Here is a 72,089-nt window from a genome sequence, read left to right as displayed (position 1 = left end):
GGTGTCTTTCCTCAATTCTGGTTTCTTTTATATTCTGTATTCCAACAAAGCATGATTGGACTGGAATATTGTATAACGTGTATTGTCCTCACGATTCACAGAAATGAACTGAAAGAGAGAATTGATCTCCGGCTTATTTCCAAAATTCCTACTTATATTCTTCACTATTATCGGTCAACTGAGCAAAATAAGTTGATATTCATTTGTACAAACATAATGTGTTATTTGCAGTGAACAATGTGACATTTCCTTAAAAACTACGTGCTTTTTAAAATTATGTTATCCATGTCCTGTATCTCATCTAAGGTGTACGTCCTTGGAAGGCAGAGTCTTGACTTATTGAATTCGGCGGCACCAATCTTAATGACCTAAAGCTAGTAGTGGTTCAGTGAGAAGTGCTGATGTAGCTGATGACAGTTATGTTAATAAGGACCCTTTCAGGTGCAGATGACAGTAACCTTTCTCAGGTAGCCCAGGCAGCAAAGGAAATGGTTGGCTTACATAACTGGCAAGTTCAAAGAGGCAGAGTTGACTTCAGGAATGGCTAGATCTAGGTTTGAGAGGGCATGATGATCATACTGTCTCTATTCCCCCACATTCCCTCCCATCTCTCTCCTTCCCCCATATCTCTTGCTTGCTTGAAGCAAGCAAACACAGATTTTTCCATGTGGGTATAAATAGAGTCACCAGCACCCAGGCATCCCAAGGAACAGAGAATTACCCTCTCTCTTTCCAACATCCATGTCAATTCCCCAGATTTACTCTTACTGCTCCTCTTTTTTTTTTTTTTTTTTTTGCGGTACGCGGGCCTCTCACTGTTGTGGCCTCACCCGTTGCAGAGCACAGGCTCCAGACGCGCAGGCTCAGCGGCCATGGCTCACGGGCCCAGCCGCTCCGCGGCATGTGGGATCTTCCCGGACCGGGACACGAACCCGCGTCCCCTGCATCGGCAGGCAGACTCTCGACCACTGCGCCACCAGGGAAGCCCAATACGTTACTTTTTCTAACTGTGTGTTAAAGAGATAATATAATGGAAAGTGATTTATGCGTATTTCCCCCCTTGCTCCAGGTTGCTGTTGCTTATTCCAGTGAGGCTTACATGGCTGGAATTGCCGTCAAGTTGCTTATGTTTGAAGCCTGGGTTAGGAAAATGCCCAGGTGGATAAAATGCAAATGAATAAGATCAATGTCTCACGTAGTGTGATGATAAAGCTATGTTGGATGAGTATCGTATATGCAGCTACTATTTTTCCCCTACTTTTCAAAGAAAGAGAAGGAAGGAAGATCTTGTTTGATGACAACATCATGCGGAAGTATATGTGGTCTGTATTTAGAAAGGTGGAAGTTGTGGAGAAAAAGCACAATGTTCAGTGCATGTCACCAGCTAATCGTGCTACCTACCTTGAACAGATCGATCTCTGCCTGCCCTGTGCTGTTCACCTTTGTTTAATTTATCTATTTTTATCGAAATAAAGTTGACAACTCCTCAGCTTTAAAATAAGGGGATGAACTGATGTGCTGGACTCTCCCAGGTTCGCCTATAATATAGGTCCTATTATCCAGTAATAGGAGGAGTGCTACTTTGAAAGGATGCAATGCAAAGAACAAATCAGATGAAGGCAGAAATGGTCCTGACTCCATCTTTTCTCTTTTCTCCCCAGACTATGTCAGAGAGTCACCATGACCTTGCACAATAACAATACAACCTCACCTTTGTTTCCGAACATCAGCTCTTCCTGGATTCACGGCCCTTCCGAGGCAGGGCTGCCCCCAGGAACGGTTACTCATTTTGGCAGCTACAACATTTCTCGGGCAGCTGGGAATTCCTCCTCTCCAAATGGCACCACCAGTGACCCTCTGGGAGGTCATACCATCTGGCAGGTGGTCTTCATTGCATTCTTAACGGGCGTCCTGGCCTTGGTGACCATCATCGGCAACATCCTGGTGATAGTGGCATTCAAGGTCAACAAGCAACTGAAGACCGTCAACAACTACTTCCTCTTAAGTCTGGCCTGTGCCGACCTGATTATTGGGGTCATTTCAATGAATCTGTTTACTACCTACATCATCATGAACCGATGGGCTTTAGGGAACTTGGCCTGTGACCTCTGGCTTTCCATTGACTACGTGGCTAGCAATGCCTCCGTCATGAATCTTCTGGTCATTAGCTTTGACAGGTACTTTTCCATCACGAGGCCGCTCACGTACCGAGCCAAACGAACAACAAAGCGAGCTGGTGTGATGATAGGTCTGGCTTGGGTCATCTCCTTCATCCTTTGGGCTCCTGCCATCTTGTTCTGGCAATACTTTGTTGGGAAGAGAACTGTGCCTCCAGGGGAGTGTTTCATCCAGTTCCTCAGTGAGCCCACCATCACCTTCGGCACGGCCATCGCTGCCTTTTATATGCCTGTCACCATCATGACTATTTTATACTGGAGGATCTATAAGGAAACTGAAAAACGTACCAAAGAGCTTGCTGGGCTGCAGGCCTCTGGAACAGAGGCAGAGGCAGAGAACTTTGTCCATCCCACAGGTAGTTCTCGAAGCTGCAGCAGCTATGAGCTTCAACAGCAAAGCATGAAACGCTCAGCCAGGAGGAAGTACGGACGCTGCCACTTCTGGTTCACAACGAAGAGCTGGAAGCCCAGTGCCGAGCAGATTGACCAAGACCACAGCAGCAGCGACAGCTGGAATAACAACGACGCTGCTGCCTCCCTGGAAAATTCCGCTTCCTCCGACGAGGAGGACATGGGCTCGGAGACAAGAGCCATCTACTCCATCGTGCTCAAGCTTCCGGGTCACAGCACCATCCTCAGCTCCACCAAGTTACCCTCGTCAGACAACCTGCAGGTGCCGGAGGGGGAGCTGGGGGCAGTGGACTTAGAGACGAAAGCCAGCAAACTCCAGGCCCAAAAGAGCATGGACGACGGAGGCAGTTTTCAGAAAAGCTTCTCCAAGCTTCCCATCCAGTTGGAGTCAGCCGTGGACACGGCCAAGGCCTCTGATGTCAACTCCTCAGTGGGCAAGACCGCGGCCACTCTGCCTCTGTCCTTTAAGGAAGCTACTCTGGCCAAGAGGTTTGCTCTGAAGACCAGAAGCCAGATCACCAAGCGGAAACGGATGTCCCTCATCAAGGAGAAGAAGGCGGCCCAGACCCTCAGCGCCATCTTGCTTGCCTTCATTATCACCTGGACCCCCTACAACATTATGGTTCTGGTGAACACCTTTTGTGACAGCTGCATCCCCAAAACCTATTGGAATCTGGGCTATTGGCTGTGCTACATCAACAGCACCGTGAACCCCGTGTGCTATGCCCTGTGCAACAAAACATTCAGAACCACTTTCAAGATGCTGCTGTTGTGCCAGTGTGACAAAAGGAAGAGGCGCAAGCAGCAGTACCAGCAAAGACAGTCAGTCATTTTCCACAAACGGGCGCCCGAGCAGGCCTTGTAGGATGAGGTGTGTTGTCAGTAGCAGTCACCAAACGCACACGTCAACCCACAGACCTTAGGAGGGAGTGAGGCGAGGGTGGGGGTGATTTCTGGCGCTGATAAAAGATGTCTTTATCACCCAGATGTGAAAGAAGCTGCCTGTTTACCGATCCATTAAATAAATCCATTTTCATATCAAAAGTCAAATACCAATTCAGCCAAAAATAAATAAATAAGCCTATTACTGGATATGAAGAAATTTATTCTGAAATAGACTTTGTTTTTTCTTAAAGAGAAAGAAATAATTGTTTCATAGCAATTATATACCCAAATTGGTCTGCCTGGGCCTTTTCATTCCCATTAGCTCTGGAATCTCGGTGAGGATAACTAGCGGGCCCAGTTGCCCTGTTCTCCCCAAGGGTCCCCAAAGTGTCCATCCACATCCCACGTCAGGCTCGTGAATCCGTGGTTCTGAAATTCTTTCGTACGTTGCAAAGCCTCACCTTCTCGTCCCTGTAGAGCTCCCCGTCTTCTCATTGGTGTGTCGTTGAACTCTATTTGTGGACTTGATTCTTGATTCTTGCAGAGTACTGTTTTGTGCAGTTCAAGTTTCGTACAAATAAAAGATGCATAAGTGTATATGTATATATGTGTGTGTGTGTGTGTGTGTATGTGTGTGAATTCCACGCACACACACACAGTGTATATAATATAAGGGGAATCACTGAACCGGCAAATTATTCCGGCAATATATTCTTTCAGTACTTTGGTGACTGACGTTTCTCTAGGATCCTAACACAACGTAAAAGTGAACTTAAACCCCGTGTAGTGTTTTGGAGACCAGGGCTGTTTTCCCGGAGACTATGCAGCAGAGAACAGCCAGGCCCTCTGGGCAGGTCTGTGTGGAGCGGTCAGCCTGGTGAGTCAGATGAGCACCAAGGTTCGACCAGACTCTTGAGTAAGCTGTTACCTCTGTGGACACCCTCAACAGAGCTAAATCGAATGGGGGCCCCTCTGAGCTCTAAGAATGAACCACATCCACATGTCTGAATTTAATGGTCCAAATCTGAATGTTTCCAAACAAAACCTTTGCTATCTTACCTGCTTGAAACTCAGTAATAGTGACACGTTTGAATGGCATACACAGCATTACATGGAGCAAAGCAGAAGAGACCTTCTGAGGGGCAAAGAAGAACACGAGATTCGATTTCTTGCTACTTGACATATTTAAATGAAAAAGGGCTTACACCTTTTGTCACTTAGCTGGGGCCAGTACTTTCTGCCGTTCATTGCGCAGCCTTTACCCAGGAATGGGTGGGGTTCGTGAAGTCATAAGTCCTCTAAAGAAAGTATTACACTTTGAAAAGTATTGCTTCAAATTGATTTCCTTAGTACATTTCTAAAAAGTGATTTTGTATTCTCTTCTGAATTGGCCCAAACGCTAACTGTTCTATTGGGGGGAGGGGAGGGCTGCTGCTGTAGCCGTCGTCTGTGTTGCTGCTGTAGGTGTCAGGGTTCTTTTTTTTTTCCTTTTGTGGGCTGTGTGGGGAGTGGGAGGGGTGGGAGGTGGGGGGCTGAGGAGAAATCTTCCCTCTGTACAGGGTCTCCGTGGTGTGAACCCGGAGCCAGGGTAGAAGCTGCTTTTGTGTTCAGTGTGAGCTGGTGTTTACAGCAGATGTTGACAACAGTGGAAGTGTACTCAGTGGTGTCTGTGTTTCTGAACTATTTAATTTTGTGTTATGTTTATATGAAGATGTATTTATGCATATTTCACCGAGTTCTATTTAATGTTGATAAATACTACTCTTTAGTCTTCAGCAGGTGGTGTCCCTTGAAAGTGATTCTTTAAGGTCCACTTGAGCAATGGGTAGGGTATATCGAGCTTTCTTGTGGCTAAGAAGAGGAAAAAGTCATCCTGTTGGTGCCAGGAGGTACCTAACTCTTTCTAGGTAATTAAAAGTCAACGTTAACTTCAACATAATGGTTTAATACTGTTCTAGTTAAACCTGATGGGAACCGGTCAAAGCAACCCTCCACCAGTGTATTTGAAATCACATGACAAGGGCAAAAAAAGGCAAATCGGCATAATTGAAAGAATTATTTTTTTGGCCCACATTCGACCAAAGAATAAGAAAAAACAGAGACTATTTTCTAACATGTATAGCAAACTACAGAATGTTATGTTATTAACCTGTGAAATGTCTAGTGAGCAAGTGCATCTATATTTTATTACTCACGTTGGCCTGGCACTAATGAATTTGTGAATGCTGATTCAAGTCTCCCTGTACGTCAGTAATTCCCATTCTCTTTGGATCTCCTATCTCGCCTCCCTCTCAAAAGACTGTTTCCTGTATTTAAAAAGAAATAGAATTAAATTTAAGAAATGAAGAAACGTAAGCTTTAGCAGAACTGTGAAGGTTAATAACAACTCTACTTAAACATGATTATCTCCTCATCCTTGTCCTTTTATGATGCTGAGAATGGAAGAAAAGAAAGACGTCCAAGACGTCAGCTCTTCTGTTACTGGTTTAATTATCGAATTATTTTTAAATCTCTTGTGAATGAAAACTGCTTTTAAATACTGTCTACTGACTCTGTTTATAGAAATGTATGTCCAACTCTTAGGTCATTTTCAGAAAAAGAAAATAAGAAAAACAGATTCTTTTGAGTTTGGAAAATTTAGGAGTGTAATCAAAGATGTAGTGAGGTGTTTAAAACCAGACGTAGCTACACATGCATTTCTCAAAGGACTTGTCACTAGAAGAGGTATTCAGCATTTACATGAGATCATCCCCCCAGATGGGAATCAAGTTGTTTTCAATCCATATGAATGAGGTTTGCAGAGCTTTCATGATTATCCGCTTTAATTGAGAATAAAATAATCAAACCTAAATAAACTACACGTGAAGAAAGCAACCCCAACACACACACACACACACACACACGCACACATGCACACACGTGTGCGCGCGCGCACCCCTGACCCTGTTCTCCCACTCTCTATTCTCCAGGGTCTACCAGGTGGATAAGAGAAGTGAGCTTTCTGGTCCCGTATTCCCCTTGGCTCTGCTCTCTTTTATCCATCACCTACCTGTAGTCTTTCTGCTGGTTCACCATATTACCCTGAATCATCCTTGACTTCAAATCGAGCCTTGAGTCTCCAGATAAGTTCCATTTCTACTTACTCTTTCACATATAATAGTTGTAGACTCTCAGAGAAAAAAAAAAGAAAGAAAGAAAGCATAAGAAACTGCAGGGGCTAAAGATCTAGAAGGCATTGCAGCTTTCTCTGTCCACCCGCCTGTGTGCAGATGGGCAAGTTCATTGCTCTGGAGAAGGATTAGAGCCCTTTGTGCATCACTTGTGACAAGGGGGAGGGCACAGCTCTGATGCAGAGTTAGCTGCCTCAGGTCAATCTCGGGAAGGAAAAGGGTGCCAAGGCTCAGGCACAGTGGAGAAGCCTGATGGAGACAACACGAGACGGAGGCAGAGCCTCCGGATCATTCTGGGTGCCCCATACTTATCCGAGTAGAGACGATTCCCAGATGGGGACGTATGGCTGAGAAACTGGACAGTACATCCCAGGAGCTTCAGAGGACAAGTGAATGTATCACAAAGAAGCTCTAACTTAGCATGAGGAGCCCTGAGCTTTTGGCCCAGTTCTGTCACCAGGGAATTACATGGCCTCTGCCACACGTGTCACTTACCCTTAAACTCAATGGGTTGTCCCCATACGCTCTTACTCATTAACAACATGAAAGCATCTCAATTTGCCTTCTAATAGCAAACAGGTGAAATAGAGTCAGGGCGTTAGGTAAATAACTACCACGATGAATGTAAATGCTCTAACTGAAGAACACTTGAAAAATTCTGATTTTATGTATCCCTCAGAGTTATTTACTTATATTTCAGTGCAGTGATCTCTAAGGAACTCTCACAGTTTGTTGGTAAACCTGGAATTTTATTTCAAATGCCACTTTATTCCAGGAGGATCACCTAAGGCCTGACAACCTTACAAGTAGAGCTGCCGGGTAGCGGGTATTTGGTTTCTCAGTGGTATTTCTCGAAATGGACTGAAACTGTATAGCATACAGCACCCAAAATGCTGGTCCTTTCTTCAACCTGACAGCCCTACTTGTACCACTTCCTCTAAAACCATATTTTTTTCTCATATGTCACGCGTGACAAACTTGGCACAGCAGTGCAAACGCCACCCCATAGTAGGATGCAGGTCAATTTTACTACTTGCCTTTATGGACCTAGGTTATGCTGTCTCTCCTGGTGTTTTCATGCCTCCGTTTTGTAGGAATTCCGCCTCTACTGGGACTCATGCTGTGAGAATAAATATTCCAGCCCTAAGAGGTTGGCTCCAGGGACAGAAGCCCAGGGCTCTTGAGAACTAGGAATATTCCATTTTCTTTTTCTGGCTTTAGCGTCACTGCCTGAGAAAGGAGGCTCGTGTTGAGATAATAAAGATGAAAAAAGAAAAACAAGTGCCCAAAGTGACTGTGTTCAACATAAGTTTGGAACTGCATAATATTTTGTCACCAGGCTCCAAGATGGACAAGGGTTAGACTTGTTGTTAACTGGACACACATTACATTCACAGCTTCACACACAGAGATAGTGCACTCGGACATGTGGAAGCGGACACCCAAGCACTTTAGCGCAATGTTAGGACTGTGGTCACTCTGGTAGAACCAGGAAGACTCAGCACAGAGTTCAGACCCTACAGTTCTTGGCCTGGGCCGGGAACTCCCCAAATAATCTCCCAGATCCAGGGCGGCTCTCATCTGAGTTACACAAGACGTTCTATACGAACGGGAAATGGAAAAGGAGGCTATACTCTCAGTTGCAAAGAAGTATTAATAACACTTCCCTCACCCAAATAACCTTATCTTAAGCTTAAAAGATTATCCTCAGAATATAAAGCTTTATTTTTGTTCTTTCTTGAAGTCCAAAATACTTATTCATTCTGCAATTTACATACCAAACCCCGAACTATTTTTATCCTAGATTCTGTGATTTCCTTAATGATAGAAATCAGGTCTTCCTCATCCTGTGGCTGGCACATTATCTGTCAAGCAGTAGACATTCAATAAATGCTGTTGAATGTTTAATAAACTCCTTATACTTAATATAGCAAATATTTATCAGAATTATGTGTACATCAATGCCCCACACTTCGACTGTAGCCGGAGGGCATTGAGCTGGGAAAGTAAATTAAGGGAAAAATGGTTCATTGATATGATGGTTTCCTAATAAAGTATTACTAAGCAACAAGGAGAAATATTTTAATAGATTTGAAGGAGTAAATATAATTAAGAGGACAGGAAGGAAAGAAAATCAACTCTATCCCTGGAATTTGGAAACGTTTTACCAGGTTGGTCAACTCTACTTGATCCTAGTAAGGGAAATACTGAGAGAGCCTGGAGAGTCTATACATATAAGTCTTCTGTTTGTACAGGTGAAGTTCTGTAATTTGGCTTAAAACATCCTTGCATGTAGTTTTGCTTGGCATGAAGGTTAGGAGAGAATCCATACTGTTCTGCAAGCATTAAACAAAGCCCTCTCTTCATATCCTCTGTTCATTCCTCATGTAACACGTGGATATTTTCAGCCTCCTACGTACAACACTCCAGAGAAATTTCTTTGGGGCTTGTGCTTAGAGCTATGGCAAGGCAACGTTTTCAGGAATGCCCCCCCCCCCACTTTTTCAATCACATGGAAACTGTCTCTAAGTTTGGTGCAGGTTCGAGGAATAATAATTAAAATAGGCTTCAAGTTGGTGAATCAGCACATTGATTTTTCTTGGCAGAAAGCTTTCTGGGAAATGTCTGTGAAATGTTCAGTGATACTCACATCCTTCTAATTTATGAGGGTGTAGAAATCACTGTCCAAAGAGATGGCTATATATTTGCTTTGTAAGCAAAAGGCATGTATCATAGTTGCATCTAAAATAGTGTCCCCATCTTTATCAAAGGCACTGAATTTTAACTGTTTTTATTTCCTAGTGTCCAGCACTTCCTCAGTAGTCATTTTAGGTATGTCATATGCCATTTTTATTCCTTCTTCTAAAAATAATTCTATTGTCTGTACTATAAAATGATGCCTGCAACTTTGTGGTGATATTATCCCCTAAGTTTAATAGTGAAATAAGGAAATAAAACTATAAATAAACAAAGAATGTGGTTGACTTTCTTTTTAATCCGAGGTCTATAATACAGCAACAGTTTTTTTATTGTATAAAAGGGTGGAGTACATTGAAGGGATAATTCTGAAACAGACCTTTATTTGCATTGACTTCTCTGTTTTTTACATGCACTAGAACTTTCTTCAACAATGAACATTGCTGCTGCCATAACTCAAAATAATACTCTGTGTTTTGGACTACGAGTTAAGCATGTATTAACTATATCTGCAGACATAATCCTAATTTTAAGACTGCAAGTAAAGAAAAATATTTCTCTCTAGATATATACTATGGACCTAACACAAATAGATTACTAGTTACTTCTCCAGCAAAGACGGGTTTATTTGGGGTCTGCATCCTGGCAAGCCTCATGCAAGTCCCCAGACAGCAAGGGAAGAACACTTTTACAGCGGGCTGCGGGGATGGGGGAGTGGGATTTGGGAGGGCTCTAGTAAACAGAGTCCATGGCTTGTTATGGGCTGAGTCCTTGCCAGGAGAAGAGTTTTCCTTCTTCCTGTTGGGCTCTGCTGTCCTCACAGGACTTGAGAGCTCCCCCTTCTGGTTTTCCAACTCCCTTTGAGGTTTCTGTTTATGAATTTTTTATAATACTTTGAAGTGGGTTTTATTTTCCTCTTTTTAAAAGAAATGCTTATTATCGTCCTTTCGCCCTTTGCTGTTTCCTTTGCTGTGCAGAAGCTTTTTAGGTTGATGTGATCCCACTTGTTAATGTTTGCTTTCATTTCTTTTTTTAAATTTTTGAAAATTTTATTTATTTATTTTTAAAATATTCATTTATTTGGTTGCGGCAGGTGGGCTCCTTAGTTAGTTGCGGCATGTGAACTCTCAGTTGCGGCATGCATGCGGGATCTAGTTCCCTAACCAGGGGTCGAACCCGGACCCCCTGCACTGGGAATGCAGAGTCTTATCCACTGTGCCACCAGGGAAGTCCCTGCTTTCATTTCTTTTGCTTTTGGTGTTAGATCCAAAAAATCATTGCCAAGACTGATGTTAAGGAGCTTACTACCAATTTTTTTTCTAGGAGTTTTATGATTTCAGGTCTTCTATTCAAGACTCTAATCCATTTTGAATTCATTTTTGTGTACGATGTAAGATAGTGGTCCAGTTTGATTCTTTTGCATGCAGCTGTCCACTTTTCCCAGCAGCATTGATTGCAGAGACTATCCTTTCCCCTGTTGTATATTCTTGGCTTGTTTGTTGTAAATTACTTGACCATAAATGTGTGGGTTTATTTCCGGGCCCTCTATTCTGTTGCATTGATCTGTGTGTCTGTTTTTATGCCAATACCGTACTGCTTTGATTACTACAGCTTTGTAATAGAATTTGAAAGTAAGGAGTGTGATGCCTACAGCTTTGTTCTTCTTTCTCAAGATTGTTTAGGCTATTCAGGGTCTTTTTTATTTCTATACAAATTTGAGGATTGTTTTTCCCTTTTTCTATGAAAAATGCATTAGAATTTTGATAGGAATTGTACTGACTCCTGTAGATTCCTTTGGGTAGTATGGAGATATTAACAATATTAATTCTTCCAATCCATGAGGATGAACTATCTTTCCATTTATTTGTATCTTCTCCAATTTCCATCGCCTATGTGGTATTATGGATATTGTTATTCTGAATCAGCATACATAAGTTGAGATAAAACAAGTGACTAATTAGATATTCGAATTCAATTAGAGAACCAGAATTGCCAGTGTGGAGGAAAGGAGATACAGATGTAACAGAAGAACTTGAGTAAAAACTATACAGTTCTCTGTATGAGTTGGATGTATCAATATAAACTCCCAGAGTGTTCTACCATATATGTAATTTCTAGCTCTTCCCACAGAAAAGAACTAGAGACAGTGATCAACTCAGTAGCAGGGAGGATTCCTAACATCCCAACGGTAGTCTTTAATAAAGGAAACCAAGCCTTCCTGAAGAAATAGCTGATTCTAGTCTTGGGCAGGCAATGTACAAGATGGGCTTGAAACATCTTGCCAAAGTAGATATCAAGGAAGCATTCAGACTACTAGAAAAGATATTTACATAAACAAACAGTTGATATCTAGCAGAAGTGGCACAGCAGGGCAGTGGGAAAATGACGTTCTTCTTAATAAGTGGTGCTTAAATATCTACATGGGAAAAAGACTTATACTTCACTACATACTAAAGTAAATTACGGGTGGATTAAAGACCCAAATTAAGAAGTCAAAGTTAGAAAGCTTTTAGAAGATAAAAGTTGGAAAGTTTTTAAGAGAATATTTTCATGACCCTGAAGGAGAGAAAAACTTCTTAAACAAGATTCAAAAAGCATTAGCCACAAAGGAGGACAAGACATAAAGAAAGCGAAAAGAAAGCCATGATGGAAGAGATCAATCCAAAACATATAACAACAATGAGCAAATACAGAATATATGAAGAATTTCTGTAAATCAGTAAGAAAAAACTATGCAACTGCAGGAGATAAAAATTCCTTACTATTCCTCACATTGAAAGGTGGCATCTAATTTCCCTTCCCTTGAATCAGGCTGGACTTAGTGACTTGCTTGATTAATAGAACACACCTGGGACGTGCAAGACTAGATCAGAAGAAGCCTCGCACCTCCCACCCGGATGTCTTGCAGTGCTTGCACTGGGGGAAACCAGCTGCTATGTAAGAAGTCTAACAACACTGAGACCACCATGCTGTGAGGAAGCCCTTCTCCAGGAAGTCCAAACCCCAGCCTTAAGTCATCCCAGCTGAGGCCAAGCGCTGCTCATATTGAAGATTCATGAGCAAAGTACATTATTGTTGATATTAAGCCACTAAGTTTTAGGGTGTTTTTTATGCAGCAATAAAGAACTGAAATAGCAACCCAATTAAAAAAAAAAAAAAAGAAGAAAGACGAAAGATTTGAACAGTGGTTTCCAGAGGCTTGGGTAGTAGAAATAGGGAGAAGTTGGTAAAAGGGTACAAACATTCAGTTATAAGATAAATAAGGCCTCAGGATCTAATGTATAACATGGTGACTATAGGTGATAGCACTGCATTATATAATTAAAGTTTGCTAAGAAGGTAGAACTTATATGTTCTTACCCAAAGAAAAAAAAAGTAAATATGTGAGGTAATGGATATATTAATTAAAATGAGAATTATTTCACTATGTATACTCACATCAAATATCACAGTGTACACTTTTTTTAAATTTTATTTATTTATTTTTGGCTGCATTGGGTCTTCGTTGCTGCGCGCGGGCTTTCTCTAGTTGCGGCGAGCGGGGGCTACTCTTCATTGCGGTGCGCGGGCTTCTCATCGCGGTGGCTTCTCTTGTTGCGGAGCACGGGCTCTAGGTGGGCGGGCTTCAGTAGTTGTGGCACACGGGTTCAGTAGTTGTGGCTCACAGGCTTAGTTGCTCCGCGGCATGTGGGATCTTCCAAGACCAGGGCTCGAACCCGTGTCCCCTGCATTGGCAGGCAGATTCTTAATCACTGCATCACTAGTGAAGTCCCCACACTGTACACTTTAAATATCTTACATTTTATTCATCCATCATACCTCAAGAAAGCTGGCAAAAATAAAAATTAACTTTAAAAAAAAACAAATTAAGTCAAATAACAGCCAAGATGGTTCAAGAGTACATTTAGATGGCACAATTATTTTAAAAATAGCATCAGTGGGGCTTCCCTGGTGGCGCAGTGGTTGAGAGTCCGCCTGCCGATGCAGGGGACGCGGGTTCGTGCCCCGGTCCGGGAAGATCCCACATGCCGCGGAGCGGCTAGGCCCGTGAGCCATGGCCGCTCAGCCTGCGCGTCCAGAGCCTGTGCTCCGCAACGGGAGAGGCCACAGCAGTGAGAGGCCTGCGTACCGCAAAAAAAAAAAAAAAAAAAAAAAAAAATAGCATCAGCGAAGGCCGAATGGTGGATACATCTAGGGCAGAAGGAAAAGATTCCCATTGGACAGGAGCCCTGGGAAGATTTTTTTAAGGTGTTAATAATGTCTTTTTTTTTTCCCCCAGCTGATGGTTACACAGGTATACCATAGTATATATGTGTTTTCTGTGCTTTTCGGTAAATATATTTCACAAGTTAAAAAAGAGAGAGAGGACTTTGACAAGCAACCCTCCCTCCAGCTGCATCTGTGCACACAGTCTGTTCTCTTGTTGCTGTGCATGAGGTGCTCTGGCTGTTGCAAAGTCAAGCTCTGCTCCCTAGGACATCGCTCCAGCCGCTCTCCCCTGTCCTGGATCAGTATGTTCACCTCTCTGTTAGGCCTGGTCACCTCCCTCCTCCCTCCAGCTGCTGCCCCATCTCTCCTTCCCTTTAAAACACTGTCAGAGGCTCGTCTAAACTCCCCTGCACTGCTCCTCCAGTTCTATCTAGAACCCACTCCAATCAGCCTTCACCCCCACCATTCACCCAGCTGCTCGGTCAAGGTCACTCGTGGCCTCCATGGTGTTGAATCCAGGGACACCCCCCCCCCCCAAGTCCTCATCTCCTCCCATCAGCATTTGGTACAGCCGATCATCCCCTTCTCCATGAAACACTCCCTTCCCTTGGCTTTACCGCCCTCCCACTTCCAGGTTTTCCTCTTACCTCCTAGCTTCTCTGGCTTGGGCTACTCCCTACCTCAATCCCAACACACCCACATGTTTTGCTGTTTTCACCTTCACTCTCTGGATGGTCTCATCTAGTTCCAAGGCTTTAAATGCCGTCTCTCCATGACTCCCCACCCTTGATTTCCAGCCTAGACCTCCTGTGAATTCTTGTCTCTTTTATCCTCAGCATCTAACCAGCAACACCACTAGAGATCATCTATTCAGCTCTAACTGGACATGTCCCAAGGTGAGCTCTTCATCTCCCCCTCCCCGAACGTGCTTCTCCAACAGCCTTCCCCAACCTGACAACTCCAACCTTTCTGATGGTCAGAAACTTGTGAGTTTCCCTCGAACCCCACATCCAATCAAACAGTAAGTCCTATCCACTCTAGCTTCAACTTAGAACCAGAATCCAGCCTCTTCTCACCGCGAGCGCCCTGGTCTCCTGATATCACAATAGCCCCTACCTGGTCCCACGACTCCTCTCTTGTCCCCTGCTGTCTTTTCTCAGCTGCAGCACCCAAAAAGATTCAGTTATTGGGTGTCCGTCCTGCCACTCCCAGGCCAGGAGCCCTCCTGCCTTCCCCTCCCTTGGAGGAAAAGCACATGTCCCACTACGGGTTCCTCCCAGGACTCATCGCACTCTGCCCTCCCCACCCATCCCACCGCCCTGGCCTATTTGAATCCCTTGAACACACCTGTGCGCTTGTTGTTTGCTCCACCCAGAATGCTCTTCTCCCAGACAGATATTTCCATCAGAGCAGTGGGAGTGGAGTCTAGACAAGCATCTGACAGTGCTTGCTTTAAGGAGAAGAGGAGATGGGGTGGTAGCTGGAGAGAGATGGGAGGGTCCGGATCCAAGTGATGTAAACATGTTGACGATCGGTCTCCCCACAATAGACTGTAAACTCCAAGCCGGCAGGCTTTTTGTAGGTTTTCTTCCTACAAAGTATTCCCGGGCCTAGAATAGTCCCTAGCACGTTTAATAAAAGAAAAAAGGTGACTTGTACCAGCACATAGTGGAACAGCAGAAGTGAGGATTTGCACCCGGGTGTCCCTGACCACTGATCTTTAGACACCAACCTAGGAAACTGAAAGGGGCGGGGCCTGTGAGGGGCGGGTCAGGATCTGGAAGCCCCGCCCCCAGCTCTGGCTTGCTTTCTTCTTCTCTAAATTTCACCTGGGAAACCAAGCAGGTGGCAAGGCTCAGAGAGCACTGCGAGACCTTTCCTCCCCGGGTCGCCAGGTGACGACAGAGCCCGCTGGGCTCACCTGCCCACCAGTGGCTGAAGCAGTCCCAGGGCTGACCACCTGAGGTTGCCTAGGGTCCCAGTCTCCTGCCATTTCCTCTGGCAAGTACTGGGGCCCTGCAGGCCATAATGACAACTCCCAGGACCATGGAAAGAGCCCTGAGGGAGGAACGGAGGGCCCCGGGCAGAGCAACCTACAGCAAAACCTGAAGGAGGAGGCATCCACGTGAATAGCTCAGTGGTATCCAAGCCTGGGGCTTTGGAAGGCTGGGGAGGGGGCACCCTTGGAGGAACAGACAGAGGCCAGTGTGGCTGGACTGAGGGGAGCAGGCCAGGTGGGCTGCTGGCAGGACGAGGGGCTTGAGGTCTGGCTAAGGACTGGGGCTTTTCCACAACGTGCTGCTGAGTTCCTGTCCGTTAGCAGAGCGACAGGAGAAGATTTGTCTTTTAAACATCCCTCCCTTGGATCAGAGGGAGTGAGAAACAGAAGCAAAGAGCACGAATCAGGGACAGTGTCCGTGGTGGCCTGAACTAAGAGGGGAGGGAGATGCAGAGAGGTGAGGGATGCATTTTGAAGTTGGGATCCAGGGAAGGGGACGAGTTGATTGCATGTGGGGGTGAGGAGGAAAGAGGGAGCAGACAGCGGCCCAAGGTTCTGGTTTGAGCAGGTGGGGAAATGGAGCTACATGGATGTTGGGGGAGGGATGGGAAGAGAGGTCCAGAAGGCAGACACTTCTGGGGCTTCCCTGGTGGCGCAGTGGTTGAGAGTCCGCCTGCCGATGCAGGGGACGCGGGTTCGTGCCCCGGTCTGGGAAGATCCCACGTGCCGCGGAGCGGCTGGGCCCGTGAGCCATGGCCGCTGAGCCTGCGCGTCCGGAGCCTGTGCTCCGCAACGGGAGAGGCCACAACAGTGAGGGGCCCGTGTATGGCAAAAAAAAAAAAAAAAAAAAGGTTAGACACTTCTGAGGTTAGATCAACTCTGATCTACTTTCCAATGAAGTCACTGCTTACCAGGAGGTTTCAAGTGAGGATGAGGATACTCTTACCCCAGCTGATTAAACGTCATCTTGTTCCTGGTAAAGTTGACTCTGTTTATACTGGGGTTGGGCCTGTATAACATGTTCCAGCCAGCCTCAGTACTGAGGAGAGGCATTTAAGGACAGGAACATGAAGGCAGAAGCAAATGAGACTGTCATGTCTGTGTGCTGATGGCAGCCCGTCATCTGCCAGTCTGTCCCTGGGCCACTGTGAGTCCAGCCAGAGAAGCCGAGCTTGTCAGGCTGTGAGCCCTGTGAAGGCAGGGGTCTCACTGCGGCCAGCACAGTGGTTGTGAGTGTGGACAGTGGAGCCAGACTATGTGAGTCTATCATCCCAGCTCCTGCTACCTGTCTAGCTTCTGTCACTGTGTCCTAACGTCCTGGGTCAAGGCTGGAACACTTCTCATCAGATTTGCTTTGGAAATTAGAAGCCCTAAGATCTTAGGAAGCTCTTGCCCATCCCTCCCTATGGGGGCAGTTTTCTTCTGGGCTCCCAGAGTGAGCACTGGCGTCATACACACACACAAACACTCACAAACACATACATGTGCACAGTGACATTAAATAAGGACTACAGAACGGGATCAGAAGACGAACAGACATGGGGGAGGTAATGCGAGAAAGGAAAGAAAGGTTGGATGCAGGACCTACATGTGACACGACTCCCACACTTTTTAGATCTTATCCCAACTATGCCTGAGGACATCCCTCAAAATACATGCTAGAATAATTCCTACTGTGCAGGTGGGGAGACAGGCCTTGAGAGACACAGTGACTTATCCAAGATGGAGAACAGGTAAAATGGGGAATTGAGTCTGGAACCCAGGTCTGCCTCCTCAGAGCTGCGCACAGACCCTCCCCGGGAGCGGTGGAGAGGGCTGTGAGGTGTGACTGTGTGGGATATGGGGTTGCGTGGAGAAGGGGTGAGCCGTCGGCAGCCCAGAGGGCTGTGTGTAGTGGTGTTGTCTGAGGAGGGGATTCAAGTAAGGGGCCCCCAGGAAGTGAAGTCACCTCCTTGGCAACAGACCCCAACAGAACTCTGAGCCCCGGGAGCCAGGCACACACGTTCTAGCGACAGCCCCGCAGCCGGCTCACTTGGCTGGAGACGCTTCACAGAGACGGATGTTCTCCTGCTGTGTCCTGACTTCCCAGGGCTTCTGCTTCAGGAAACCCCTGAGTGGGAGGTTTCTCAGGTGCGTTAGACGGTTCAATGCTTAACCTGGACGACTCTGGTCCTTTACCACGAGGTCCCTGAGGGAACACGAGGTGGCCGAGAGCAGGCCAGTCCAGGCCCGGCCGCGTCTGGGAGCCCTCCCCGGGCAGCCTCGCGTCCCCGCATCTCCATGTGGGGGAAGGGGGACTTGAGGGGAGGTTTCCCCTCTGGGCAGGAACGGGTGGATGGGAACTTGGTCAGCTGGTGGTCCCGTCATGATCGCACGCAAGCACAAGGGTGAGAGAGGATTCCTGGGGTGCCTCTCGTCTGTGCCAGCGTGGATCCAAGGCCCTCAGCTTGTTATCACTTTCCCTCCTTGGAGGAGGTCTGTGCAGAGAGTGGTTGCGTGTGTCTGCAGTGGACATGGCTGGTGGGTCTGAGGGGCAGCGCAGGCGGCAGGCAGGGTCTGAGGCTTCACAGGGCTCCATACAGGAGATCGCGCAGGAGCCGGTCCCTGGCGCCCCCTGCTCCATCTCCCTGCAGGAGGGGCAGGAGCCCCACACCAGCAACAGAGCCCAGGGCAGGCTCAGGCTGAGTGCCAGCGAGGAGGAGACTGCACACCCAGGGAGCCCCAGAGCCGCCCTGCCCCTCCCCTGGGTCCCTCCTGGCGTCCTGCTCCCAAAGGAATCTGGGCCCCCATCTCCTCTCCCGCCCGCCCTCACGGCCCAGGCCCTGCCCGGTCCAGATGCAAAGTCACTATCCACATATACGTGGGAATCTCAGAAAGAGACTTTCATAGGATTCCACTTCATTTTTTTTTTTTTTGGCTGCAGTGGGTCTTCGTTGCTGCGCGCGGGCTTTCTCTAGTTGCAGAGAGCAGGGGCTACTCTTCGTTGCAGTGCTCGCGGGCTCTAGAGCACAGGCTCAGTAGTTGTGGCGCACGGGCTTAGTTGCTCAGCGGCATGTGGGATCTTCCCGGACCAGGACTCGAACCCGTGTCCCCTGCATTGGCAGGCGGATTTTTAACCACTGCGCCACCAGGGAAGCCCCCACTTAATGTTAAGTCAACTTTGTTTCTGCATTTTTCTACAGATTTCCCTCTTTTAACTCCATCCTCAGGTATCCATGTTGGACTGACTAACCTGATCCCTCCCGCCCCAGGGAGACTCTGTGTTCTCATCCCCAGAATGGGATGTTTTGATAACAATCACAGGGATGATGCAGTTAATACAGGGGAAGCTGTCAGTACTGTGCTACAAACTGCCCTGAGATAGTAACACATGTAACCATCGCCCACCGCCAATTCACTTGTGAAGCCAGAACCTTTGTTCTGCTGAGGGCACTCCTGTCCCACCTCTTGCCACAAGTCCCTGAGGCTTGGGGATTCAGTCTCAGCTCCAGCCCCAGCCCTCCTGGTGTCCTTGACGCTGCCTCTGACTCATGTCCCTGCTCTGTTCCACCCCAGGGGGAAAACCTGTCCACAGGGGACAGGAATGAGACCTGCATGGTGTGGGGCATCCAGGCAGGCAGGCTGGAGAAGCTGGTGGGAAACCTGGTGCCTGCCTTCCTGGGCGGCGTCCCCTCCGACCTCCCCACATTCCTGGGCACCTACAGGGCTTTCCCTACCACCCAGCAGATGCTGGAGCTTCTTTTCACAAGGTGAGAACTCTGCTCCTTATGGGACATTGGTGACTCGGCCACCTTCTAGCTGTGACATGTGGGAATGTCACTCCACCTCTCTGAGCCTCAGCTGGCCTCTCTGCACACTAGCGTAAAGAGAGGACCAGCCCCCTACGGTGACTGTAGAGACCAGCGGGTCCTTCACGGAAAGTGCTTTCTGGGGACCTGGCCTGTGGAAAGGTCTGCTGGAGGGGCCGTGGTTGTGCTAATTCATCATGTCCCTCCTCCCCACGAGGAAGCCTCTGCCTCAGTTGTCACTGTGCCTCTCACCTTGGGATGAACTCTTTTCCCAGTTGAATGGTGATGGGTGATTCCATTAGGGGTGCCCTGTCCTGGGTGGGTGAGAGCAAGGGTTCCTAGGAGTGGGCAGCGGGGCCCCAGGCCACTCAGATGTGTGCGATGGGGCTGGTGGGGCTCAGTCATTCTTCACATATAGAGGAAGGCCCACTAGGTGCAGGCGCTTTTCTAGGAACACCCATCATTTAACGCATCGAGCAGACAGCAGTCCTGCCCTCCAGGGCTTCCGTTCTACCGGGGGTCACACCGTCACACTAGGCATCACATCCAGGTGTGTCCTCAGGACAGTCCACGTGACGCCTTCCTGGCCTCCTCTAGTTATGGATGCATCCTCCCTTACTCTGATGAGGACGGTGGACCCCTGCACCAGCTGAAAATGTGAGTGGGCTTTGATTCAAGAGGGAGGGACTCCCTTCTCCAAAGAAGATGCATGGAGATGTGGGGTCTGTAGATGGGCAGGGCTGGCAGAACCCTGGATCCCACTCATCTGATGGTTCGTGCTGAGGGCGGAGGTCTGAGGGCTTCTCCTGGAAAAGAGGAAAGGAGTCCAAGAGAGCTGCGGACGGGGCTGGGGTGCCGCGAGGAGCATCCGGGAACTCAGAGGTCAGAGTCAGCCCCTAAGAGAGTCCACACCCGTCCCCTCTCCATCCCAGCCCTGCCTCCACTCCTCATTCTGGGACCCAGAACACAAGGTGTGGAGAGCATCCTGGTCACTGTCTGGTGGATCCTCACCAGTGGGTGCTCAGCTGGTGCTCGGGGACCCAGTGACACGCCGGGGGCAGCTGACCCCACCCTGTGGGAGATGAGTGTCAGTAGCAGGAGAAGAGCCAGGCAGGGCTCCGAGAGGATGAGGCAGCATGTGGGTGCAGGAGGTAAATCTGAGGTGCTAGGAGGCCCGCAGGAAGCCTGGACCGGAAGATAGAGCCTGTGTGTTCCCTCCTGGGTCAGATATTCATGCAGCACCTACTGTGTTCCCGAGAGGGCAGGACCAGAGCAGACGCCCTGCCTGTCCTCACAGAGGTGACATCCAGTGGGGAGGGGCCGGGAGAGGGACAGAGCAGTGTGTTAGGCTTCCCTGAAGAAGTGGACAGGTGGACACACCGTGGATCAAGGGCTGTCACTTCAGCAGGCTCGTTGCCAGCCCCTCCTCTGTGTCCAGGTCCCCTCTGCCAAGTCTGCCAGGTTAGATGGTACGTGGAGTAGAACTGGCCTCTGGATGGGCAGAAGCAGAAGGCGCAGAGGCTCGGGTCCCCGCAGGGCTCTCCTGGGGGCGCAGTGGGGAAGGAAGGCCAGGCCTCTGACTCTGCTGCCCACCTGACTCCCCCCAGGGCCGTGTCCTCCATGCTGGGCACCTGGCTGCACCATTACCCTGAGCATTTCCACCAGCCCCCAGAATTTCCCCGCCTGAAGATGCTTCTGGCTTACACAGAGCTCAGCATGCCTGGCTCAGACCTGGAGCAGCAAGCCCGCCTTCTCCTGGCACAGCTGGAGCACCTGGAGCCCCCTGAGGCAGAGGGTGATGGTGAGGGGGACTCAGGGTGGGTGAAGGGGGGCAAGTGGGGAGGGGAAGGGGCGGAGCCACACGGAACAGAGCTTCCCGAGGCTGGAACTGGGCCAGGAGCAATGAGGAGACTCAGATCACTGTTCCCCTGGACTGCAGTCTGGGAAGCCTTCCTGGGGGTGGCATCTTGGACTGAGACTTCATTGATTGGCAGTGAGAAGTTTCCTGTCTTTGGGAGGCACATGGAAAAGCAGTCCTATTGATGATATTTTCTAGTCTTGGGTCTATAGCACCAGCTCCAGAAGAAGCTCTGGAAACTTCTGCAGAACTAGAGCCAGCTACACCTCTACTGCCTGCTACAGCTCCAGAGCCAGAGCAAGTCCATTTTTAATATGATTTTTTATGATATTTACTAAATTGTTTAATCTAGATATAAAGTTCACTCAAAATAAAATGTAATAGTTTGATTTTTTTAACTTGCACATGTAAATGGCAGTAAGTACATTCACAATGTTACATAACCCCCCTCTAACATCTCTTCCAGAATATTTGCATCCTTTTTGTCCCTGAATAATATTCCATTCTGGGAACACACCGCATTGGGTTGTCCTTTCATCTGTTGGTGGACATTATGAATGTTTTCACCTTTAGGCTCTTGTGAATAGTGGTGCTCTGAATACTTGGGTACCAGCATTTGAATGTCTGTATTCACTTCTTTGGGGTATTGATGTAAGAGTGGAATTTTGGGGTTGACTGAAAACTGTATGCTTGTCCTTTGAAGACCTGCTGAAGTGTTACATACGGTGATTGTACCATTTGACAATCCCCCAGAATTATTTAGGTGTACAATTTCCATGCTTCATTTATGTTGCAATTTCCTCTCTCTCTCTCTCTCTCTCTCTCTCTCTCTCTCTCTCTCTCTCTCTCTCTATCTTTCTCTCTCTCCCAGGTCCCTCACTCTGGGGAAGAAGCCTGTACATTATGAGTTGCTAACTGAAGAGGTCCCCATGGCCTGGCACCGAGGGAGACCAGCAGACAGAGGAGCACCTGGGTCCTGACTCGAGTCCACAGCCCCAAACCCCTGGGAGACACTGGCAGAGGCCTCCAGCTGAGTCCTGTTCAATTCCTGGCCTACAGATAGCGTGAGATAATGTTTGTTGCTTAAGCCACTAAGAGTGGCTAATGCTGTCGCACACAGTGGATCACCCACACGGCCATCAAGCACCAGGCCCTGGCCCTGCCCTCCCTACTGTCCCCTACTGTCCTCCCAAGCTCCCACCAGCCACACTGGCCCCCTTCTGACTTCCTCTCTGGCCAAACACATTCAGCTTCTATGTTTCGTGCCTTCTTCTAGGCTAATTCTCCCCAGATGTGTGCAGGGCTGGCTCCTTCTCGTCTCACTGCTGGGAACAGACATGTCACCTCAATGCAGCCTTTCCAGATCCCCTCACCTAGTGGACCCCAGGACCCCGTTGTGGCACCCTGCTGTTTTTCGATATAGAACTTGCTGTTTTCTTCCTTTTGTTTCTGTATTCTTGGTTTTGTCTATTTTCCCTTCCAGACTGTGAGCTGCTAGAGGGCAGGGACCCTGGTGGTTCTTTTCATCATGGCCCCCATTTGAGGGCTCAGGGTACAGCTGGTGAATGTGTAGATAAGAGGCTCCATCCTGCCACTGACAAGCTCAGATGTTAGAGATGGATGCTAATAAGAGGAGGTACAGGCCAGGTCAGGGGCAGGGGAATGTTCAGGAGTCCAGGGGACACTCTCCTGGCCCCAGTTGCTCCAGTAGAGCACACTGGACACATCATTCCCCCTGATGGGAACCACTCATACTACATACCAAGCAGGGAAGCCACAGCACAAAACATACCTTTGTTTCAGAGAATTCAGGACATCAGCATTCCTTGGGCCCCAGGGGGGCAACGTGACAGGATCCGTAGGAACCAGGGGCTTTGAGAGTGACCTTGGAAGCTTCCCTCAACCTTCTCTTGTCCACATTGGCCCTGGGGTGTCCAGTGCCCTTACAAGGACTCCTCAGCACAGCCAGTGCAATGGATCTGGCCCCAATTCCAAATGAGGCCCCTGATGGTCCAACACGGTGGTCTTTGCTTCAGTCCAAGGAAGAATGATCCAGGTTTCTGTCATTGTCTTTCTTCCTTACATTTGTCACCGCCTCAGTGTCCCCCTTTCCCCTGACCCCATGTCCTATTGTCCCTTTCTCTGATGTTAGTGTGAGTGTCAGTGTACACTTGTGTGGACTTCCACAGAAATCTACTCCACATGCGTGGGGGCGTACTGGGGTCCTAGGAGCTCTAATTCCAAAGCAAGCCCCGTGGGAGGGGGCAGCCCTAGCCTAGGAGGTCCAAACTCTCCCTTATTCTCAGGACTCTGCCCCTGCCCAGTGCCCTGGATTTTCCCTGCCCATCTCTGGACCTCAGTTTTCCAATTGTACAATGATGGCTTAAACAAGGAGCTTCCAAACCCTGCACACAGTCTACCCAGCCTTCCACATCCCTGGATGTGGTATGTCTGGGAGACATGAGCACCCTCAGGCCTCCCTCACAGGTTTTAGGCACCCCAGTGGCTCTGTGGGCCCCTCTGCCCTGCAGCTAGGAAGGGGTTTCAGCCTCCACTAAGCTTGTGCACTGAGGGACAACGGACAGTTCCCCAAGAACTGATGAGGCCTTTTAAGTAATAGAAGATGACATGGATGTGGTTACCAGGCCAAAGAATGGGATCTTCAGAATATACGGGCCATCTTCACCCCTGCATCTTCCATGGTACATACGAGGAGGTTTCTCTGAGATGGGGACTGTGGTGTCAAAGTTCACACAGTGTTTCAGTGTAAAACCAATAGTTCTCTTGATATTAGATTTCCATAATATAACAGAAAACCCGAACAATACAGGTTCAGACAAGAGGGACACTTTTTCCTCTCTCATGTAAAAAGATTTATGAACTTGGACAGTCCTTCCTGACCCTCAACTGCACAGCACTGTAGTCAGCCATCATTTGTCTTTCTGTCCCATCATCTTTTAGCTAGTGTCAATCCTGAAGGCTGTCTCCTGGCCCAAAATGGCTGCTGGAGCACCAGCCTAGGCCAGACATCATATCTTCATTTTTGAGGCAGGAGGGAGCAAAGATGAAGGACCAAAGGGTCCACACAGCTATCTCTGCCTATCTAAGCAATCCCATAAGTTCCACATAATCGTTCTGTTCACGTGTGATTTGCTTAAAGTTTGCCTGGCCACTCTGTGCTGCAAGAGAGGTTAGGAATTAGAGCATTAAAATTGGTGAACTACTGGGGCTTCCCTGGCGGTCCAGTGGTTAAGACTTTGCCTTCCAATGCAGAGGGTGCGAGTTCGATCCCTGGTTGGGGAGCCAAGATCCCATAATGGCTTGCAGCCAAAAAACCAAAACATAAAACAGGAGCAATATTGTAACGAATTCAATGAAGACTTTTTAAAAATGGTCCACATCAAAAATATCTTTTAAAAAAATTGGTGAACTACTGTCCTCAATAAAACTGCGTTTGTCTTCCTAAGGAAAAAAAAGAACGAAAACTGCATGGTGATGACCCGTGCTCTTTTCCTACACTAATCACCAGGATGAAGAGTTCAAGATGGAATGTTTGTCAAATGAATTGTTCGTTAATTTCCCCGGCACAGTCTCTCCTTGGCGTTTTTTCATTCCTAGAGGAATTGGAGATGTGGTTTATAACTAGGATATTCAAGTGGGAAATGTTCTTTCAATTCCTAGGCAAGCAACTGGGAACAGTTTGTTATCTTTCATCTGCCTGTACCTTGGAATCCGCTGAGAGAAAATCCTTTTCTATTCTCTAATGAAGAGGACAGACGAGGAGGGTGGGGTCTTTGGGGGAAGCAGCATGTTCAAAAAGCTGGATGAAAATTGAGTATCTGTCTTCAAAAAAAAAGAAAAAGAATCTCTGTGATCAAGGTAGTAGACCTAATGGACCCTTACATTTTCACCCTAGGGACCATGGGCCTCATGGTGATTATTAGTAAACGTGATGCACGCTAAATAAAACTCCACGTGGCACAATGTATTATTGACTGAAAACTGATGGAAGGAAAGTAGAATTTTGAAAACATTTGATTCCTGTTAACTTGACTCAGGTCGGTTGACAGCGGATAAATTATGATCACTGAAGAAATCTTACAAAGGCAGCATCTATAGTCAGCAAATTATGATTTGGACAAGAAAACGTGTCATTTATTTTTTAAAAATTGATTTCAAGTAAAACACTTTCAGGAAATTAAAAATAGACACGGATATGCAGACCGGGTGTGCTGAGGCCTGGAGGCGCCCCGCCCCGCCCCGCCCCGCCCCGCCCCGCCCCGCCCCGCCCCGCCCCGCCCCGCCCCGCCCCGCCCCGCCCCGCCCCCTCCCCTCCCTCCCCGCCCCACCCCCTCCCTCCCGAGGAGAGTGCGCAGGCGTGAGCGGAGGCAGGTGAGAGGGCTGTGTCGCTGCGAAGGTGGGGCTCCTGAAGACCCGCGTCCTGAGGAAAGGGAAGTTGGAGACCGAGTCGGTCCCCGCACTGTGACTCTCCTGGCGGCGGAGCCGCGCAGAGACGAGTAAGTGCCGCTCCACCCGCAGCCCCTCACCGCGCGCCCCCCGGCCGCCGCCCCCCGCCTGCCCAACAGCCAGGGGCCCGACCCCTCCAGCCCCGAGGGGCGCGAGCCTCCCTCGCTCCTCGGCTCCGGGACCGCCGCCACCGGCCGCAGGGTGAGGACGCCGGGCCGGGGCCACGAAGGCGGCCGTTGAGCGGTGGGCGCCTCGGGCGCTCGCAGTCCTCCCTCCTCGGCGCCCCTCGGGCCTCCTCGCGGCGGGGCTGTCTCCACGCACCCGGCGGGGGGCTGGCCTCTGGGTCTGCGGACGCCGGACTCGGCCCCGTCGCCGCGGGCTCGCGGGGCCTGGACGGGGAGGCGGCGCAGAGGAGCCCGAAGACGGGGCCGCGGGGCGGGCGTCTCGGGCACGGTGGGTCCGGAGGGGTGCAGGGGCCTCTGCTCTCGGGATGCGCGCGGGTGATGGGCGCGCGCACAGCTCGGGGATCCTGGACCCCCGGCCGCCAGGAGCGGTGTTCAGACGGGGGCCTCTGTGCCCTTTCCTGAAGCCCTCAGGAGGGTCAGCTCCAAAGGCTGAAGGTTCGCTTTCAGCGTTTTCACCCTTGATTAACTGAAATGAGTCGTAACTGACTCGCAGAGCGCTCTCTGGAGGGTGTGTGAAATAGTAACATCTAACCAAAGTTTGAAATAAGGAAATTCTGTGCTTTTTATATTTTTGCGTATGGAGGGCTTTTTGAACGGTTTATGTTTTTCTTGTTTGTGTTACTCTTTTCCAGCAACAGGTTGTTGCGAAGCAGCGTTACTCTTAAGTTAAATGAGCGTTTAAAATTTCATGTTTGAGTAGTTATCATAGGCGCTCAAATATTTGAAAATTCTAGCTACTATCGGGCTTGGTTGGGGTTTTTTTTTTTTGTTTTTCTGGGGGTTTTTTGGTAAATTTTGCATGAAGAAAGGAAGACTTCCGAATCAGGGAGAATGTTTATTTCGTGACATTCTGCTGTGCACTATTGCAATTTTGAATGTCTAATCACAGGTAAATCTCAGATTGTCTCCAGCAAGTGTGTATTTTGTTTGAGAATAGTTTGTTGTTTTGTTCTGTGGGTTTTTGTGTGCTATTCTCTTGGTACAAATATGCCTAGTTAGCAGGCCTCAAATCATCACAGAACGTGCTTAAAACTAGTGATTGGTGCAAGAGTATTCCTAGGATAAAGTATAACTTTATATATATAACTCTTATGACATCCCCGCAGTGTAAACATAGGCCACGTCACCTGTGACTACAGCCTTGGCTCAATTAGTAGAAATTAAAACTTTAAGAGAGAGAAAAAAAAAAAAAAAGAAAGGAATGAGGCTTTTTTAAACTCAAGCAGGCACACTGTGAGATCTCCGTGTCTATCTGGATGTATGTATGACTGTGTGTCCAAGATATGAAATTTTTTCCCTATTTTTTTTTTAATGTTTGTTTATTTGACTGCAACGGGTCTTCGTTACGGCTTGCGGGATCTTTTAGTTGAGGCATGTGGGATCTAGTTCCTTGACCAGGGATCGAACCCAGGCCCCCTGCATTGGGAGCACAAGGTCTTAACCACTGGACCACCAGGGAAGTCCCTATTTGTGAGTTAACTTTTATAGATGGTGTTGGTAGAGTCCAGCCTCGTTCTTCTGCACGTTCATATCACATTCTCCCAGCACCTTTTGTGGAAAAGACTGTCTTTTCCCCTGAATAATCTTGCTGTTCTTGTCAAAAATCATTTGACCATATATGTGAGGGTTTCTTTCTGGGCTCTGAATTCTATTCCATTGAGGTATAATTCTGTTTTTATGCCAGTACCAAACTGTTTTGATTCTTGTAGCTTTGCAGTAAGTTTTGAAATCAGGGAGTGTGCATCCTCCCACATTGTTTTTCTTGCTCAGAAGTGTTTGGCTCTTTGGGGGTCTGTTCAGTGTAAAGTGAAGTTTAGGATGGGGCTTTCCATTTAGAATGGAGTTTTGATAGAGATTGTATTGGAATTGTAAATTACAATGGGTACTGTTGAGATGTTAGCAGTCATAAGTCTTCCAGTCCGTGAAAATGGGATTTGTGTCATTTAGTCTCTTTCACAAAGTTTGGCAATTTTCCTTGTGTAAGTCTTCACCTCCTTGGTTACATTAATTACTAAGTCATTTACTCTTTCTGATGCAATTGTAAATAAAATTGTTTTCTTAGTTTCCTTTTCAGATTGATCATGTTAGTGTATAGAAATAAATGATTTTTAATGTTGACTTTGTATCCTGATACTGTGCTGAATTTATTTATTAGTTTGGACATTAGTTTTGTGACGTCGTTAGGATTTGTATGCATGAGATCATGTCATGTGAGAACAGAGATAATTCTGCTTCCTCCTTTCAAATCACTGGATGTCAGTGATTTATTCATTAACTTATTTATTGATGTATCTTTCCTAACTGCTATGGCTAAAACTACCAGTACTATGTTGCATAGAAGTGGTAAAACCCAGCATTCTTACATGCTTCCTGATCTCAGAGGGAAAGTTTTCAGTGTTTCACCATTGAGTGTGATGTTGGCTGTGGTTTTACATACATGGCTTGAATTCTGTCGTGATAATTTTCTTCAAACCTAGTTTGTTGAGTAGTTTTCATCATGCAGAGGTGTTTAATTTTTTTCAATTGCTTTTTCTACCTTGAGATGGTCATATTTTTTCCCCTTCATTCCATTACACCAATGCATTTTCCTAGGTTGAAACATTCTTGCATTTCAGGAATAAATCCCACTTGTTCACGGTATAGAATTCTTACTATGTAGATAGATATAAATAATTATTATATAAATAGATATATATGCGTTCCCAACCTCAGCTCAGGCTTCCTGAACCCTGGTAGGGTGGCAGGTGATGGCCAGGACACAACACTGAACCATAGAAGTTTATGCCTCCAGTTAGTCGTGATTATTGCTATTATTAATCCATGACTGTTGTTTCACACAGTCGATGACTGTCTGACTGAGACCTGCTTTCCCCCATCTCCTGCTTCCATGTCTCTCACACTCTGCTCCTTCCTTCTGGGATTCACTCACTTCTTCCTTAAATACATCCTTCCTCACTTTCAGTGAGAGCCTGAGAGAGGCAAACTCTCTTAGTCCTTTTTATCTGAAAATGTTCATATTTTGCTTTTATTCTTGAGTGATAGTTTAGGGAGAAAAATATACAGATGTTTCTGTGATGCTTCCCTTGACATGAAGATGTCTTTGCTTTGTGTTCCTCCCTGAATTGTGACTGCTGACTGGGCTGCTGTTTGGTCTCACTGTGGTCTGCCTTCCCTGCTCTGTGATAAAGTCTTCAATTATCTTTAATATTCTACAATCCATTACTGTAGGGTGAGGTTCAAGTTTGTTTTTATTTTTCCTGCTCAGGACTGGAATCTGAAAATCCATGTTTTACAGTAATTTTAAAAGTCTTCAAATCCTGTGTCTTTAACACTCCTCCCATTTCTCATTGTAAAATCCCAGGGAATATTAAACTCTTTCTTTCTACACTTCATCTGTCTCATTGTCTTTGCCCTGTTTTTATTTTCCATTAGTTTATCTCTCTGCAACATTCGGGTTCACTAATTCTCTCTTCAACCCCGGTTAACTTGCTGTCTAATCCACCCAGTAGTGTTCTTATTTCCATGGCAGTGTTTTTTTACTTTTAGAATTTTTTTTTTATCTTGTTCTGTTTTTCTAATTTTCCTGGTATTTTTTTTCATGGTGTGTTATTCACTTATGATTCCAATGCAATCTTCTGGGTCTTCAACCAATTTACAGTAATTTCTTTTATAGTTTTATCAAATTACCTATTTCATGAAGGTGTTGGGGTTCTAATCCTCCCAGTCTCTGCTTACTGTTGTTCATGGTGAGATCAGGGCATGTTTTGGTGATAGCGATTCTTTCTGGCTTTGGGGTTTTGACGTATACATGTTTCTTTTTCATGTTAAGGACATTTCTAACTATTGCCATTTTTGTTGTGTTATTTTGGTTTTTAATTAGAAAAGGATATTGAATTTTCTTAAGTGCATTTTCAGGCCCTATGGAGGTGAACATATAGAATTCTTCTTAAATATCAATTCTTTCATGTTCCCCCTGACACAAAGACTTCACTTACCACCCTAGTTAAAACAAAACGTCCCCAACTCCCCACCTCCAGCCTCTTCCTCTGTTTACTTATGTCCATAGCATTTACAATCAGACACTGGCTGCTTGAATCACAGGCTGTCTTATTCCGTTTGGGATGCTGTAACAAATACCACAGACTGGGTGGCATATAAGCAACAGAAATTTATTTCTCAGAGTTTTAGATGCTGAGAAATCCAAGATCAAGGCACCTACAGATTCTGTGTCTCCTGAGGGCCCACTCTCTGGTTCATAGGTGGTCCTTTTTTTGCTGGGTCCTCACATATCAGAAGTGGAAAGGGGACTCTTTCTGGCCTCTTTTACGAGGGCACTCATCCCATTCATGTGGGCGCTGCCTTCTGACGTCATCACTTCCCACAGGCCCCGCCTCCTAACATCATCACCTTTGAGGCTAAGGTTCCAACATATGAATGTGGAGGACATAAATATCCAGTCCACAGCACAGGCCTACAGTTTCCCCCCGTTAGGGTAGTGTCTTTCTGGCTCACCCAGAGCCCAGACAGTAAAGCTTCCTCAGTGAGTAGAATGTTTCTAGTCACCCTTCTGTTAGGGGCACAGTCCACCAGCAGACCTGGCTTTCTGTGTGTGTCCATCTCTGATCCCTGCCTCCTCTCCCACCAAAAGGGAGTGAAACTCAGCCCCTCACCTGGCTCCATGGACCAGTAGCAGGAACTTCACCCTGACAGCTGAAACATTGGGTCACAAACTTTTACCTGGTTTTCCCTTCTCTCTTCACTCCCAGGGCCTTTCCCTTTCTCTCTTATGAGCTGGGCCAGGTCATGCCATGTGTTTGCTCTACATCTTGCCTGGACCAGGAGCTGCCACATCCCTATCAGTTGCAATCTACCTTGTTGACAGTGGGAACATGTCTAGGCCTTGAGCAGAAAATAGCCTTTTGTGGGTTTCTTTTGTAATGTAGTTTTTAAAAATGTAATTTGGTTTTTTTCTGTATGTAAAAAATTAATTCCGTTCTCCATTGTTTTCTTTTGAAGTACCGTTTTAAAAATAAAATATATTTAGGAATTCTGGGAAGTTGGTGTGATCATGGAAGCATAGTTTTTATGTTCCAGAATCTTCATATAAACACAGAGCATAAGACATTAAAACCGAAACCCATGGGCAATATTTACAAGGAGACTAGATGACAAGGTTTCCCCCTGTTACTGCAAAATACAACTGGGTGGACAACAGCCGTTATACCTGCTCAACATCACCCTAAGTGTGGGGAAAGCAGAAGGAAGCAACCGTGTAACTGGACACATGTGGGCCCTGCGCATGCTCAGTACAGAGGCAGAGCAAGCCTGCGCGCGCCCCTTCCCAGGAGAGCCCCATGCATGCGCGGTGCAGGGACCAAAGGAGGAACCACAGCAGAGCTTTGAGCTTGTGCTACGCAAGAGCCTGGCCAGGAGCTGCAGCTGAGACTGGGAGAAACTTGGTTTACTCCACCAGTTAGTGAGGCAGAGGTCTAAGGTAAGGCATGAGTGTCTTTGAATTCTCACACTGAGCCGCCAGGGCTCCTTTGGGACTGGATTATGCATGCACAGCAACTGTTGGGAGCGCTATCAAAGTAAGTAGGATGGGAACAGTAAAGACAAAGGACAGAGACGCTCCAACTCCACGCTTGGACTAGGGTGAGGTGAGAAAGGCACTGGCCTCGGGCACAAAATTTCAGGGGCACCAACAACTCAGTAATCAAGATAAATGAGGCTTTAATGCAATAATTATTCAAAAACTAAATTCAGTGTCAGAAAGTCCTTGATGAACAAAATATCAAACTTCGAAATAAAGAATCATTAAAAGTCCCATATTGAATCATATTGGAGCTGGAGGCAAAAAGAAAAGTGAGTAATACTGACCCTCTCTTCATTACAGTGTTTCAGGAGAGTGTTCCAGGAGCCCTCCTTGAGGAATCTACTGAAGAACCAGCTTCAGAAACCACAATAACTAAAGGGACATTGCAATAAGGATTAGTGTGAGCAGTAAATACATAGTTACCTCTAGAATTAAGATTAAATGCGGGTTAAAAAGAAGTTATACTATGTAATTGATACAGATTTGGGCCCTTGGATGCTTCACTCACAGAAATTGATGAGGCTGGAGGAGGAATTCAGGCAAGCCTTTATTGGGACTAGTTGCTGCAGCACAAGGGAGCGAAAACAAGTAACAGGTGCCCTTGTTCACTCTTCTAGAGGGGCAGGCTACTTCCTTAAATGGAGTGAGGGTGGGGGCAGGACTGGTGGGTCGGACTGAGGTGTGGCTTAGGTGGCCTGCCCACCCCCTTGGTGGTGCTGTGTGCAGGGATCATGTGCAGTACCCTGCTTTTGCTCCTGGCACCTCAGAAGCAGCAGTTGGTTTGTGGCCCTTAGTATCTTACTGTTCCTAATTGCCCCCAACTGGCATGCATGCAGCTATTTTTAGTCCCTTATAGTTATATACTATTCAGTTGCTGGAGGAGACGTTTGCCCAGGTACAAGTACACACGTACAGGTAGAGGATCCCAGGTCCCAGACTATCTCAATGGCTTTATGTTCTGAGAATGTAGATATGGTACAAACAAAAAATGGGGAAGGGAAGGAGAGAATTTCATGCAAAAAAAGTTTTAACTGTTTTCAGAAGTCACAACTAGTTCTGATATTGTATTGTTCCTAGGATATCATAGTTTTTTTTTTTTTTTTGAGGTATAGTTGACATATAACATTATGTTAGTTTCAGCTGTACAACATAAGGATTCATTATTTGTATATATTGTGAAATAATCACCATGGTAGGGTCTAGTTGAGATCTGTCAAGATACATAGGTACAAAAACTTTTTTCTTTTATGAGAATTTTTAAGGTTTGCTTTCTTAGCAGTTTTCACATATGCAATATAATATTATTAACTATGGTCACCATGCTGTTTCTTACATCTCCGTGACTTATTTATGTTATATTATAGCTGGAAGTTAGTACCTTTTCACCTTCACCCATTTCACCCCACCCACCTCTTGTCTCTGCAACACCAATCTGTTCTCTGTTCCTAAGATTTTTGTTTTAAAAGATTCCACATTTAAATGAGATCACGCAGTATTTCTTTTTGTCTGTGTTATTTCACTTAGGATAGTGCCCTCAAGATTCTTCCATGTTGTCACATGGCAAGATTTCATTCTTTTATTTGGCTGAATAATATTCCATTGTATATCTGTACAACAATTTCTTTATCCATTCATCCATCATGGGACACGTGTTGTTTCATATCTTCCCTATTGTAAATAATGCTGCAGTGAGCATGGGGATGCATATATCTTTTCAAATTACTGTTTTCCTTGTATCAGAAGAGGGATTGCTGGGGTCGAATGGTAGTTCCACTTTTAGTTTTTTGAGGAAACTCCATACTTTTTTCCACAGTGACTGCACCACTTTACATTCCCAACAACAGTGCAGAAGGGTTGCCTTGTCTCAAAATCCTTTCCAGCACCTGTAATTTCTTGTCTTTTTTGATAATAGTCATTCTAATAGGTGTAAGGTGACATTTCATTGTGGTTTTGATTAGCATTTCCCTGATAATTAGTGATGCTCAGCATTTTTCATACCTATTGGCCACCTATATTATCTTTTTTGGAAAAATGTTTATTCAATTCTTCAGACCATTTTTTAAATCAGAGTGCTTGTTTGTTTGCTGTTGAGTGGTATGAGTTCTTTATATATTTTGGATATTAACCACTTATCAGATTCATGAATTGCATATATTTTCTCCCAGTTGGGATAGGCCTTTTCATTTTGTTGATGGTTTTCTTTGTCATGCAGAAGCTTTTTAGTTTGATGTAGTCCTCCTTGTTTATTTTTGCTTTTGTTTCCTTTGCTTTTGGAGCCAGATCCAAAAAAATCATCACCAAGACTGAGTTCAAGGAGCTTACTGCCTATTTTTTTCTGGGAGCTTTGTGGTTTCAGATCTTACATTAAAGGCTTTCATTCATTCTGAGTTAATTTTTGTGTATGTGTCAAGATAGTGGTCCAGTTTCATTCCATTATATGTAGCTATCCAGTTTTCCCATCACCATTTACTGAAGAGGTGGTCCTTTCCCCATTGTATATTTTTAGTCATTTGTCATAAACTAGCTTAACATATATGCATGGGTTGATTTCTGTGTTCTCTATTTTGTTCCACTCATCTGTGTGTGTGTGTGTGTGTGTGTGTGTGTGTTTATGCCAATACCATACAGTTTTGATAACTATAGCTTTGTAATATAGTTTGAAATTAGGGAGTGTGATGCCCCCAACTTTGTTTTTCTTTCTCAAGATTTCTTTGGCTATTGGGTGAGTTTTATGGTTCCATATAAATTTTAGGATTTTTTTGTTCTATTTCTGTGAAAAATGCCATTGGAATTTTGATAAGGATTGCATTAAATCTGTAGATTGCTTTGAGTAGCATGGACATTTAACAATATTGATTCTCCAATCCATGATGATGGAATATCTTGCCGTTTAGTTCTGCCTTTTTCAAATTCTTTCATTAATGTCTTATATGGTATTATGGATATTGTTAATCTGAACTTGTGTGTGCATCATTTGAGGTGAAACAAATGACTAATTGGATATTCTAATTCAATTATTTCCCATATCCTTGAGAACGAGATTTTCCAGTGTGGAAGAAAGGAGATACAGATGTCACAGAAGAGGTTAAGTAAAACCTTACAGTTCTCAGTTTGAATTGGCTGTATCTGCATAAACTACGAGAATATTTTTTCATATATGTAATTACGTGTCTAGGGCTTTATCCATTTCTTCTAGGTTATCCAACACATTGGCATATAATTGTTCATAGTAGTCTCTTACAATTCTCTGTATTTCTGTAATGTCAGTTATTTCATTTTTGATTTCATTTATGAGTCCTCTCTTAGTGAGTCTAGCTAAAGGTTTGTCAATTTTGTTTATGTTTTCAAAAAAACTTAGATTTTTGAAATCTAAGATTTGTTTTCTGCTATTGTTTTTTGTGGTCTCTCATTTGTTTCAGCTCTGACTTTTGTTATTTCTTTCCTTCTCCTAACTTTGGGCTTAGTTTCTTCCTCTTTTTCTAGCTCCTTGAGATGTAAAGTTAGGTGGTTTGCTTGAACTCTTTCTATATTCTTAATATATGCATTTATTGCTGTAAAATTCCCTCTCAGAACTGGTTTTGAAGCATCCCAGAGGTTTTGGTTTGTTGTGTTTCCATTTCATTTGTTTCAATATATTTTTTGATTTCCCTTTGCTTTTTTTAATCCATTGGTTGCTCAGAGTGTGCTGTTTATTTCAATTTATTTTTAGATTATGCAGCTTTCTTCTTGTTGTTGATTCCTAGCTTCATACCATTGTGGTAAAAAAAATACTTGATACAATTTCAATATTCTTAAATGTGTTAAGACTTATGTGGCCTTTCATATGATCTCTTCTGGAGAAAATCTGTGTGCACTTGAGAAGAATATGTATTCTGCTGCTGTTGAATGGAATGTTCTATAAATATCTGTTAAGTCCATTTGGTCTAATGTATGGTTCAAGTCCAACTTTTCTTTATTTGTCTAGATGATCTAGCCTTGTTGAAAACAGGGTATTTAAGTCCCCTACTATTATTGCATTGTTATGTATTTCTTTCTTCAGATCTGTTAGTATTTGCTTAATATATTTAGATGTTCTGATGTTGGGTGCATATATATTTGCAATTTTATCTTCTTGGTGAATTGACCCCTTTATCATTATGTAATTACCTTCTTTGTCTTGTTACCATTTTTGGCTTGTATAGCTATCCCTGCTTTCTTTTGGTGTCACCCTGCACAGAATTTATCTTTCCATTCCTTCACTTTGAGACCATATGTCCTTAAAGCTGATGTGAGTCTTTTGTAGGCTGCATATAATTAGGTCTTGTTTTTCTTATCAGTCCAGCTACTCTGCCTTTTGATTGGTGAAATCAATTCATCTACATTTAGAGCTATTATTGGTATGTAAGGAATTACTGAAATCATCTTATTAATTGCTTTCTGCTTGTTTTGTATTTCCACATATTCTTTTCCCCTCTTCTTGCCTACCTTTGTAAATTTGTGATTTTCTGTGGTGGAATCCTCTGTTTCCCATTTCTTCTTTTCTTTTGCGAATTTATTCTAGGTTTTTACATTATGGTTAACATGAGGCTCACATGAAATATCTCATAGATAATAAAGTCCATTTATAGCTGATAGTAACTTAACTTTGCCTACAAAAGCTTCACACTTTTACTCCCCCTTTTATATTTTTGATATCACTTTTTACCTCTTCATATTATATATATTCATTAGCACATAATAGCTATAATTATTTTTAATACTTCTTTCTTTTAAGCTTTATACTTCAGGTAAGTGGTTAACACACCATTCTTTTATAGAATTAGAGTTTTCTAAGTCTAATTGTATATTTATTTTCACCAATGTGTGTATACTTTACATTTTCATGTTTCTGGTTAGTGTCTTTTCATTTCACCTTGAAGAACTTCTTTCAGCAATTCTTCTAGGCATGTCTAGTGGTGATGAAACCCCTCAGCTTTTGTTTGTCTGGGAAAGTATTTCTCCTTCATATGTGAAGGATAACTTTGCTGGTTAGAAATCTTGGCTGGAGTATTTTTTCTTTCAATCCTGTGAATACAACTTTCCATTCTCTCCTGGTCTATAGAATTTCTACTGAGAAATTTGCTGGTAGCCTAATAGGGGTTCCTGGATAGGTTTGAATCTTTTTTTTCCCTCTGGCTGCTATTTGCATTCTCTCTTTATCTTTGAATTTGACAGTTTCATTATAATGTGTCTTGGAGAAGGTCTTTCTGAATTGAGAGAATAGTGTGAACTATTAGCTCATGATCTTGTATGTCCATATCTCTCCCCAGGTTTGGGAAGTTCTCAGCTATTATTTCTTTAAACTTTCGTTCCCCTTTTCCCTCTCTTTTCCTTCTGGAACCCAAGTTATTCCAATACTTGTACATTTGTAGAGTACCATCAATAATGTAGGCTTACTTCATTTTTTTTTCTTTTTTCTCTCCTGATTGGGTTATTTCAAAGTTCGTATTCTGAAGCTCACTTAGACTATCTTACATTTGGTCTGCTCTAATGTAGATACTCTCTACTGCATTTTCATTTTATTCATTAACTTCTTCAGCTCCAGAATTTCTGTTTTGTTTTCTTAAAGATTTCTATCTCTGTGGTAAATATTTCATTTGGTTATGTTTTTTTTTTCTGATACCATTGGATTGGCTTTCTGAGTTTTCTTGTAGCTTTTTGAGTTTACTCAAAACAGCTCTTTTGAGTTCTTTGTCAGCTCAATCACAGAATTCTTTGCTTTTGAGCCTGGTGTTTGGAGAATTATTGCTATCTTTGGGTGATGACATGTTTCCTTGATTTTTCATGTTCCTTGTAGTTTTGCATTGCTGCTTTCACATTTGACGTAGCAGACACCTTCTAAATTCTTTACTGTTTGCCTTCAGGTGAATTATACTGTACATCTGTGCTCAGTTTTTTTTAATATATCAGGGATTTTTTTCCTCTGCCTTCGTATGGTTACATCTTGTCCACTCTTCTTACCCTCTTGTGGAAGGATTCTTAAGTTTTTATGTCTCTTCTGAATTTTACCAGTCACCAAGCTGGCTACCACAAACCTCTTTTTTCTAGAAGATGGCACTATACGTCAAGTTTGTGGTTTTTTCCTTGCTCAAAGATCCTGGTCTTGGGACTTCCCTGGTGGCGCAGTGGTTAAGAATCCGCTTGCCAGTGCAGGGGACATGCGTTCGATCTGGGAAGATCCCACATGCCACAGAGCAGCTAAGCCTGTGTGCCACAACTGCTGAGCCTGCACTCTAGAGCCTGTGAGCCACAACTACTGAGCCCGCATGCTGCAATTACTGAAGCCCATGTGCCTAGAGCCCGTGCTTCACAACAAGAGAAGCCACCGCAATGAGAAGCCCACGCACCACAACAAAGAGTAGCCCCTGCTCTCCACAACTAGAGAAAGCCCACGCAGAGCAATGAAGACCCAACTCAGCCAAAAAATTAAAAAAAAAAAAAAAAAAAAAGATCCTGGTCTGTTTTCCTGATAGCACTCTGTTTACTGGACTTACTTTTGCCATTATTCTTGGGAGCACGCACAAGGAGCTGGCTGCAGAGTGGTGGGAAGTGTGTTTTAGCACTTGGGGCATTGGTGGTGCCTGTGGACCCAGTGGGGAGATCCTCACTGAGGTACACCCACAAGCTCATGGGTGAACTTCCTGCTGAAATCTTTTTTTTTTTTTTTTGCGGTACGTGGGCCTCTCACTGTTGTGGCCTCTCCCGTTGCGGAGCACAGGCTCCAGACGCGCAGGCTCAGCTGCCATGGCTCACGGGCCCAGCCACTCTGAGACATGTGGGATCTTCCCGGACCGGGGCACAAGCCCGTGTCCCCTGCATTGGCAGTGGACTCTGAACCGCTGCGCCACCAGGGAAGCCCCTGCTGAAATCTTGAGCACAGTCACAGGAACCACATCCATTAATGCCCTTTGATATTCTTATTTGGCTCTTTCCTGATATAATCCCTTCCCCCAGTCATGGAGTTCCTATTAGGATTTTATTTGAGATTGCTATGAATTTGTACATCAGCATGGAGAGAACTGATATTTTTATAACATTGAAACTTCCTATCTAGGAATTTGTTATATCCCTCATTATATTTTATAGTTTTTGTAAAGATTTTCATATTTTTCATGCTATTATTAGGTATACCTTTAAAATAATTTAATTTTCTGAAATGTTTTATATTGAACTTGTATCGAATTTCTAAAACTCTTTTTTTGGATACTTTTCTTTGAATTTTCTGTGTATATGATTGTTTTACTATATTACTCTAAGAACTTTAGAAAAATGCTGAATAAGGTTGGAGATAGCAGGCATCCTTATTTTTGTCCTACTTTTAAGTTGAACACTGTCCATATTAACTATAATATTTGTTGTAGGTATTTGTAAAAATACTTTTTTAAAAAGGCAAACATATAGGCATGAAGAATACATAGTGGTTGCCAGAAGTTAAGAGTGCTGAGAGGTTTTTATTTCAAAAGGGTATGAAGCAGTTTGGGGGGCAATAATGAAACAGTTCTGTATTTTGACTGAAGTGGTGGTTACACAGATCTATGCATGTGTCAGAACTCATAAAACCGTACCAAATAAAATCAACTTCTGTGTATATATATAAATTTTAAATTAAAAAAAGTTAAATCTCAGTAAGTGATATCTTACATGTTTTACATAAACATTTCCATTTCTTTCAATTCTCATAATCAACTTCTCCAAACACGTATTATTCATTTGAATTTTCTTTTCTTATTATATTGCTGCTTAGTTCTGTAGCCCATTTTAAGTTTTTTCTTTCTATTGATTTAAAGATCTTATTAAGTAATACATCTTTTGTTTTATATAGTAAAAATATAATTTCCTGGTTTCTTTGCTTTTAATATCTTTTAAAAACTAGAACTGAGTTCGCTATTTTTTATAATAAAATGTATCACATTAAATTTATGGGTTTCTTTGTGTCACAACTTCTCATCTCAATTTATTTTCTTTTACTAACTTAGTGGTTTACTTTAAACATTTCAAACCTTGAATCCATGTGAACTGTATCACATGTGATCTGTGGATATAAACTTTATTCCCAATTGTTAGGAATGACTTGATGTTTGGAATATTTCATTCTTTCCCTCATTGTTTTGAAATGCTACGTTTATTATACTACATTTTAAAAACATTCTTAATCATGGACGTTGTATTATCATGAAGCAGATGCCAAACTATTTTAATAACTGAGCAATTATTATACGTATTGATATTTCTTAGGCAGCTTTCTCCTTTTTGAAATGCTTTCTGGCTGTTAATTTAGATTTATTTTTATTCCAGATGAAGTTGAGAATGCTTTTGTAAAGTACACAATACTTTAAAAAGTCACGGAGAAAAAAGTACATGCAAAAATTTGTTGAGATTCTTATTGGAATTTTGTCCAAAATTTTTGAATCTTTCTATGAAAGGGTATATCTCCCTTTATTCAAGTAATTTTAATGTCACAAATGAAAGAATGTTTATATAAATGACTGTTTTCTTTTGGATTGTGTCTTATTTATCTACAATTTTCATTTATTGCTTTCATGATTTTAATGAACTGGCTTTCTTGTCCGCCCCTCCTCCGCTTTTTAATTCCTGAACAAATCGCTGATGATGGCGCATATTATTCTTTTATTAATGGGGTCTATTTCCCAGTATTAAAAAAAAGTGAAATTGACATACAGGTTCCCTTTCCTTGACAGCTCTGTGTGTAAATTTGCATTCTGGCTGCACAGAGAACTCAGCTGTAATCCGTAACTTTGGGGGGAGTCCCTGACCAGCTTAAAGTTTAGGGAACTTAAAACTCCAAACTTCCCACTGCTAGGTAAGGCTGCACTCTCAGCCAATCCCGAACCGCCAGTCGCGGAGGCTCAAGGGAAACAGACTTCTGACGTTTGGCGCAGACTGTCTGGCCCTGCGTGCGGGCCATCTGCGCATGCCTAGAGCCACCTTTGTGCACTTCCGCCTCTGTGCACTGCAGCCTTTACTTCTGTTTTCCTCAGGCCTTGCGTGGGAAGCGCGGTTCCCGGGCTGGCGGGTCTGTGCGCTCTTCTAGGGCCAGTGCTACACGACGAGGGAGAGGCGGGTGAGCCCGGGAGGGTTGGGTGAGGAGCCCTCGGTTTGGAGGGCGGGAGGGAGAAGGTCGGTGCCCGGTGGTGGGAAGGAGCTCCGCGGACCCCCGGGACGGCGGGAAGCTGGCGTCTCAGTCAGGAAAAGAAGCCGAAGCCCCTGCTTGACTAGCCCCAGCACTGAGCTGGCGCGGCTGTCTGAGAGGCCCCCTTTTTGAGGGCGCAGGAGGAGGGCTTAGTACGCATGCGTGACGGGTGCAGCGAGCCTCTCGGGGTAGGTGGGCGGTGCTGCGGGGAGAGCGCGCGAGGCTGAGTAATACAATAGTTAGCTTTGTACACATACCCATGCCTATGGTTCTCCATTTATGCTTTTTGTATTCCGAACTGCTCTTCAGTCATGTCCATCACTTCATCTTGATATACGTTGTCTCTCTGTTCTGCCTGCCCTAGCATTCAGGAAGGATCAAGAATTATCCGGTTTTTGTATCATGTGATAGAATTTCTGTCTTTTTGTTTCTGAAGATTAGTGCCTTGTTCAGATCAGTTAGTGGCAAAGACTAAAAGATCCGACTCCTAAGCCAGTACTGTTTACTTTTCCATATAACTAAAAGCAAGTTTTTTATGAAAGATCCTATTGAGAAACAGCAACAAAGATAAATTAAAACACGGGTCTTAAAGCACTGCTTTTTATAGCTTTCTGTGGAGTCAGTAACCAAAGGTTTAGTAATATTAGTGGGGAAATTGATAAACAGCTTAGTTTTGAGTTTTATTATTTTTCTTTAGTCTTGAGTGTTTTTTTTTAACAGCAGCTTTGGTGAAGAGTTAATGTTCCTTCATAATGTGTTTTTTAATTCGTTTTGACCAGTTTTATCATTTAAACTTTTTTTGTGAACACCAGGGGAGATTTAAACTGTTAAAATATCCTTAGGAGGTAAATACCTAACTCTGAACAATTTTATACCCAAGAGCTACCTGATTATATTAGAGTTTAGGTAGGTGGTCTTCTACCATCTGTCTCCCTGACTCTTCTGAAGGTCAAAGGGACATTGAGGTTTTTCCTTATCTAGTGGTGTGTTTAGCTTTATAGGGAAGGAGAATTCAGGAGCTGCCACACAGGCCAGATCTTTCATGACCCCAGTCCTCCTCTTCTAACCCAGCATATCTTGAGAGTTGTCTACATTTTCCCAAGAACAGCAGAAAATGAATAAATCCCAGGTAAGTTTGTTCATTCATTCCTTTATTTAACAATGGATTTTGTGAGATTTGTAAGAGTCCATATGTTAAGATGGGAAATTAGTTATAGATAAAAATCAAACTTAATAGAAAATATAAAGTTCACAGATCAATAGCAGGACCAAATTGGCTTACAGGTATATACTAATTGTTATATAATGTATAGTTTCTAAGTTGACCTGCAGATACATTTCTGATGACCATGGCAGAAAGGGAGACACTGTATCTTGGATACAGTTTCCTATCAAGACATAAAGACATATCTTCTTACTGGAAGATATTCTTCTTGGTGTTAACGTAGGGACACATAGTGAGTAACCTTCCAGGGACTCACATAGTAAGTAACCTTCCCTGAAATGAGTGCCTCAAACCATTCCTTACTGGGAGTAAAAGGGTCCAAGAGAGGGTTCAAATAATCAATTTTATGATAGTCTTATTAATTTTGGTATACAACTTGGTGTGTTTAGATTAATAAATGGCCTGCACGCCTATTACAAAATTACTTTATCTTAGCCCAGCTGTGTGTACAAGTCCTGCAGCAGATGGTTCAAAGTTAAATTCTCTGGTAAATGTTTCTGAGCCTCTCAGTCAAATTTCATCCCATAGCATTCTGTCTTGGTTCTTCTCCACTTCAGAATCTGTTCAGGTCACCAGTGACTTAATTGTAGTTGCTTTCCTTGAACAACTGCTACATTACCCTACTGACTACCCTCTCCTGGAAAGTCTCCTTTGTCCACTTCTGATACCACTCTTCTGATGGCTTTTTCCTGGAGTCTTCCTCATTATGCCCCATAGTTCAGTTCCGAGTCTAGTTCCAAGTTCTGCTAGTCTTCTTATTTTACCCCTGTATGTACATTGGAAAAATATATAGTTAGCTGAACAATACTGTATATTGTTTTGGGTGCTTTTACAAAATATGTAAATTATTTTAACATATGTATGATACACATTTTTCTCCCAATTCACTAATAGTTTGAGATCTATCCGTATGTAGTTTATTTTATTCCTTTTAAAGTTATATTTTCCCATTCTAGGTATTTTATTGGTAGACATTTAGATAATTTCCATTTTTCAGTAATATAAACAGTGTTGCTATGAATATCCGTGTCATTCTCTCTGCACAAATACAACTGTATCTCTAGACTCTAGAGCAGTGCTTCTCAAAGTGAGGTTCTTTGGCTAGAAGCAGCAGCAGCACCCGGAAACTTGTTTGAAATGCAGATTCTCATGCCCTATCTCAAACGTACTGGAAAAGAAATTCAGGGGTGAGGCTCAGCAGTCTGTTTTAACAAGGTGTTCATGTGATGCTGATACCTGCTGAGTTTAAGAATCACTGCTCTAGTGTTCTGTGATTAATATTTTTGACTTATAGGATATGAGGATTTCTAATTTTTCTATGTACCTTGTTATTCATTAGCAGACTACTTTTCTTCCCTCCTCACCAGGTATAAAAGTTATTTCCTCAGTAATGGGTGAAAAACTTCACTTTAATTTTGTGACTGATTACTGAGGTTGTGCAGTTTTCATAAATTTATGGCTTTTCAGGTTGTTTTCTTCCACTGAGTTTTGTAAGCATTCCGTATGTATTCTAAATGTAATCTTTTGTTGTAATTGTTACTAATTATCTTTTCTTAGTATGTTTTTTGTCTTTTAATTTAATGGTATATTTTCTGTAACTTTTATATTATGATACAATCCTCCTGTGCTTTCTATTTATTTTTGGCTGCATTGGGACTTTGCTGCAACACGCGGTCTTTCTCTAGTTGCAGGAAGCGGGGGCTACTCTTTGTTGAGGTGCACAGGCTTCTCTCAGTGGTGGCTTCTCTTGTTGCAGAGCAGGGGTTCTAGGCACACGGACTTCAGTAGTTGTGGCACGCAGGCTCAGTAGTTGTGGCTCGTGGGCTCTAGAGTTCAGGCTCTGTAGTTGTGGCTCACGGGCTTAGCTGCTCCGCGGCATGTGAGATCTTCCAGGATCAGGGCTGGAACCTGTGTCCCCTGCATTGGCAGGCGGACTCTTTTTTTTTAATTAATTAATTATTGCCTGCATTGGGTCTTCGTTGCTGCACGAGGGTTTTCTCTAGTTGCGGTGAGCGGGGGCTACTCTTCGTTGTGGTGTGCAGGCTTCTCATTGTGGTGGCTTCTCCTGTGGAGCACGGGCTCTGGTTCACATGTTTCAGTAGCTGTGGCACATGGACTCAGTAGTTGTGGCTCGCAGGCTCTAGAGCACAGCCTCAGTAGTTGTAGCACACGGGCTTAGTTGCTCAGTGGCATGTGGGATCTTCCTGGACCAGGACTCAAACCCATGTCCCCTGCTTTGGCAGGGGGATTCTTTTTTTTTTTTTTTTTTTGCGGTACGCGGGCCTCTCACTGTTGTGGCCTCTCCCGTTGCAGAGCACAGGCTCCGGACGCGCAGGCTCAGTGTCCATGGCTCACGGGCCTAGCCACTCCGCGGCATGTGGGGTCTTCCCAGACTGGGGCACGAACCCGCGTCCCCTGCATCGGCAGGCGGACTCTCAACCACTGCGCCACCAGGGAAGCCCTGGCAGGGGGATTCTTAAGCCCTGTGCCACCAGGGAAGTCCCTGCTTTCTATTTTTCATTCTGTTTTCCTTAGCCCAAGGGCCTAATGAAATTTTTCTTTATTTTGTCTAAAAATACCAAGCATGATTTTTGTCTAAAAATACCAAGTATGTTTTTAAAAAAATTTTTAAAAAAAATAGTATCTTAATCCATCTGGAGTTTCAAAAATATATATGTGTGTATATTTGTGTGTGTGTATGTATGTATGTATATATATATATGTAATGTGATTAAAGGACCTAATTTTATTTTGTCTGTCTGTGAAGAATAAGCACAATAAAAGGATAACACTTCCTGACCAAGCACCAACAAAACAGATTTGAGTGGGAGTGCCTGCCATATTTCTTCATTACGCATGCTGCTGTCTTGGACTGGGTAGATTTTGTCATATTCACAAAGTATTCACTGAGTCTTATTAAGAATGAGAGTTTAATTTCTCCAAATGCTTTCTTAACATTTTATGGGGGATATTTCCACATCTCGTAATAACTAATCTTTGTGTCTTGAAACAAGGCCCACTAGGTCATAAAGCATTATTCTTTTAATGATCTGCATAATTCTGTTCATCAGTATTTTTTCCATAAACTTGTCTATAGTATTATTATTATTATTTTGTGTGTGTGTGTGTGTGGTATGCGGGCTTCTCACTGTTGTGGCCTCTCCCGTTGCGGAGCACAGACTCCGGATGCGCAGGCTCAGGGGCCATGGCTCACGGGCCCAGCCGCTCCACAGCATGTGGGATCTTCCCAGACCAGGGTACGAACCCGTGTCCCCTGCATTGGCAGGCAGACTCTCAACCACTGCGCCACCAGGGAAGCCCTGTATTATTATTTTTAAAATGTTTAATCTGTTGCTTTTTATTTCTAACAGTTTTTCATTTGTGACTTTTATTACAGATATGTATTTATTAGTCTTTCAAGGAACCAGCTTTTGGCTTCATTGATCTATAATTTTCATTAGCTTCTACTTTTACCTTTATTCCTTGCTTCAGCTGTCTTGGTTATAGGCTATTTTTTCCAACTTTTTGTTGAAGATGAGTTTATTTTAAAGCTTTTAAGTGTATGCATTTAAAGATGTAATTACCCTCTGTGTACCATTTTAACTACAAAATCCAGGTATCAATATGTAGTGCTTTTTTTTTTAATGCAGGCATCAGTTTCTATTTTCATGCCTTCTTTGATCAATAAATTAAAGTGTATCTTATTTTTAAATAAATCTTATTTGTATATGTATAGCAGGTTTATAGAAAAGTAACAGATCTTAACTATATCTTAACTATAGAACTCAATGAATTATTACAAATCCATTTCCCATGTACTGTACTTTTCAAGGGACTGTACTGTAAGATTAAAAATGTTTTCTTTATTTTTTGTGTTTGTTTTTTTATGTATTATTTGTGTGAAAAGTATTATAAACCTATTACAGTACAGTACTATATAGCCGATTGTGTTAGTTGGGTACCTAGGCTATCTTTGTTGGACTTAGAAACAAATTGGACTTACGAACGTGCTCTCAGAACAGAACTCGTTCATATGTAGGGGACTTAGTGTATTTCTGTTCTTGGAGAATCATCTTTGCTCATTTAATTCTTTTGGCCCTCAGTGTTACCTTATCTCATATAAATATAGCCAAACCTACTTTTATTTTACTTATATTTTCTGCAGCATGTTTGATTTTTTGCCCGTCATTTTATTTGCAAATTTTCATGTTCTTTTCTTACAAATAACCTGTGGCAGGTTTTGTTTTTCAAGTCAGGTATGTCTGTCATCGATAAGAAATTTAGCACATTCATATGCCATCTTATAGCTTAGTTGCTGTCTTTGCTATTTAGGTTAATACATATCTTAGTATGACATCATTGATATTTTTTATGTTCTTTATATTATATTTTTTGTCATACTTTCTGGTTCTTTATGCACTGCTAGTCACATTTATTTTCTTTTTTTCTAATTTGGTAGATTGCTGCTTTTTGGTTCTGATTACCAACACATTAGTAATTGTTGTAATTGAATCTGTATTTCTTTATTAACATATGTATGTTAAATAGTACTTTCTCGTCAAGATATTTTGATTGTCCATTGCTTGTCTTTCATCCAAGCTAGAGAAGAACTTCAGAAAAATTTTGTATTTCCACATCACTCCTAAAAAAGTGCCTTGGTTTTGTTTTGATATTTCATACTTTTTTGTTTCAGGCTATTTGTTTCGTGAACAGTATATCAGTTTTATTTCAGAGACTTTCAGTCAAACGGATGTTGTAAATTCCAAAAAATATCTGTATTTTTTTTCCTCAGTTCATTGAAGTAAAGTGTACATAACTTAAGTGTCAAACTTAAGAATCCCATGAGATTCCCTGGTGCTCCAAGTTCCTCATTATTCTGACTTCTGTTATTGTTGATTACTTTTGCTTCTATGTCTGGCTTTCACTCGATATAGTTTCTGTGAGATTCATTTCTTTTGCTAAGTATATCTATTTCTTTTTATTGCTGTATAGTATTCCACTATATGACTATGCTACCGTTTATTTCTCCATTGTATTGGTGGGCATTTGGGCTCTCTCTAGGTTTTGGCTATTAAAAACAAAACTTCTGTGAACATTTTCTACAGGCCTTTGGTTAAGAAAAACACACATGTTGGGTGTATAACTAGGGGAGGAATTACTATATATAGCTCGAGAAGAAATTCCCAAATGTTTTTCCAACGTGTATATGTTTACTTATACTCCCACTAGCAAGGTATGAAGGTTTCAGTTGCTTCATGTTCTTGCCAATATCTCCATTTGGTGTTTTCTGACGTTTTCGTTTTAGACATCTAAGTGTGTATAGTGGTATGTCATTGTGGTTATCATGTGAGAGTAAGATAGGGTGTAGGCAGTAGATAGGGGCATGAGGGAACTTCTGGATTTAAGGTAAAGTTTTGTTTCTTGACCTGGATTCTGATTAAGTGGGTGTCTTCACTGTGAAAATTCATTGAGCCATTTGTACACTTAAGTACACTTGTGCATTGTTTTTGTATATATATTGTACTTCAATAAAACTTACAAAAATCACAAAGAGGTGACAATGACAAATTAAGTTATCTAAAGAAGTCTGAAGAATAACATTAAGCTAAAACCAGGAGTCAGAATAAGTTTACTTATTTTATACATGGGGATTAGGTCAACAAATATAATTGTATCAACAAATATAATTATACCAATAAATATAATTATATCAAGAAATGTAATTGTACATATTTCAAGTGTACAATGTGATGATATGATATGCATATATATTGTGGGATGATAACCAGGATCAAGATAATTGACACATCCATCACCTCACATAGTTAACTCTTTTTTTTGACAGTGAGAATGCTTGAGATATACTCTCAGAAAATTTCAAGTATACAATACTGTATAATTAATTATAGTCACTGTACTGTACATTAGATCCTCTGAAGTTATAATAACTGAAATTTTATACCTTTTGACTTACATCATTCCATTTCCCCATTCCCCCAGCCCTTAGCAACCCCCGGCAACCCCCATTTCATTCTCTTTCTATGAAATTGGCTTTTATTGTTGTTTTTGTTGTTATTTTTAGATTCCAAATATAAGTGCTACCAGTAGTATTTTTCTTTCATTGTCTGACTTACTTCACATAGCATAAGTCCAGCCACATTGTTTCCAGTGGCAGAATTTCCATCTTTTTGTCGCTGAATAGTATTCCATTGTATATATCCATTACATTTTCATTATTCATTCATATGTTGATGGACCACTTAGGCTGTTTCCATGTTTTGGCTATTGTAAATAATGCTGCAGTGGACATGAGGGTGCAGATACCTCTTTGGGATAGTGATTTTGTTTCTTTTGGTTTTATACCCAGAAGTGGAATTGCTGGATCATATAGTAGTTCTATTTTGAATTTTTTGAGGAGCCACTATAGTGTCCTCCATAGTGGCTGCATCAGTTTACATTCCTACCAGCAGTGCACAAGGCTTCCCTTTTCTCTACATCCTTGCCAGCATTTGTTATTTCTTGTCTTTCTGATAATAGCCATTTTAAGGTGTGAGGTGATATCTCCTTGTGATTTTGTTTGCATTTGATGATTAGTGATGTTGAACACCTGTTCATATACATGTTAGCCATTCATATGTCTTTGGAAAAATGCTTATTGAGGTCCTTTAACCATTTTTCAATTAAATTATTTGCTTTTTTGCTTTTGAGTTGTATGAGTTCTTTATAGATTTTGGATATTAACCCATTATCAGAAAAATGTTTTAGTATTTTCTCCCTTTCTGTAGGTTGCCTTTTCAGTTTCTTGATTGTTTCCTTTGCTGTGCAGAGGCTCTTACGTTTGATGTAGTTCTACTAGTTTATTTTAGCTTTTGTTGCCTGTGCTTTTGGTGTCTTATCCAAGAATCATTGCCAAGAACCATGTCAAGGAGCTTCTTCCCTATGTTTTCTTCAGGGGTTTTAATGTATCAGGTCTTATGTATAAGTCTTTGATCTATTTCAAGTTAATTGTTGTGAGTGGTATAAGATCAGGGTCCAGTTTTATTCTTTTGCATGTGGATATCCAGTTTCCCCGACACCAGTTACTGCAGAGACTGTCCTTTTCCCATTGTGTATTATTGGCACCCTGTCAAAAATCAGTTGACTACGTAAGTGTGGGTTTATGTCTGGGCTCTTTGTTCCACTTGATCACAGCTATTTTTATCACAGATAAGTCTCCCTTTCCCTGAAATTAATATTCACTTAATGTAACTTAATTGGTTCTTTATTCATTCTTCCAGAAACCATTTATGAATATTTATTATGTGTCCTAATGTGTGCCAGAAGCTGAGGATTCTAAGAAGAATGAAATATATATTTATAACTCCTTATAAGGAGAAACTCTTAGAATTATGTAGGGCATTAAAACAAACACATAATGTTTGTATCATTACAAGTCCTACAATAGAGATGTAAACAAAATCCTGTTTTGTTTTCCTTAGGATTTTTTTCTGGTCAAAAAAAAAGAAAGAAAGAAAAAGTGGGACTTTCAAGCTTAAGATAACTGTTTTTTACATTGAGTGATTTAACCTATTTTCATTTATTGTTGTTTGGTTTTAGTCCTTCCATCCCACGGTATATTTATTTGTACTTTTTCTTGTTGGTTGTTCATTACATGTTTTATTCTGTTTTATTTTTTCAACACTGAGCTTACGATGCAATATTCTGTTTTAACGTAAGATACCTAAATTTTATCATCTCTCTCCACCTTACGTCTTCATAAACTTATGTTACTTTACTTCTCATTCAGTGTACTCTCCCTCTTCAGATATTTAAGGAATCTCAGTCTTGGTACTCATGATATGTATCTGCATCAACAGACAAAAAGATTTTATTTACATGTTCTTTATTAGCAGCATAAGAAAATGTCACAGCTTCATATCTTTCCTTTCAGAAGGTATAAATTATCCTGTTGCAAACTCCTACAGCTGCTGGCTGTCACTTTACTAGCATCTTGTTATTGCTGCTTTTATGAATTCATTCACCATTTCATATATGCCATTTTCCTCCTTGTTTGCATTCTGATTTTTTTGGCTTTGTTTTTTGCTATGTCATGATTCAGTAAAGTGTGTAAGGTGCATTCATCGTAACTGTATAGTGCTTTTTTTTTTTTTTTTTTTTTTGCGGTACGCGGGCCTCTCTCTGCTGTGGCCTCTCCCGTTGCAGAGCACAGGCTCCGGACGCGCAGGCTCAGCGGCCATGGCTCACGGGCCCAGCTGCTCCGCGGCATGTGGGATATTCCCGGACCGGGTCACGAACCCGTGTCCCCTGCATCGGCAGGCGGACTCTCAACCACTGCGCCACCAGGGAAGCCCTGTATACTGCTTTTTAAGAAACAACAACAACAACACATATATGTCCTAGTAACTACCAACTAGGTCAAGATATTTAATATTTCCACCACCCCTTCAGGTTCCTTTCCAATCTTTAACAACTTCCCTTCCCTTATGTGGCACTGTTCTATCATTATTTGTTAATGTTGCCTGTTATTGAAACTTAGATGTATAGAATTAGTGTGTACACTTTTATATGAGGCTTTTTTCATTCAATATATGTTAGATTCACCCATGTTGCTGCCTGTACCAGTAGTTTATTCCTTGTATTACTGCATAGTGTTCCACTACATGAAAATACTACAATTTACTTACCCATTTTCCTTTCGAGAGGAATTTTTTCTTTTTATATCTAGTAGCTTTTTAGTTACAAAATTTTGTATTTTTTTAGTTTTTACTCTAGACATTACAGTTTGTGTTTGTGATGTTGTTATATGTAATGAATATTTGGGTGTTCCTCCAGGATTCCTTAACTTAGTTCCTAAAACTCTAATAATATCCCTAAGAGCTGTAAGGGCATCTGTTGTTATAATATGTAGTTTTTGTTCCCAGTTCCTGAAGTAGCTTTAGAGAAATTAAGGTGGAATTGGTGTCTTTTGCTGTTCATAACAAGCTGCTTTCAACCACACCTGAGTTTGTGTTAATGAGGTGACTTTTGGAATGCCTCTAAGAATGAGGTACGGGTACCAGGAACACTAACCATGTGATTAGAGGGTTGGAACTCTCTGAGTAGGGGTGAGGGGCTGGAGGCTGAATTAGTTGCTAATGACCTGTGCTTTAATCAATCATGACTACATAATGAAACCTCCATAAAAATCCTTGAATTTATGGGATTCAGAGAGCTTCCAAGTTGTTGAACATGTGGAGGTACTGGGAGGGTGGCGAGCTCTGAGAGGGCATGGAAGTTCTGTATCCTTTTACCCATTCTTGCTTTGTGTACCTCTTCCTTCTGGGTGTTTCTGAGTTGTATCCTTTTATAATAAACCATTAATCTAGTAAGTAAATCATTTTTCTGTGTTCTGTGAGCCACTCTATCAAATTATTGAACCAAAAGAGGAAGGTGTGGGAACCTTAATTTATATCCATTGGTGAGATGTACACGTGACAATCTGCATTTTCAATTCGTGTCTGAAGTGGGAGTGGTGTTGTGGGACTGAGCCTGGGATCTGACGCTATAGTGTCAGAGTTGAGTTAATTCCTTGGAGTGGGAAAAACTCCCACAAATTTGGTGACCTGAGTAAAACAGAGGAATTGAGCTTTTCCTCTACAGTTTTCTTATTTTTGCCTACTGTAATAGTGCTTTTACCACTCGACAGACAATACAAGAATCTTAAAACAGTTTAAGTATCCTTTTACTAGTGTTTTGCTGTATTTTACTTTTGTGTTTGTCACAGATTCCAGAAGACATTACTTGTTGCTTTAAAGTCCATTTTCAGTTTTATTTATTACTTCCCAAAGCTTTGTGCTTCCATCAGGTATCATTTTCCATAACTGTAGTATTTCTTGTCTGTGTGTACTGTTGATAACTTTTTCAACCCTTATATGGAAAATATATTCATTTTAGAAGAATATTTTTGCTGGATTTGGAATTTTCTAGTGGCATTTTTCCTAGCTGCTTAAAATGACATTCCATTTTTGTTTTCTTATTTGCAAATGGCCTATTCAAATTTTTACCCAGTGTCTTCTCATTTTCATAGTTTCTGTTGAAGGGTTTGCTGTCAGTTTAGTTACCAAGATGACTTGCCTTTTTTTCCCCTCGTTAATTTATAAAGTGTCTTTCTTTGTTAGGGATAGAACTTCTTTGTCAGGTATATGTATTCCAAATGCCTTCTCCCACTCTGTTGAATTTTTATTCTCTTTCTGTCTTTTGATAAGGGTAGGTTCTTAATATTATAGTATTATTATATAATTTGTGTCCCGTTTAAGAAATCTTGGCCTATCCTGAGGTCATGAAGGTATTTCTTATGGCATTTTCCAAAATTTTTATTGTTTTACTTTTCAAGTTTGGGTCTATATACCGTCTAAAATACATTTCTCTTTACACTTAAGGTAGCAATAAATGTTCATTATATCAGTAATTAAACTAGCATCACTTATTGAAATGATTGTCCTTCTGTTACCCTTGTCATAAATCAAGTGACATATATGTGTGGGTCTGTTTTTGGCCTCTTCTTCCATTCTGTTGATATGAAAATTCTTATGCTGGTATCACACTGTTTTAATTATGGTATATTGATAATTATGCATGATAAATGATACTCTTTCTGGCTTAATTTTTTTTCAATATTGTTTTGTCGATTTTCACATATTTCACAATTAGCTTGTCTGAGATTTTGTTTGAAATTGCTATGAATTTGTACATCAGCATAGAAAGAATTGATATTTTTTATAATATAATATTTTATAATATTGAGCCTGCCTATCCACGAATTTGTTACATTCCTCCATTTATTTGGGTCTTCTTATTTTCCTTCATTTTATTTTTTGTAAAGATTTTCGTATTTTTCTTGCTATTGTGAGTTGTACCTTTAAAAAATTTAATTTTCTGAAATTTGCTATACTGAACTTGTATCTAATTTCTAAAACTTTTATTTTGGATACTTTTTTTTGGATTTTCTGTGTACTTGATTGTTATACTATATTACTCAAAGAACTTCAGAAAAATGTTGAATAAAATTGGAGATAGTAGGTGTCTTTATCTTGCTCCTGATTTTAAGTGGGACGCTTGCCATATTTTACCATTAAGTGTGATACTTGCTGGAGGTATTTGTAAAAATCCTTTATCACATTGAGAAAATTCCTTTCTATTTCTAGTTTGCCAAGAGGTTTTTTTTTTTTCTTAATCCTGCTTTTCTGTATTTACTGAGTTGGTCATATTATCATCTCTTAGGTTTAAAAACTATTCTTTCTTGTAATTCTACCTTTTAGAAAATTCCATCGTGGCCTTCATAACCTGTTCTTTTTCTGTAAGCTAGTTAAAAAGTGATTTTCCCTCAGCTTCCAGTCTTTTTTATTTTCAATCTTAATTTTCTGAGAGCCTTCTGATTCATTCTTGATGACTTCAGACACTACTAAACTATTAATGTCTACCAAGTCTTTATTTTCATTCTACACCTCCAGTATTATGGTTCAAATTTATTATAGTTAAGAAATATCTTGCTAAAGTACAGTGCCCAATCTATTTTCTTCTAATGTTGCTGGCTTGCTTTGTGACTCTAATATCTGTACAGCTGTTCATGCATATACCCTGAGAAAACATTTCCTTTTCTGTCCGTGAATTGCTGATCACATTCTGTTGCTGTCTATCTCCTTTTTTTATTATTTTTTTTTTTTTTTGCGGTACGCGGGCCTCTCACTGTTGTGGCCTCTCCCATTGCGGAGCACAGGTTCCGGATGCGCAGGCTCAGCAGCCATGGCTCACGAGCCTAGCCGCCCTGTGGCATGTGGGATCTTCCCGGATCGGAGCACGAACCCATGTCCCCTGCATCAGCAGGCGGACTCTCAACCACTGTGCCACCAGGGAAGCCCTCTATCTCCTTTTATCAGTGCTCTACTTGCATCCCAGTTTCTACTTTAGTAGTTTATGTAAATGGTGTTGTTTTGTCATTTAGCTTTCCCTTCCCATTTTTAAAAAAGAGAATTGGTTCTGATATAAAAACCTGGTCACATACTTTCAGTATATCCTTGAATCTCTTCTTTGGCTCCTCTTTCTCTGCAGCAGTGATCCCTCAAGTAGAGGCATGAATTCTGGATGATATCAAAAACAATACAATTGAATATCTTCTTTTATATGTTCTACAGACATTTCAAGTTCAGTAGGTCCAAAATCTTTCCTGTCTCATTTTCTACACATCCTAATTATTGTCTCTGAATTGAAGGTTTGGAACCTAGAATATGTATTGTAGTGAAATAAAATATTAAACTTTTTTTACATTTTAAGTCTAAGAATAGAACTAAAGTTCATAATAAATTTATTGTTAGTTTATTTCTATAATTTATAAATATAAAGTTCTGTAGTGTTCAAAAATATTCTTTAACATGGAAAGTTATCACATACTTTGGAGACTATTGGTCTGAAGTTACTCTGTAATCTGTTCCTTGAATACATCCATGGCCCTTTTTCTTATCTCAACTCCTCCTCTGCTGTTTGCCTTTTTGCTCATTTCCTGAAGATGTTAGAGGGCCACTGCCTTTGCCTGTGCCCTGGCCTTGTGTTCATGAAGAACACAATGTTACTCTTTATCCAACAGCTGTTCTTCCTCAGTGAAGCTCAAAATAGAACTAGTTTTGCTTCTCATTTAATCTATTATATGTGTACTTTAACAATAGTGCTTGTAACATATTACTGCAAGTTTTCTTACCAGATTATATGCTTCTTGAATACAGGATGATTTTTAGTAATCTTAGTATTTCCAAGGACTAGCATAGTTCCAGATCCATTGTGCGGGCTTGATAATTAATGCAATGGCAGAATATTTCTACTCTGATTTCTCTTCTTCTCCCAGAGTATAAAGCAAAAGAAACATTCTGCAAACCAATTTGGTAATCTGTAAACAGTAATCATGGTAAGGATTTGTTTCCATACATCTTTTTCCATGTCACCTTAATTCTGAACATTTCAGATTGAACAGAAATTCCAGGGATCGGTATCATTTACGGATGTGACTGTGGGCTTCACCCAAGAGGAGTGGCAGCACCTGGACCCAACTCAGAGGTCCCTTTACAGAGATGTGATGCTGGAGAACTACAGTAACCTTGTCTCAGTGGGTAAGGTCTGTTTATTATGTAATTCTAAATGGCATTTAAAATTTTTCTTTTAAACCCTAATTCTCAATTAGGGTTAGATTAAATTATTAGATCCTCATGGTGGGATTAATGCACTTACAAAAACAGGAGGAGAAAAGGGATCTTTCTGCGTTCTCTACCATGTGAGGACACAGCAAAAAGATAGCTGTCTGCAAACCGGGAAGAGAGGCCTCACCAGATTCTGACCATGCTGGCACCTTGATCTCAGATTTCTCAGCCTCCAGGCTGTGAGAAATAAATTTCTGTTGTTTAAGTCTCCTGGTCTGTGGTATTCTGTTATAACAGCCCGAACTGACTAAGGCATCAAGTAATAATAAATGCATGAGAATCTTAAATCAGACCCTCATCCTGGCCACAAATTTATAATGGAAAAAAATGCCTTTAATTAAGAAACATATGGACATTCTGTAGAGTTTAATGATATTTAAGATTGGAAGTCAGGAGTTAATGTTTATTGGTCACTTTTGGGCACCAGGAAGACATTTGTATTTACTTCTCCAAGGAAATGTTCAGTGGCACTTTCATTGACCAGCTCTAGAAGCTTCCTCCTCTTTCAGAGTCCCTGAAGTCTAGGCCACCCGGTCCAAGTCCTAAATTATTTCATTTTGACAGGGTATTGTGTTACCAAACCAGAGGTGATCTTCAGGCTGGAGCAAGGAGAGGAGCCATGGATACTGGAGGAAGAATTCCCAAGACAGAGCTTCCCAGGTGAGTTAATGTGTACTGAACAAATGAACATCAGGGAATTTATTAGTCCAGAGGTTGACAACTTTAAAATATTTTTTGAAGAATATCACATTAGAGAGTCTAATCCTTACAAGTGACTTAAAATACTGGTATTTTGAGGGCTTCGCTGGTGGCGCAGTGGTTGAGAGTCCGCCTGCCGATGCAGGGGACACGGGTTCGTGCCCCAGTCCGGGAAGATCCCACATGCCGCAGAGCGGCTGGGCCCGTGAGCCATGGCCGCTAAGCCTGCGCGTCCGGAGCCTGTGCTCCGCAACGGGAGAGGCCACAACAGTGAGAGGCCCGCATACCGCAAAAAAAACCAAACAAACAAAAATACTGATATTTTGAATCACACCTCCAGATACCACTGTTACAAAAAATGTTCTCCTTTTGATTCACTTTTTGAATATTCATCATTCTTAAATTTGTCAGTAGTCGAGTTTTTACCCATCTCATCTTTACTCGTTTTTCTTGGTTACTTTATGATTCTCAAAGCAATTTCAGTTGCCTGCCTTACTACCTCCATTGCTCTGCATTCCTGTTGTTATTGGCCATTTTTTGACTTAAATAATTTTTGAGTACCTGCTATACTGTAAGAGCTGAGTGTAGTGTGAAAAAAATAATGTCTTAATGAGTTTATAGAAGTAATGTTGTTAATGGCCACAGGTATGTGAAAAGGTGCTCAACATCACTAATCATTAGGGAAATGCACATCAAAACCACAATGAGATATCACATCACACCAGTTAGATTGGTTAGCATCAAGAAAACAAGAGTTAAGATGTGTTGGCAAGGCTGTGGAGAAAAGCGAACCCTTGTACACCGTTGGTTAAGATGTAAATTGGTTCAGCCAGTTTGGAAAACAGTATGCAGGTTCTGCAAAAAATTAGAAATAGAACTAGAATATGACCCAATATTTATACTTCTGGGTTGTATACCCCCCAAAATGAAAACAGGATATTGAAGAGATATATGCATTCTGATGTTTATTGCAGCATTATTCACAGTAGCCAGGGTATGGAAACAATCTTAGTGCCCATCAACAGATGAATGGATAAAAAAGATGTGATGTGTACAATATGTATACACAGTGGAATATTATCTAGCCACAAGAAAAGGAGGTCATCCTGCCATTTGCAATACAGATGGCCTTTGAACACATTATGCTAAGTGAGATAAGTCAGATAGAGAAAGACAGGTTACTATATGATATCACTTATATGTGGAGTCTGAAAAAGCCAAACTCTTAAAAACAAGAGCGTGACATGGTGGTTACCAGAGGATGAAAGATGAGGAAATAGGACATGCTATTTAAGGGTACCAACTTGTAATCAGTAAATAAGCCTTAGAGAGCTAATGAACAGCATAGTGAATAGAGGCAACAGTATGGTATTATAATCATCAAATTTGCTAAGAGACTAGAACTTAAAGAGACTAGAACTTAATTCTTCTGCTAAAAAGAAATGATAATTATGTAACATGATAGTTGTGCTAATTATTGCTACAGTGGCAGTCACAGTATAGCTTATAAATTTGTCAAGGTAACATGTTGTACACCTTAAATTTATAAAGTTATATGTCAAATATATTTTAATTTTTAAAAAAGTAGTGTTTTGGTTTACATTTCCCTGATGATTAATGATGTAGAGCACCTTTTCATGTACTCCATGGCCATCTGCATGTCTTCTTTGGAAAAATGTCTATTCATATCCTCTGCTCATTTTTAAATCAGATTTTTTTTTTTGCTATTGAATTGTATGAGTTCTCTATGTATTTTAGATATTAACCCTTTTATCAGATACATAGTTGTAAATATTTTCTCCTATCAGTAGGTTGCTTTTTTCATTTTGTTGGTTTCCTTTTATGTGCTAAAGCTTTGAAGTTTGATGTAGTCCCACGTGTTTATTGTGCTTTTGTTGACTTTGCTTTTGGTTTCAAATCCAGAAAAAAAAAAATCATTGCCAAGACCACTATCAAGGAGCTTATTACTGCCTATATTTTCTTCTAGGAGTTTTATGGTTTCAGGTTTTATGTTCCCATTTTTAATTCATTTTGAGTTAGTTTTGCATGTGGCTATACAGTTTTCCCAACACCATTTATGGAAGAGACTGTCCTCTCCATGTTGTATATTTTTGGATCCTTTGTCTTAAATTAATTGATTTTGTATGCATGGGTTTATTTGGGGGCTCTCCGTTCTGTTCCATTGATCTATGTGTCTGTTTTTATGCCAGTATCATGATTATTATAGCTTTGTAGTATAGATTGAAATCAGGAAGTGTGATACTTCCAGCTTTCTTCTTTGTTCTCAAGATTGCTTTGGCTATTAGGAGTCTTTTGTGGGTCCATATAAATTTTAGGATTGTTTGTTCTACTTCTTTGAAAAATGCTGTTGAAATTTTGATAGGGATTGCTTTGAATCTGTAGATTGCATTGGGTCATATGAACATATTAATAATATAATTCTCTCAGTTCATGAGCATGGAATAACTTTCCATTTGTGTCTTTTTCAGTTTCTTTTATCAGTGTCTTATAGTTTTCAATATGCAGGTCTTTTATCTACTTGGTTAAATTTATTTTTAGGTATTTCATTCTCTGATGCAGTTTTAAATGGTATTGTTTTCTTACTTTCTCTTTCTGATAGTTTGTATTAATCTATAGAAACAACAGATTTTTGTATGTTGATTTTGTATTCTCCAACTTTACTGAATTCATTTATTAGTTCTAAAAGTTTTTTGATGGAGTCTTTGGTGTTTTCTATGTGTAATACCATGTTATCTGTAAATAATGACAGTTTACTTTTTCCTTTCTGATTTCGATGGCTTTTTAAAAAATTAATTAATTTATTTGGTTGTACCAGGTCTTAGTTGCGGCAGGCAGGCTCCTTAGTTGCAGCTTGCCAGCTCCTTAGTTGCGGCACGTGGGCTCTGTAGTTGTGACATGCAAACTCTTAGTTGTGGCTTGCATGTGAGATGTAGTTCCCTGACCAGGGACTGAACCCAGGCCGCCTGCCTTGGGAGCGTGGAGTCTTATCTTCTCTGGTGGGGAAGTCCCTGGATGGCTTTTATTATATTTTCTTGCCTACGTCCTCTGACTAGGACTTCCAATACCATGTTGAATAGAAGTGTCAAGAATGGGCATCCTTGTCTTGTTCCTGATCTTACAGAAAAATCTTTCCGCTTTTTACCATTGAGTATGATTTTAGCAATGGTCCTGTCATACATGGCCTGTATTATGTTGAGGTACATTTCCTCACTACCCACTTTGTTGAGAGTTTTGATCACGAATGAGTGTTGAATTTTGTCAGATGCTTTTTTTTTTTTCCATTTATTGAGATGATCATTGATCTTTATCCTTTCCTAATATGATGTATATCACATTAATTTCCAGATGTTGACTCATCCTTTCATTCCTGGAATAAATTCCACTTCATTGTGGTGTATGCTGCCTTTAGTGGGTTGTTGAATTTGATTTGCTAATATTTTGTTGAGGATTTTTGTGTCTGTCTTCATCAGGATATTAGCTTGTAATTTTCTTTTCTCTCAGTGTCTTTGTCAAGTTTTAGTAACAGGGTCATGCTGGCCTTCTAAAATGAATTTGGAAGTGTCCCTCCCTATTAATTTTTTGGAAGAGTTTGAGAAAGATTGGTAATAATTCTTTAAGTGTTTGTTAGAATACACTAGTGAAGCTGTCTGGTCCTAGGCTTTTGTTTGCTGGGAGTTTTTTTGATTATTGATTCAAACTTCTTACTAGTAATTGGCCTGTTAAGATTTTTAATTTCTCCTTGATTCAGTGTTGGTAGGTTGTATATTTCTAGGAATTTATTCCTTCTGGTTGTGAAATTTATTGTGGTATAGTTTTTTATAGTAGTCTCTTACCCTTTGTATTTCTGAGGTGTCACTGTAACATCTTCTTTTTTGGTATTATTTATTTGAGTATTCTTTTTCTCACCATGAGACTGTCTAAAGGTTTCTCAATTTTGTTTATCTTTTCAAAGAACCAACTCTTAGTTTCATTGATCTTTTCTACTGTAGTTTTAGTCCCTATTTCATTTTTATCTGCTTTAGTCTTTGTTATTTCCTCTTCTACTAATTTGGGCTTCATTTCTCTCTCTTTTTCTAGTTCTTTGAGTTGTAAAGTTAGGTTGTTTATTTGAGAGTTTTCTTATTTCTTGATGTAAGCATTGTCATTATGAATTTCCTGCTTAAAACTGCTTTCACGTCATCCTGTGAGTTTTGGTCTGTTGTGTTTACATTTTCATTTGTCTCAAGGTAGTTTTTTTTCTCCTTTGAATTCTTCTTCGACTCATTGGTGTTCACTAGTATTTTGTTTAGTCTCCAAATATATGTGAACTTTCCAATTTTCTTCGTGTAATTGGTTTTTTTCATTCTATGTCATTGTGGTTGGAAAAGATGCTTGATATGATTTCAGTCTTCTTGAATTTGTTAAGACATATTTTGTGGGCTAACACATGATCTATCCTGGAGAATGTTCCTTGTACATTTGAGAAGAATGTGTATTCTGTTGCTTTTGGGTGGAATGTTTTGTGTATATCTGTTAATCTGGTCTGATATGTTGATTAAGTCCAGTGTTTCCATATGGATTTTCTGTCTGGATTATCCGTTGACAAAAGTGGGATATTATCCCTACTATTATTGTATTGCCATCAGTTTCTCTTTGACCAGCCCTTGCTTGTCTCCTTAGTCCCACATACTACAAGTCCCTTCATTCGGGTTTCCCAGTAGTCTGAGCTCTATCAGAACTGTGACATCATCTCAGTATTTTCCCACTCACAGTGGAACTTTTTCTTGCTGGGAGTAATTTTTATTTGTGGTTAATCACCTCTAAGTTTTCTGTCTCTTGTTTTACATGTGTTTACCACAGTCTCTAGCTGACTCTTTTCGTAGATATGGGCTCTATCTCAGTTTCTTCTGTATCTGAATATTTATTTCCTTACTTAGTGGTGATATGAAGTTAGTAGTATTCTGTATCTCCTAGTTGTGCCAAAGTCATGGATTGTTGTTGGTAATTTTATTTGTTCTCCTTATATTGATATTTTTAGTTTTTTGGAGGATTCATGGAGAGATTCAAATTTAAAGAGTTTCTGTTATTCCTCAGATGTTGCAAACCAAATGTATGTGTTCTAATAACAGTTTCCTCTCCCTTTTTCCACTATACTGGCCTTTTTCTTTCTTGCATTTGTATTTTCACCTGAAACCCTAGAAATAGAAAAAATACATACTTGCAGTTATTTTTATCCCTGGAGAATAGACAAGAAAGCAAAGTCAGCTACAAATAATGTAGGGCATTTGTATATAGTATATAGGTCTCGTTACATAAGAAATGTGTTAATGTTCATGTGATGAGATTAATTTTTCTTGTTTCTAGAAGTCTGGAAGACTGATCACATGAAAGAAAAGAGCCAAGAAAACCAGCCTAAACATGTGTGGGAAGTTGTATTCATCAATAACAAAATGCTGACTAAAGAACAAGGTAATGTAATAGGAAAACCACTTAACTTGGACACAGATTCTTTTCCTTCCAGAAAAATACTCTGTGGGTGTGACTCATGTGGAATGAACTTCAACTATGTTTCAGAATTCGTTATCAATAAGAAAAACTATTTAGGAAAAAAGACTGATGAATTTAATGCCTGTGGAAAATTGCTACTCAATATTAAACATGAGAAAACTCACACTAGAGAAAAAAGTGAATTTTTTAAAAATGGGAAAATGGTCAGTCATAATGAGGATCCTGTTCAGCTTGAGAAGATTCAAACTTTAGAGCAAAATTTTGAATATAGCATATATCGAGAAACCTTCCTTGAAAAGGCAGTATTGTATACACACAAAAGAGAGATCACTGAAGGGAATGACTGTGAATATGATGAATATGGGAGACGGTTCTGTGATAACTCATCCTTCTTGTTCCATCAGATAACTCCCCCAAAGGAAAATCACTATGAACTTAGTAATTGTGGGAAATCCTTATGTGTGAAGTCCACCCTTTTGAAACATCATGGGGCACATTTGAAATACTATGAATGTGATGAAAGTGGGAATAATTTCAGGAGGAAGTTGTACCTCTCACAGCTTCAGAAAACTCATACAGGAGAGAAACACTTTGAATGTAATGAATGTGGGAAAGCTTTTTGGGAGAAGTCACACCTCACTCGACATCAGAGGATACACACGGGAGAGAAACGCTTTCAATGTAATGAATGTGGAAAAACTTTCTGGGAGAAGTCAAACCTCACTAAACATCAGAGATCACACACAGGGGAGAAACCCTATGAATGCAGTGAATGTGGGAAAGCCTTCAGCCACAAGTCAGCCCTCACATTACACCAGAGAACACATACGGGGGAAAAACCCTATCAGTGTAATGCATGTGGGAAAACTTTTTACCAGAAGTCAGACCTCACTAAACATCAGAGAACACACACAGGACTGAAACCCTATGAATGTTATGAATGTGGGAAATCCTTCTGTATGAATTCACACCTTACAGTACATCAGAGAACTCATACAGGTGAGAAACCCTTTGAGTGTCCTGAGTGTGGGAAATCTTTCTGTCAGAAGTCACATCTTACACAACATCAGAGAACACACTTAGGAGATAAACCCTATGAATGCAGTGCATGTGGGAAAACTTTCTACCACAAGTCAGTACTCACCAGGCATCAGATAATTCATACAGGGTTGAAACCTTATGAATGTTACGAATGTGGGAAAACCTTCTGCTTGAAGTCTGACCTTACGGTACATCAGAGAACTCACACAGGGGAGAAACCCTTTGCATGCCCTGAATGTGGGAAATTTTTCAGCCATAAGTCAACTCTCTCTCAACACTATAGAACCCATACAGGGGAGAAACCCTATGAATGTCATGAATGTGGAAAAATCTTCTATAATAAATCATACCTAACTAAACATAACAGAACACATACAGGGGAGAAACCCTATGAGTGCGGTGAATGTGGGAAAACCTTCTGCCAGAAATCACAGCTCACTCAGCACCAGAGAATTCACGTAGGGGAGAAACCCTATGAATGTAGTGAATGTGGAAAGGCTTTCTGCCATAAGTCAGCTCTAATCGTACATCAGAGAACGCATACAGAAGAAAAACCCTATAAATGTAATGAATGTGGAAAATCTTTTTGTGTGAAATCAGGACTTACTTTGCATCAGAGAAAACACACAGGGGAAAAGCCTTATGAATGTAATGAATGTGGGAAATCCTTCAGTCACAAATCATCCCTCACGGTGCATAACAGGGCTCACACAGGGGAGAAATCTTGTCAATGTAATGAATGTGGGAAAGTTTTTTACCGTAAATCGGACCTTGCTAAACATCAGAGATCACACACAGGGGAGAAGCCCTATGAATGTAACACATGTGGGAAAACGTTCTCTCAGAAGTCAAACCTCATTGTACATCAGAGAACACACACAGGAGAGAAATCTTATGATTGAAGCGAATATTAGAAATGTTGAGCATTTCAGACAATTCACACCATGGAGAAAGCTCTGTTGACATCCTGAATGTTCCGTAACCTTCATCCACAAACTGGCCTTATTTTACTCTAAAGTAATGACATGGGACATATCTCTAGACTGCAACAAGTATAGGACAGTCTTGTTAAGAGGTAACATTCCATTGAACGTCACATAACTAATACTGGCATAAAACCTCACAGATATTTTGATTTTGTAAAAATTGTAGCAAAAATACAAACTAGGTTATGTCGTAATTTATGTTGGGGAGAAGTCTGTCCATTTGAGACATATGGCTTGAAGATTTTCTTTAGAGGTAATCAGACATTAGAAGTTAGAAGTTGTGTTTTGGTTTTGATGTCATAGTTATTTTTAGGAAACAAATTGTAACTTATAGATGTATATTGTGCAATGTAAAGCTTTAAAAACTAAAAAAAAAAAAAAAAGTAAAATAGACTCACAAGAAGTTGCAGTAATAGTACATAAAATTCTTATGTGCCCTTTACGAAGCTTCCTCTAATAGTAATGTTACATAACCATAGCAAGTACAAGGAATTGATGGTACTCTACTACTAAGTCAGATACAGAGCTTATTCATATTTCATCAGGTAGTCTGTGTGTTTATGTGTGTATTTCTATGAAACTTCATGGTTTATATATTTGAGTTAACCTTCACAGGTTGCAAAATCAAAAAGGAATCTGGAATCTGTATTACAATAAGATTATAAAGGAATCAGGATTTCACAATAAGAAGTTTCCTTGTATTAATAATCACAGCCTTTCTGCCACCCTGATTTTGGCAACCATTTGAATATGAAGCTTTTTAAAAGCAGAGGTAAATTGACTAATTAGGGCAACAGCACTAAACACCTGTGAAGTATTCCTTAAGTTCACAGGGCTTAGGTATGTATGTTATATAAACTATATGTTTCCTACACAGAACTTAATGAAATTGTGAATAGAAAATAGATACTCCTAGTTTAGCAGTTGTTAACAACATTAGGCACATCTCCCATGTGTGTAGGGCCTGGAGCAACAGTTCAATAAAAGGAAGCCCACAAAGCTAATGTCTAACATTTTAAAACTTATATATCAAAATAACAGAATGTTCAATAAAATGTATTCTATGCATGGGGATATCTAGGCCCTACTCCCATTGCCCCTTTTCTCTTTTCACCCATGGTTCATCGCAAACCATGATGTGCCTTGAGTATACATATGTAAATACTCTAGCCTTCAGCCTAAATTTATCCAATCCCTGTGTAAGCAACTGCTTTCCAAGACAGGGTCCAGGAAAGAAGCCTCAGACTAGATGACACTCAGGGCTGTAAATTAGACTGTAAATTCCAGGGTCTGATGTACCCAGAGATCTGGGCCCTTAATGACTGTTGATTCTGTGAGAAGGAGGATTGAGCCTGGAGCAGGGCCAGAGTAGAACTAGAGTGGTGCTTTTATTGACAGGGCAAAGGTGATATACTAAATTACATGATCAGATTATGTAAATAATTAGGTTAAGCTAATAATCTAAGATTACATAACCAAATGATCTTAGATTGCACACAGAGTCTAAGCTTCCATTTTAGGAAACTAGACAAAGAAGAGCAAATTAAGTCCAAGGAATAAAAAACAAAAGAATAATGAGAATTAGGGCAGATATCAGAGTAATTGAAAACAGGAAACCAATAGAGAAAATCAGTAAAACCAAAAGCTGGTTCTTGGAGAAGGTCAATAAAATTGATAAATCTCTAACCAGTTTAACTAAGAAAAACAGAAGACACAAGTTGCTAATACCAGGAATGAAAGAGAGCCATAACTACTGATCCCATGAGCATGAAAAGGATTATAAAGAAATGTTATGGACAACTCTGAGCCCACAGATTTGATAACCTAGGTGAAATGGGCCAATTCCTTGAAAGACACAATCTGCCAAAACTCACAGAAGGATAAATTGGAATAGGCATATATCTATTCAAGAAATTGAATCAGTTGTTAATCTTCCAAATCAGAAAGTATTAGGCCCAGATGTTTTCACTGGTGAATTCTACCAAATTAAGGAAGAGATGGTGTCAGTTCTCTACAATATCTAACAGAATGTGAAAGCAGAGAGAATACTTCTTACTCATTGTATGAAGCCAGCATTACCCTAATTATAAAACCAGGCAAAGACATAACAAGAAAGGAAAACTACAGACCAATATCTCATGAACATAGATATAGACGCTTTCAACAAAATATCTGCAAATTGAATCCAACAATGTATAAAGAGAATTACATGCCGTGATCAAGTGGGATTCATCCAGGTATGCAAGACTGGTTCAACATTTAATAATCAATTAATGTAACCCATCATGTCAACAGGCTAAAGAAAAAATATTATATGATCATATCAATAGGTGCAGAAAAACATTTCAGAAAATCCTAACACCCATTCGTGATAAATAAGAAACTCTCAGTAAGCTAGGAATACTAACTTACTATAAATAAATACTAAGGAATTTCCTTAACTTGGTAATAAACATCTATAAAAATCCTACAGCTAGCATCATACTTAATGGTGAGAAACTAGTTGCTTTCCCAGTAAGATAAGGAACAATGCAAGGAGGTCCCCTCTCACTACACCTTTCCAGCATCCTTCAGGAAGTCCTAGCTAATGCAGTAAGACTAAAAGGTACAGATTTGGAAGGAAGAAATAAAACTATCTACGTTCACAGATAACATGATTGTTTATGTAGAAAATTCCAGAGAAACAACAACAACAAAACCTCCTGACACTAGTAAGCAATTACAGCAAGGTTACAGGATATAATGCTCAAGCAGGTGATAAAAAGAAGTGATCTATCAAGTAACAGACACACAGAAGAACCTTAGATGCGTATTGCTAAATGAAAGAAGTCAATCTGAAAAGGCTTTATACTGTATGATTCCAACTGTAATGCATTCTCATAAAGGCAAAACTGTGGAGAGAGCAAAAAGATCACGGGTCCGGGGTGAAGGTGGGAGGGATGAATACGTGGATTACAGAGAATTTTTAGGATGGTGAAACTATCTTGTAGGATACTGTAATGGTGGATACATGTCATTGATTTGTCAAAACCTACAAAATGTAAAACACAAAGGGTCAATCCTAATGTAAACTATGGATTTCAGTTGTAAAACTATATCAGTATTGGCTCATCAGTTGTAAAAATGTACCACACTAATGCAAGATATTAATAATACGGAACACTGTGGAGGGAGGTGGAGGTGAAGGGGTATATAGGAATTCTGTGCCTTCTCATTTTTTCTGTAACCCTAAAACTACTCGAAAAAATGCAGTGTATTAAATAAATAAACAACCCTGCCTCATATAACAGAATAGATTAATCTGTGAGGATGCTTTCTTACATATTTACAAAATTGAAAACTCACATCACTCAGTACCAATTTTCCCATGTGGGGTTGGGCTGGGGAGGGGAATGCATTCTCAGAAATCATATATTGACAACCACTGAAGCATATCTTCAATTACAGCTTTCTGCTTTTCTAAGACTTATTACCTTTTTTTGGAATTATCTTAAATTCCTTACCTCTCATTATAACATCTTGTTTCTGTACTAAAGTTTTTGCTTGTCAGTCATATGTTTTTGCACTGCAGCTATAATCACCACTAATGAATATTTGGGTTGTTTTTATAGTCTTCGTAATACTTTATTTATTTTAATATTTATTTATTTGACTGTGCTGGGTCTTGGTTGCAGCCTGCGGGATCTTTGTTGCAGCATGTGGGATCTAGTTTCCTGACCAGGGGTCAAACTCGGACCCCCTGCATTGGGAGTGCGGGGTTTTAACCACTGGACCACCAGGGAAGTCCCCAAAATACTTTAAATTATAGCAACTTAAGGCCCAGTGTAATAGAGTCTCTTAACACCTAAAACTAAAAGGTCCTCTAATGTCCTAACTTGCACATTTTCCCTCCCCATTCTACTCCCACAGATAAGGTCCTGTAATCAAACAATCCTCCTGTTTTACCAAGGCAACCAGGTGTACCTGTGGTTCTTGCTTTTCCCTGAGTAGCAAGTTTCAGTTCCCTACCAGCCCGCAAGATTATTCAGAAAAGCCAGTCCCATCCTCTCACAGGAACCAGGGGTCGCTGCACCCTCTTGATAGTACAGAGCCATTTCCCACAACCCCTAGTTGTTCCCTCTGTTCCCAAGTGCACTACCTGTGTGACCTTGGATGGCATGTGGTGCCCTCTTGCCTGGCCTGTGAATATGCATAACTAGTAAACTTATGTAGATCTCACCTGTCCAGTGTGAGATGTCATGTGTTCAGCTATTCCATTGCCCCAGGGCAGGAATCCCGCCACCAACAGAGTGACTAGAAGGCAGTTAATACAGTTGGCATCATGAGCAGGATTATCCATCCAAGACAGATCACCTAGTCAGTGTTAGCTCATTGCTCTTGGCTAACTGGTTCTGTGATGTGGCAGAGGCCACTTGGGATAGAACCACCAATCGCTGGTAGGTTTGCACTTTGGCCTGCTCTGCTCTGTGTTCTTTTTTTGGAGTGTCGCTCTCCCTTCCCACTCTGAGAGGCTGTTGTCGCTAAGAGAGAATTATTAATTGGCTATGCCCCTGTGTGGCTTGCCATTGGGTTCAGTCTGTTTGGCAGGTGGTCTCTAAGCTACCTATGAGGCCGGCTGCTGGACTTTGATACTCTCCCTTGTAACCACCCAGAAGGTCCATGCCATGGGTGATTGGATAGAGACAAAAACTGAAAGCCAAGACTTTACATGGCTAGAAATCCAAAATAACCGAGGAAATTTGCACAGAGAAAACAGAGAGAAAGAAACCTGCGTGGCAGAAAAAAAGACCACAGCCATGGCAGACAGGATGTTCAATCAATCAACCTCTGGGTTATGGGCCCAGCATGCTTTTGCTGCACCACCTGCTACCTATTTCTATGTTGTAAAAAAAAAAAAAAAAAGAAAAAAAATTCTGTGCTCATAGTTCGAGGGGAAAACTCCCATCCTGTGGCACAGCAAAGAGGTTAATTCAAATGCAACTTAAGCCTGGGATCCTTAAGCCGTATGCAGAAACCATTGCCATGGAGCAGGCCCCTAACCCTGACGATCCTGATCGGACGCTCTCTGGAGACAGAAATTTGTAAGTTTGATTAGAGTAAAAAGAACCCCTCCTCCTCAGAAGTATATCCAGTAACCACAAAAAGAAAAGAAATGGAAAGAAAAAATGAAGGGAGGGAGGCAGACTTAGACACAGGGAGAGGAAACAACAAAATAACTGATACAAAGGTCCACAGTCTTTTGTTTTTGTTTTTTTTTTAATTGAGGTATAGTTGCTGTACAATATTATGTAAGTTAGGTCCACAGTTTGACCCAATTGGAAATCCAGAATTTACTAATATAATTTATACAACAAAAGATAAAAGGGTGCTGATTGGCTTTTATACCTTCCAAATTAACTTTAGTGTTAACTCTAGTATCTGCTGAAATGTACCATTGGCAAACTTTCATGGCCTTAATACAGGGTTCAAGTTATAGTTATACCTGAGCATCCCACTAAATGTAATCACGTTAACCCTAAAATCTTAGAGGAGTTATTGAACATAAAATAGTGCTATAGACTCAATTGTGTATTGCTCCAAAATTCGTAATGTTGAAATCTAATCGCCAGTGTGATGGTATTTGGAGGTTGGGCTTTTGAGGGTGATTGGGTTATGAGGACAGAGCCCTCATGAATGGGGTTAGTGCCCTTACAATAGGAACTCCAGAGAATTCCCTTGCTGCTTCTGTCATATGAGGACTTAGGAAAAGACAGCCATCTGTGAACCAGGAAGTGGGTCCTCACCAGACATCTGGCACGTTGATCTTGGACTTCTCAGCCTCTAGAACTGTGAGAAATAAATTTTTGTTGTTTATAAGGCACCCAGTCCATTGTATTTTATTATAGCAGCCCAAACAGACTGAGTCATTGAGAAGAAATAGACAGTATTTCTGTCGGTTAAGGTGAAACATCCTAAGATTCATGGTATCCATTGATTTAATTTTAACATAATCCCATAGAAGGCATGGATGCTCTGATCCAGTGAATAATAAAATTATATTTTTGGCACTTACAAATTGACAAAATGGGACCCCGTGTACCGTATACCCCAACTGAAACCATTATAAAGACCTTTCTAGAGAAGTGGTTATCACCTCTGCTTCTCTGTTTAATGGTCCAGTTTAGCTTATTCTTAGTCTGGAAATAATGATGGTGCTTCACAAGGGATTATCACAACCTTAATGCTATGGCCCATCTGTTAAGGACCCAGTACCCAATTTATTAAAATTATTGCTTCCATCCAAATAGCAAGTAGTAAATATTTTCTTATTCCAGGTTTGGCTAATATGTTCTGTTCAGTGCTCTTTTCAACAGCCTCTCAGCCACAGTTTGCCTTCACCTCTGAAGGGACACCAGACATCTTTACCAGGCTACCCATGGGATACCTCAGCAACTCTGCCATTGCACAGTCTTCGTGGGCAATACCTTAACTGCATCCAGTTTTCTCCAGGAGCACAGGTATGACATTACATTGATGACATCCTCCTCTGAGGAAATTCGTTTCACAAATCCACTTGGGACATATAAATACCCACAAAAGAACTCACAAAAAGAGGCATAAGTTATTTCACCACACATAACACAAAGATCTACCCCCTCAGTTAAGTTCCTGAAAATTATTTGTAAACCAAGGGCCGCTCCATTCCTGACACCATCAAGAAACAGCTATTGACTGTTTTTTTTGGTTTTTTTTTCATTGTGTGTTCTTAACACACACAGTGTTAATACAGATATGTCCTTTAGTCCTTTTTGGGTTCTGTAGGCAACATATTTCCCCACTTAAATTTTTTTTTTAATCTCACTGATGCTGTTACTTTCAAATTGGCCCAACTTGTATAGGGCCTCTTCCAAAAGCAGGCTCAAGAATCAGTCCAAATTGAAATCAGCAGGTACCTCCCATTCATGCCCTCAGAGACTCTCACTGTGGGGGCTTTAGCAGCCTCCTGGAATCCAAACCAAGGCTGCAAGGAATACCGTGCTGGTGGATGAGGCATTCTGTAAATCTCTTGATGTTGGTTTTGACAGATGCATTGCAGGCAGGGAAGGCAAATCCATGTACTCCAAATCTTTTGATGGTAGGTACAAAATATTATCTGTTTTGTGATGGGAATGATCTAATGCAGTCACCCTGATAACAAGTAGCTAAACTGGTCCATCCATGGAATGGTGCCAAGTTGGTTGGTAATTGGTGGTCTCTACTGCTGGCAGATTAGGCACTTAACAGGGACTTTAGCCAGATCGGCCTTGATGAGAGTAAGTCCGTTTTGCTGAGCCCATGCATAATCTCTTTCACTCCCGCTGCGGCCACTTCATTCATGAGCCCACTGGGCAATGCCAGAAGAGGCTGGGAAAAGGGCCTGACTGACAGAAGGAGATGGGCATCCACAGAATGTGTCCTTAATTATTCAGTCCTCCAGTGAGGTTACTCTGGTGAGCATTCACATGGTACACAAATACCTTCACTCTGCCCATTTGGAAGGGTCTGGGCATGCACCTCTTCCCGAGAACTTTTCAAAGACTTTCCAGGGTACCCCTTCTTAGTCCTTGACCATTTAGCTAAACCATTAGCCACTGTACATAAATACGTGTAGACCCATAACTTTGGCCATCTCTGCTTCCAGGCAAAATAAACCAGGTGCACTGCTCAAATTTCTTCCCCTTTGGATGATTTCCTTTTACCACTGACTTTCAGGGCCATCTCGGAGTGGGGCTGCATACTGTGCAGAATCATCTAACCCGAGCCTGAGGTTTTTTCTTTCTCAGTCATCTGGTCATAGGGAACTCCTCATGAGGCCATAGCTGTGGATTTGGGGGTGGGGGGCATGGGGTTAACAGATATACTGAAAGCATTTGTAGGCATTGAGGATCTCGGCTCCATTGAACTCTGTTCTTATTTTCCTGTCCCAGTTTTCAGGATTCTGTTCCCTACCAGTCAATGCCCTAACTTGTAATGAGGCTGTGTAAGGTTGGAAATTCAGTTTACATAGTAATTAAGCTGCCCAACAGATTTGTCACTGGGTTTCCTTTCATAAATCTCAGCCCTGCAGCTTTAGGGGATGAGGTGCTTTCAAGATTATCATTGAAGCTTTAAGGTCCCTGTGTGGATCTTGAGCTGGGAATTTAAAGCCCCGAGCTTCTCATCTTCTTTCCCCAAAGTTCTCCAGCACATTTAGAAGTAACAACCAGTTCCATTATACTCCTTGTGTTCACTAAAATATCTAGAGGAGAAAATACTTGATTTCCCAGAGCCTTGCTTTCTATAGGCACTTGATTACAGGTATCTAAAGGTAATAATTTGTGTATCTGTATTGCCACTGCATGTCATGGACTATCAGTGACCCTTTACAACTGAAACAGGATCTTTAATAGCTTTAAATCTGACTCTAGTCAGATAACAGCATCTAATTAAGAAAAACCAGACCCAGTTCAGAAAAGCCAGACCTAATTTGGTACAAATTTATGATTCAGGAAGGATTTAATTAGAGACATAGAACCATAAGAAGAGTGTGTATGTCTAAAGGGATTTATTACAGGGCTTTGGCTTTCTACAGCTGTGGGAACTGGTTAAGCAGTCTCTATAAGGTTGTTGTCTTCATGTCTGATGAAGGCGCTTGAAGTCCACAAGGCAGACAATAAGGAAAGGAAGGTGGATGTAATGTGGAAGAGAGCAAAAACAAACGAGAACTCACAACCATGAGTGGCGCCGACGAGGATGGGTTAAAACTGGAGTCAGTTCTCATTGCCTCTGACCTTGATG

General features: G+C 41.6%; 2 protein-coding genes across 2 annotated transcripts; both read left to right on the top strand.

Moving 5' to 3' along the window:
* Positions 1-1,665: 1,665 nt before the first annotated feature.
* On the top strand, positions 1,666-3,453 carry CHRM3 (cholinergic receptor muscarinic 3; the record flags this gene model as incomplete). The annotated part of the gene is made up of 1 exon (XM_082854884.1): positions 1,666-3,453. The coding sequence occupies exon 1, from the start codon at positions 1,681-1,683 to the stop codon at positions 3,451-3,453; it is 1,773 nt and encodes a 590-aa protein (XP_082711010.1). The 5' UTR covers positions 1,666-1,680.
* A 14,608-nt stretch (positions 3,454-18,061) lies between these two features.
* Positions 18,062-63,496, top strand: LOC309971438 (uncharacterized protein; the record flags this gene model as incomplete). Its single annotated transcript, XM_082854427.1, has 8 exons — positions 18,062-18,367; positions 19,104-19,297; positions 19,934-19,993; positions 20,944-21,137; positions 25,641-25,711; positions 54,828-54,972; positions 55,624-55,719; positions 61,123-63,496. The coding sequence occupies 8 exons, from the start codon at positions 18,062-18,064 to the stop codon at positions 63,207-63,209; spliced, it is 3,153 nt and encodes a 1,050-aa protein (XP_082710553.1). The 3' UTR covers positions 63,210-63,496.
* Between the last annotated feature and the right edge of the window lie 8,593 nt (positions 63,497-72,089).

Source organism: Leucopleurus acutus (genome assembly GCF_964270905.1).
Source record: "Leucopleurus acutus genome assembly, chromosome: 14".
In the NCBI taxonomy this organism is placed as follows: Eukaryota; Metazoa; Chordata; class Mammalia; order Artiodactyla; family Delphinidae; genus Leucopleurus; species Leucopleurus acutus.
The sequence above is the reverse complement of the archived record's forward strand: the minus strand, read 5'-3'. Positions and strand labels throughout refer to the sequence as shown.